A 72,089-nucleotide genomic window follows, 5' to 3' on the forward strand; every position below is an offset into this window, starting at 1 on the left:
GAGCCTCTTTGGTCTGCTTTCAAAGTTCTTTTTTTGGATATGCATGATTCTTTCATACTTCAATAAGATCTTGAGATTCATGAGCCCAAATTTTGGAAATATATTTCTGAGACATTGCTTGTGAACGCCCTTTAAAAAGATGCATCACTTTAAAAAGTGACAGGGAGGACTGTAATTAGAGCACTTATTCCTGTTATTACAAAACCCAACAAAGAAGCATTCAATAAAAGTTTTCCAAAGGTAAATGATGTTTTGGGCTACTTGTTAATCATAGTATAGCCCAGTTCTTTACATACTATAATGCCACATCCAGATGGTCCAGCATACGTATAAAATTTAGTTTATGTAGAAGAAATCTTGGTTAAGAGAAAAGTGTTCCACAGTATTCCTACCTTGTTTTACCTTAGGCTCTCCAATGTAAATTTCTAGTTAGTTTGTTAGACAGTCAGTCCACAAATGTGATTTTTAAATGGATCGCCTCTGTCCATAATTGTTCTAGGCTGTAGTAACTATATTTTCTTTTTTTCTGTATTCTTGATGCACTGGTATTTTAGGGCCTGTAGACTATGGAAACTGCCCCTTTTAGTGTTAGCTAATTCCTGGAGATAACAATTTGCCTGCCAGAATGCCTTTTATAAGTAGACCAACCAATTCTGAGTCCACTCCCTTGCCTATCTCCTTTTATGAGACCTCTACAGTCTGAAACACCATCCCCTGCCCCAGTTACTACAGGGCCCGGTACCAGGCAATGGGGGCCACCCCTAGAACCCAGAGTTTACTGGAATTATTAAAAATATCCAATTAGAAGCTGGTTCTGCTTGCTTACCTTGCATCTCTCATTCTCTCCCTTGAAACTACAATAAAGTGTCTGGTCTACAGTTCCCCCTCTCCCTGCCTGATCATCTTGCTTCCGACCTTCTCCGTGTGGTAGTGCATGGCATGCAATGCCTCCTGTTTCTAGGGAACTGGAAATTCTAAAAAATAATTTACTGTTTAATGGCAAGCATTTGCATGTCTGTGTGTCATCCTATACCTGCTCAAAACAAATTCCAGCAATTTTAGAACATAGGCCCTGGAAGAACAGCAGCATATAGGACAGGTCAAATTCTCACCTTGAAGGAGTTTATATTTTAATCTAAGATGTTAACCTAACAATAAAACGCCAAAATGAGATGCAACAAACAGTTCAGGGGTGCAAATTCAGGCAGAAACCCCAACTGTGTCCCAATTACAGGGTGAAAGCAAGAGTGGTTTTTTTTTTTAAGATTTTCTTTCTTTCTTCTTTTTTTTAGAGAGAGGAGAAGGGAGGAAGAAAGATGGAAAGAAACATCAATATGTGAGAGAAACATCCATGGGTTGCCTCTCACACATCCTCAACTGGGGACCCACAACCCAGGCACATGCCCTGACCAGGGTTCAAACAGGTGACCCTTCGGTTTGCAGGTCAGAACTCAACTCACTGAACCACACCAGCCAGGGCTGTTTTGTGTGTGTGTGTGTGTGTGTGTGTGTGTGTGTGTGTGTGTGTGTGTGGTTTTTTAAAATGAGAAACAGAGGGGAAATAATTACACAAATAGAAGAAAATAATTTCTATCGGTGTTAACGAACTGAGTTACTCTTTTAGCTATACATAGAAAATTACTGATTGTTTCTTCGGAAAGAGTGTGTATAATCATCAGTCCTTGTGGTTACAATGTCTGCTTTGCTGATCATTTTACAAAGAGTTGTTTAGAAGACAATGTTGGTTTGGCCCTGTCCAAAGGTTATTTTGCCAAGTTCAAGTATTCCAGTGGTCCAAGGAGCAAGACATGCAAGCTGTTCAGGTATGGCCTCTCTAGCTTTTTGAAAAATGGCTCCACTAATGTCAATTTTTTCACAAGGTTTTATAAATTTACATGGGGACAAGGGCTCTAAAATAAATAAAACCTAGGTGTGACCGAAAGTCATTCTTTTTTTTTTTAACCTGGTGGCAGATGAGAACTGGGGAATCTTGGAAATTAATTCTTTTTCTCTTTTTCCTGGACTGGACGCTACCTGGTTTGGGCTGAGAAGGGAGGGGAGGAGTGGGGTCGTTATAATTTTGTCTTGCCAGATGATTAGGAAGGTGAAAGATGATCAGGAAGAGTTACCAATCTCTTTTCTAAGTGCTTCCTGCCTCACCAGTTATCCCCAAACCCAACTCACACAGGATGGTGATGGAAGCAATGAAGCAATTTTAAAAATTAAATGGTCAGGTAGATCTTACAAAACACTATAGCATGAAAAGGACAGGAGTGATGCCTTGGTCTGACCCATTCTCACCCTCCATGTTCTTTCCAGACATCTTCTTCTCCTATCTGCATCCCAGTCTATGTCCTATCTTGCTCTCTCAGGAAAAGAGTTACTTTCTGCCTCCTTTCAGACTGGACTTCCTTAGCCTGTGGCCCAATGCAAATAAAATCTTCCCTTGCTTCAGCCTTGTCCTCCTGGGGTGGATGGACTCTGAGAGCCTCCTGAGAGAGGGAGGTGGTAGAGGCTGCTTCCGTAGCCAGTCTGCACATGACCAGGTCCCTCAGAGGAAAAATATCACAGTACAGCAGACATCGGGTTTTCTCCTTGAAGACATCACAGACTAGCCTCACATGAAGAATGTACATTCCCCCCATTAACATTGATTGGACTGTGTTCATTTCAAAACCGTAACCTTCGCTTAATTTTCCTAAGGAGCATTGGACCGCTGCCTGGGCTTGGCTTATGTCATGAGTCACAGTGCCAGCTGTCTGTCATTTCATTTTATTCATTTGGGGTCACCTGTTAGTTGCTTTATTTTAGTCACCTGGGACAGCTTTCAAATGCCCAAAACTCTTGTCCAGTAGAAAGGAGGACAGGAATATGTGTGAGCTTATTCTTCCTGCTTGTGATTTTCTTGCTTCATATACACTTCCTTTCATCATGTGTTCTCAGAAGGCACAGGCAATGAGGTGGAACTAAGGAAACAGTATCAGGCAAGAGTATTTTTCTACTTATTTCTGTCAGGGTCCCGCAGGAAGCAGCTGGTTTACACAGAGGATGCAACTGAAGAGAATTTAATAAAGGAACTATTTACAGAGGGACAAACAGACTTAAGATTCCCCAGCAAGGAAAGGTAGAGACCTGGTACAAGCAAGAGCAGGTAGCCAATACCTCACGGTGGCCTGTGGAGGCAAGGGCTCGTGGTGCTGGGCGCAGGGGAGCTATAGCTGTGGAAGAGGGGACACTGGAAAGTTGTGGCAAAGGGGGCACAACCAGAGCAAAAACCTTGTTCTGGCAAAGAGGCACAATGGGACACACAGGTCGACCTCTCTTTCTTCCTGCGCTGAACAAAGCCGATAGAAAGCCAGTGGGCCAGGAGCCTGCCAGGGCGCAGGACAAGGCAAAGCAAGGTGGAGGGGCAACCAACACGGTCAACATTTGAAAGTTTAAAAAGTAGCCCATTTATCCCACAAAGTAAACCACTATGTACACCTTATTATACTTTACACTAGAACACTGAACTTTGGTGTGCACCAAGAGAGATGCAATGTTACCACATGGAAGAGTAATAGATTGATGGCATGTAGGGCACCTGGTTCCAAATGTCATGACAGGCAGGGTTTGGATTTTCTTTCTCTACCTCTTCACTCCTTATCTCCTTACTCTGCATTCAATGTTTATATCAGGGGTGATGAAAATCTGTGTTAGTAAGTCCATGTTTCCAGAATCATGGGTTTTTGGGAAGGCTCTGTTGTTCAATGCCCTACTCCCACCCCCCTCTACACACACATCAGGATCCCTTAGCATTGCCGACAGGTTGTCTAGTCTGGCTATGTACTTTGGCAACAAATTGTTTACCATCTCTTGAGGGAAACTTTTTAATTGAACGACCCTTTTAAAAAGTTGTTAACATTACAATAATATATAGTGATATTTTTCCCGTTTCAAGGGACAAGTTTCATCAAAGTTAGGTCCTAAAAGGAAACCTCAAGTTGAAGTTCTCTCAGTTTCACTTGTAATTTCCAGGTGAGTCAATACCATCCATACCATCCATACCATCCAAACCGGACTTTCATTAAATGGGGTCCGGATCCCAAAGATCCTTATTCACTGCTGCTGCTGCAGAGCAAAATCAACTCAAGAGCGGAGTGAAGGTGCCGGGTCAGGGGAGTGAAGAAGTTAACCGAGGACATGGGCACAATACTTGTAGAGAAAAGAATAGGGATACATGACCGTTGTTGTTAAAAATTACTAGCTACGGGTCCCCCCAAAAGGGAAAAGCATAAAATTAAACAAAATATTTGCAGCACTCAGGAACCATGAATGTCTGAAAAAAGCAAACTGGAAGATTCAGTGAGTTTCTTTTAATTCCTACAGATCTACTCTTACCTTTCTCTATTCTGCTGTGTGCCCCGGGAGGCTAACCTATTGAACTACCTCAACAGCCCTCTGGTTCCTGATTACGTTGAGCCATTCATACGGGCAGGTGCTTGGAGGGGAGGAGAGTAAGGCTGGAACATTCCCACCTCCCATTCTCTTTTCCTGTGGGGTCGCTGCAGGCCAGCAGCGTCCCTTGACCCCAGGCCTTAGCCCCAGGCAGACTGCCTTCTCTCTGGATTTCAGCAGCCACCTCCCCTTCAGTCCTGGGTGTAGCAATATCCTTGTAGTTTCCCACACCCTGCCCACAACTTTGTAAAAACTAGTCCTGTTTGTTATTAAATTGCCCAATTGGGATGGGCCCTCAGTTTCTTGCCAGGACCCTAACTGACACACTCAGTCCCATTTTTCTCCCAGATAACATTTCCTGAATAACTACTATGTGTCAAGGAGAATAAAATGATAAAGTAGACAGTTAACATCCTCAAGAGGCAGTCTAGGAGGTGGAGACAGCCGCAGGTACAGATGGTTGTATCACATCTTGACAAGTGATAGAGAGGCACTGGATGGAAAAGTGGGGGGAGGTGCGAAATGGGGGCAAAGGCAGACTCAGAGGGGAGCTTTCTGGGTAGAGATAGGGTCAGCAAATTTCGAGGCAGGGACCTCCTAGGGAGTGGTCAGGAGGTAGAAGAGAAGATTACAGCCGGGGATGTGAGGGCCAGTCAGGTTGCGATGAAGGGTTAGAGCCCGGGACTAGGCTGGCCCAGACCACAGAAAGCCTTGTGCCTGGGCGGAAGGGTCCTTCTAATCCACGTGCTTATTCTCTTCCCTTTCCCTCTCCACCAAGGGAAATCTAAACACACGGGGGAAGTCCGCAGCCTCTTACTCTTAGCCATTAACTCTGCCCACTACCAGGGCTTTGCACTCCTACTTTCTTGGCCTAAAACCTGTCTTTTCCATTGAAAATCATCCCCATGCACTTTCCACACATTCTAAGGTCTTTCAAAATGGCAACAAGACAATGTGGTTAACTAGTCCTTGGAGAGGAGCTGCAGGAGACAGCTCGAAGTGAACATTCCTAAATGCCAGCCAGAAGTCCTAAGAGCCAGGGCTCCATTTTCTTTAACAGCAGTAGATAACACCGACACTTTTCTCATCCGTGGAGAAGGGTGATAAGAATATTGGGAAGGAGGGCAGGGACGGAGCTGCACTTCATTAAGGTGAGGCTTTGGTCTACACTGGTTTGGGCAGGTGGGCACTTTTCGGATCTATTTTTATCACACTATATAGCCGAGCCCAGGGTTCAGGAGGTGTCTGTCTTCCCTCTCCAAAGCCAAACTGCTAGCAGTTTCCTTGCGAGGTAGGGCCAAAGTCCATTCCACCCCACAGGTTCTTCCTTGGGGCATTCTTGGCATCAAAGACAGCCAATTCTGTAGGACTGGGGTTCAGAGGTTTCGTTCATTAAAATCACGCACACACAACCCCGCCCATCGGACCCCTCTGGTCAGTCAACAAGGACTGCGCACCACTGCGTTATGCAGCCTCCCACAAATAAGGAAGAGACATGGGAAGAGTTAAAAGAAAGTGGTGGCTATGGAATCATCCGAGCTCTCTCCACTAACTGGATCGGTGGTCGAGCCCTCTGCAAGGTGGGATGCCGAGGGAGCGGGCGGCCACTGCGCCGCTGGAGCTCTCGGCCTCCCAGAGGTCCCTGAGACGGGACGGTTTCCGAGCTGGGGCCAGCTACCCACATCCCCCGCCGGCCGTCAAGAAAGCCCCGCCTCCCGGGCGGAGACTGCTCCCAAAAGTCTACGCCCTCAATCCGCCGAGAGGCCAAATACCCAGAGGCTGCTGCCGCCTCGCCGAGTTCCTGTGGCTGTCGCGACTCGGAGTATGGGACACTGATGGCCATGGATGGCTACAGGGGCTTCCTGGGGCTGCTGGTGTCGGCGCTGCTCGTCGGCTTCCTGTCCGTGATCTTCACCCTCATCTGGGTCCTCCACTACCGAGAGGGGCTCGGCTGGGACGGGAGCCCGCTCGAGTTTAACTGGCACCCGGTGCTGGTGGTCACTGGCTTCGTCTTCATCCAGGGCATCGGTACTGGGCACCTCCTGGGAGGCACGGGGAGGGAGGGAGGCGCTGGCGGGGAGTCCCGGACTGAGTCCTAATTGAGTGGAGCCGACCCCGGCGAACTAGGAAGTGAGGGAGGACGCAGGGTGCGCGGGGGGCCTGGGAGTGGGGTGCGGAGCGCGCCCCAGAGCCTCGGCGGTAAGAGGGAGGAGGGTGGGCTTCGGCCCCATAGAGGAATCGTCTGTGTGACGGGCGACAACAGGCAGAGTCGGGACTGTGGCCGACACGCGCGATCGCGGGAGTGGCGGCGATGGCGCAGGGGGCGCGGGGCTGGCGATGCGCTGCGAGACGCGTCGCGGGAGGCGGCTGGGCGCAGCAGCGCCAGGCTGAGCTGGCCCGGGCGCGCCAGCCCCACTTGGTTAACTCTTTGCAGCGAGTGGCTGGGGCGCCTCGAGGGCGTCCCAGCCACACCCGAACCAGGAGCGAGGCGCCCTGCGGCCCGGCCGAGGCAGCCCACACCCCGGCGAAAATCGAACCCTGCAGACGGAGCCTGCGCAGGCGAGGGCGGGAAGCCTCTCTTTAGGCGAGGCCTTTCGCGGGGCTTACTTCTGGGCTGCAGGTTAGGAGAGCGAGGCAACGGGGGTGGAAATGGAGGTGCGAGAATTTGCTTCTTGTAACACGCTCAGCCCGAGTGAAGGAGCTGGTCAGCTGGAGCCGGGGGAGGGAAGCATCCGCTCTGGTGCTCTGAGTGTTAAACTCTGTCGAGGCCGGGAAACTGCCAGGACTCCCAATGGTGTTTTCGAGGCCCTGCTTGGTCACTGAATTCAGCCTTGAGCCCAACTTGTGTTTGTGGCTGCAGTAGGCAAAGTTCGCCCTCGGGGCTTCCTGCCGGGGTCTGGCCACTAAGTCGGGGTGGAAGATCCTCGCAGGAGTTTGGGGCTGCTTGGCTTCTGCCCAGGATGTCCCGGAGGTCTGCTGCGTTTGCCTTTGGCTCAGGTCCTGCGTTCTCTTGGCTGAGGCTGGAACAGAGGGAGGAAGGGCTCAGTCAATGGCAGTTTCTTTTTTGGACGTACAATTGACATATAACGTTATATTAGTCTTAGGTGTGTAACAGTGATTTGATATATGTTCATATAGCTAAATGATCAGCCCGGTAAGTCAAGTGAGTTATCACCCGCTATCACACATAATTATATATATATATATATATATATATATATATATATATATATATACACACATATATGTGTATATATATATATTTTTTTTTTTCCCCTGTCATGAGAACTTTTAAAATCTACTCTCTTAACAACTTTCTGGTACGTTGTCATTAACTAACGTCACCATGCTGCATATTACATCGCGGGACTTATTTATTTTATAACTTGAAGTTATTTTGTAACTTTTTGACCCCCTTCACCCACTTCACCTGCCTACTCACCCCCTACCCTTCTCTGGCAACCAACAACAAATGGTAGTTTACATTGTCACATAGTGCCTATCATAATGCCCTGACAGTTTCCTTTGGCTTTTGATTGGCTGGAAGACCTTCTAGCTGGGGGTGCAAGTGCCATTTATTTGAAACCACTTTCCAAAAACAAAGTTAAGGGCTTGGCAGAGAAAGTATCTAGAAGAAGGTAGAACATGGTGGATGGGGGTGATGAGGAGTAGAAAAGGTTTGGCAACAGGTACCAGCTGAAACCTCTAGCCTTGCCTCTGAGCAGGCTGCCTTTTCTTCACCGATATTTAACTTTCCACAGACAAGTGAACAAGAAAGTGGCCACCTCGTTCCTACAGAAAAGATTTGTGTTTTTGGTTTAAAACCCCTGCTGCAGCCTTCAGCGGGGGTGGCAGGCGCTCTCCCACTGAGATGTGATGGCTGACAAAGCAGATGCCTGGCTGTGGTCTGCACGCTTCCCTGGTGTGAGACTGGCACTGGGATGTGAGTTATTTCAGTGCATAAGTCCTGATTATTTCTCAATAAACCCGAATGAGAAACACACGCTCAAGTTCCAAGCCCGCTGTCATCAGAAGCACTCTTTCCTTTATGTGGAGCCCTTCACTTTGGCCAAAGCTGTCAACACCTCTGTTTGCTCCAAGCAGTAGGAACAGCCTCTTCCTCTCTTCCAACCAGCTCTTCAGAGCAGTTCCTAATACCAAGAAACTTTCTAGAGGTTGTGGAATATCTTCCCCTCATAACTGAGGCTAAGGGAAACTCAGGTAGTATTAATTGTATCCTGACTTACCAAAGAAGAAACAAAGTCAAAAACAAGTTTCCAAAAACAAGTACTTTCTGTGTGTCCCCTAAATGCATTATTTCATATATATAAAATAAGCTGAGGCACAGAGCAGTCAAGCAACTTACCCATGGAAGTCGTGTGTTTTCCGTGGCCTTATTTTCAAGGTTGATTTCTCTGCTTTTATGGGAATATGCTTATTTTCTGCAAAACATTCTTTTAAGAGAACCAAAGGCTTCATCTAAAATACACTTTGGAACTCTTCATTCACATGAGATTTCATTACAGTTTTCCTAAAAGAATTTCTGGTTCTCTAAAATTTGGACTTTTCTTAATCTGTTATACACATCACTTTGGGTCAAAATGTGTAAGTGGATATTTTGGAAATTTTCATCGGCTGCTTTTATGCAAACCTTGTTTTCTTTAGCCTCAGCTACTCTATTTGTATTAGTTTTGGAATTTTTGTCCTGCCAACATTATCCATCCTGTTTATTCTTTAGCTTCTAGATATTGCAAAACATTAAACCACAATCTACATTTCATTGACATGAACATAGACTTTTTCATAAATACAGGCACATGCATAGTATTCTCGAGTTCTTAGACATCCAGGCTCGCTTTCCAACAATTGAAGTTTCCTGTGGAGGGACTAGGAATAAATAGTTGACTTTATAGGCCAGGAGAGAAACACTCATGTTACAGACCAGCCGTGTTATAACTGACTTTTCACCTATGGGGCATTGCTTCGGGGAGAAAATTTTTAGGCTATGCTATCAGATCTCTAATAATGGACATGATGTAATTGTGTTTTGTGATACACAAATATTTAGAGGTGAAGAAGGGGAACTAAAGTACATATAGTTATCACTCTAAGTACAAAATGCTTTACGGATGCAATATACAGTACACAGTATTTGAAACCATGTGAGACCAAATATGAGTCCTTTGAAACACCCTTAAATAGTAAGGTCTGAAGCAAGCAAGGCTAGCATAAAATTACAAAGTAAATCTCTCTCCACTTATATTTTGGAAAATATTTGTATTCTAAAATAAACCATGACCAACTATAGAATATCTAAAACCAAAATAAAATTTTAAACTAGGAGGAAGTCTAGTGAACATGAATGAGGAAGAGTTTCAAAGAGAACTTTAGAAGAGGCTTTGTGCTTCTCTAAAAGGAATGTTTCCCATGAAATAGGTATACTGCCAGGAAATCAGAGAAACAAACCTTGAAAAGAAGGCCACAGAAGACTGAAACAAATGAGCGCTCTCAAAGTGGCAGTTGACCTTTTAAAAGGTTCAACAAGGTGGAATGTGTTCTTTAGTAAAAGGTAGAAAATTCAGGTTTATAAATTTAGCAAAAAGAAGTCTCAGCAATTCTATACTCCGTACTTTTCCACTTGTAGAACTCTTTTTTACTGTATAAACTGAAGGAAGATAAATTGAATAGTATAATGATATCAAGTTGGTTTTGTTAAAGAATGTAACTACACTTAAGTGACATTTAAAAGACTAACAAAAAGAAATTAAGAGTAGTTCTTAAAAGGCCAGTTGAGATATCCTATTAATGTATCTAAAAGTGACCACATTTCAAGACCAGCTAAATATATTTGAAAGGGCTCTTGGGTAAAACCTGGCAAAGGAGAAATGGAGAAAGTGCCCCAAATACCTACTCCAAAACTAGCCTGGGGACACAGGTGATAAAACTTTTCAATATTAGGGAAACAAGGGTCTTCACAAAGTATAAAGAAAATTTAAGGCAACCCAACACAAATTTTTTGTTATAAATAAATGCATGTAGATCTATTTATAACATAACTAATAAAAATGTTTTAGACGCGATTATTTTGTTCACTGCTGTATTCCCAGCACCTAGAATGACACCTAGAACTGGTCCGTGGTAGGCCAATAAGTAGTTTTTGAAAGGAGGAGTGATTATTTCTGTACCATCATTAAATAGTTAGCAACAAAATGCAACATTGCGGCCACTCATGGCTGCTTGCGTGATGATATTAGTAGCATCCAAAGCAAAAGTGTCCTCTCTACCCCTCAGTGATTCTCCTGTTGAGCCAGTTTGGAAGCACTGGTTTAGTCAACCTCACAAAAGGATGGGCATCAGATTACATCACATACACATCTTTATTCTAAAGGCCTCAAGCTCACAATGTTACCACTGAATTATAATCTGTGCCTCCTCTGTGTGTCTGCTTAAGGACATCCCTTCATCAGTTCTCCCTTTTTCCTTCTGCATCATTGAGTTTCTCCCCCAGTGGATTATTTCCAACATGTTTTAATTTCTGTCATCTTAAAAACAACCACACGTGTGGCCCCATCTTCCCCCTTTAGCTACTGCCGCAATTCTCTGCTTGCCTCACCGCAGAGCTTGTTGTCAACGCCTGCAGCCTCCTCTTCCTTTCTTCCTGCTCTCCCTCAGATCCACTCTAGTCAGGCTTTCATTCTACTGCTCCACCAAAACCACTCTTCATGTTCTAACCACTGGCCTCCACATTGCTGATTCCAGTGGTCAGTTCTCAGCCCTCATCTTGTTTGACCAGAAGGCAGCATCTGGCACAACTGACCCCTTGCTCCTTCTTGGGAACTTTCTTCATTTGATTTCCAGGACACCCAACTCTCTTGGTTCCTCTCTTCTCACTGGCTACTCCTCTCATTGTCTTTTGATGGTTTCTCCTCGTATCCGTGATTGCTTATGGTTAGAGTATCCAAGGCTCAGGCTTCCGACCACATCTTTCTTGATCCACTCATTCTCGTGGTGATCACATCCAGCCTGGTGGCATTAAACGCCATCCATTTACTGTATTCTCTTGTATTTTTATCTTTAGCCTGGACCTCTCCCCCGAACTCCAGACCCAAATATTCATCTGGTTACTCAAACTCTCCACTTGGATGTCAGATAGACGTGTTCAAATCTGAACTCTCGATCTTCTTCATGTCCCCAAAACCACTCCTCCCATAGGCTTCCCCACCTCAGTAAATGGAACTTCTTTTAGATTAGCAATTTTCAACCAGGGTGCCATAAGAATTTTTAAAAACTTTCCATACCTAACTACTTAGTCAGCGTCACTGACTTCTTTTCCCTTAGGTTGTCAAATTAAAGAATGATGCCCTGGCCAGTGTGGCTCAGTTGGTTGGAGCATCATCCTATAAATGGAAAGGTCACAGGTTTGATTCCCAGTCAGGGCATGTGTCTCGGTTGTGGGTTCAGTCCCCTCTCAGGACACATACAAGTGGCCACCAATCACTGTTTCTCTCTCCCATCAATGTTACTCTTTCCCTCTCTCTCTCTTTCTCTCTCTCTAAAATTAAAAACATGTCTTTAGATGAGGGTAAAAAAATTTAAAAAATTTTTACATTAAAAATGACAACAGTCAAGCAACAATAGCCATCCAGTGTGAATGCCCTATCTTGAACCATAAACACATTAGTCATATAATAGAGTTGTATCTTGTTGTTCACATTGCATAATAAGTTTGAGTCTGATTGGTTAATTCTTGGTACCAGAAATACTTACATACAAGTATTCACATCTGATTTCTTTAAAACTTACCTTGGAGCTAAAAGGGTAGATAATTGCTGCTACTACTACTACCACTACTATTGTAAATCAATCAAAATTATACTTATTTTTGTCAGATTGGCAAAAAGTATACTTTTGGTGGGCCACAGAATTTTAGTAATTAGTTCATGTGTGCCATGAGATGAAAAAGGTCAAAAATCTAGAATCTGGACATTCATGACAAAGCTATGCAGTCATCCTTGGTTCCTCTTCTTCCATAGTTCCCATCCAATTCTCCAGAATGTCATATAGACTCCAGTTTCAAAATACAGTACTATACAAATTCTGACCACGGGTTTGTTAAATTATTTATTCGTTTATTGTCTATCTTCTGCTACTAGAATGTAAGCTTCCTGAAGGGAAGGACTTTATCTGCTTTCTTCACTGCTGTATTCATGGTGTGTGGAGCATTGCATAACATGCAATATGTGTTCAATAACTATTCACTAGATTAATGAAAGGTTTGGCCAATCTTTTAAGCTGAGGGTCATACCTACAAAGGACAACATATACAGTACATAGGTGAGGTGGAATTGGTATGTAGCACCTTACTGTATGCTAGACACTGTGTAACCCTGTCTACAAGCTATTCCCTCTTGAGTTTGTTAGATCCAAGTCCTGATTTTTTTTTTTTTTTTGAAAACCTTAGTCCTAAATATTTAGAGTTGACTGGGACTTTAGGTCCAACTCCCAATTTCAGAGATCAAATGCCAGGCCAGGCTTAGACAACCAGGTGATATCAGAGCCAGTACTGTTTCTGATTTGTCATAATATTTTGATATAAGGCACATGAAAATATAGCTGATGTTTCTGAAAACACAAAATTTGTGCATATTGGTAAATGTCTAGTCAACTCATTGAATTTTTCTCTTTTCACACACTGTTGGGTACCAATCTGTCAACTTCATGAGGACTTCAGACACTTCAAAGAGATGTTTCTAGTGCTAAGATGCTAAAATCTTCCAAACCATCCAAATCATCCCTTCATTTTGATTCTCCAAATGTTTTTATTTTCATGACATTCATGCTATGAAGCAGTTTGAATGTACAGGCACATTTCAAAGCTCAGCTATAGGCCAATGTAGGTGTTCTGAGCATATTTAAGGTAGGCTAAGCTGTGATGTTTGGTATGTTAGATGTATTAAAGGCATTATGATATTTTCAACTTATGATGGCTTTATTGGATGTAACCCCATCACAAGTCGAGCATCTGTATGTGTTCATGTTTCTCTTCCTTTTCTGGGGAAAATGGTCTTGCCAACCAGGATCTCTCACAGAGAACTCTTGTTTCAGTCACAAGTGGCTGTTTGATAGCATTTCCCCTCCTCATGAGCTTATGAGGCCTTTTTCTTCCTTCCCACTGAACCTCAGGAATGGTGTCTAGGTAAGCGCCAAGCCAAAGAAGCAAGAAATATTTGAATTCTGCTCTCCAGGCAGTTTTTATAAGTGTTGAGAACAAATTCTTGTTGAAGAATGTGGTTTGATTTGTTAAGGTTGCCTTTTTCTCTTGAAGTCCACCACATTTTGGTTATTTATACATTTTTAAAGCATGTAAACACCTTATGCAAATGTGACATTTTGCAATTATCCTTCATTTATTCAGAGAGCGTTTTGAAGCAAATTCAGCTCTACAGCAGAGCTTCCCTGTAGCCAGGATAGAGGCTGAAAATCCTGTGCTTTACCCATGAGAGCCCCTCAGATTTCCATAAACTGCCTATTTCATCTTTGAGGCTAGTTTGCTATGGGTTTGCAAGCTTACAAACATGTTTTAACTTTGAAACTGTTATGAATTCTTTCAACCATACACAAAATAGTAAACAGAACACTATGTGCTCACCACCCAAACTGAACAAATGTAAAGATTTTTGCCAACATAAAAATTTGTAAGCAAAAAGTGTGAAGATTTTGGCCAACATAAAAATTTGTAAGGATAAAAATGTGTAAGCTGGTAGGAATAAAAGATAAGGCAGGATGGAGGGAAGAGGTTGGAGGCGTGTACCCTGACCTAAGAAACTAAAAGAGGAGGTAGGAAAACTCTAAAGGAGACCCAGGGACTAAAAATCCCTAACTCTCTGGGCCCATTTGGATCAGAGGCAAGCATCTCTCCTCCTGCAGAAGCCCTTAAGAGCTGACTGACTCTCATAGTCATAAGACAGTATGATTTATTGATTACCCCAGATCATAAATAAAAGATTAAATTATGCTCCGTTCATGCTACTGCTGGAGAAGGAAAGCTAGTGTGCAACTAATTTGAAAACATTTGAGTAAACAAAAGGTTTAAAAATCAAGTTTTGATACCCAATAGGGGTAGATTTCAGTTTTATGGAGTATTTGACTCATTTCTCTCTGATACCCGTAGGGCTGAAAAGAGTTAAAAAGTCTTCACTGGGGACATAATTGTCTTTGAATTTTTGATAACTATTTTTTTAGGTAAACTTTTTTGTGAAGAACCACGTACCTGCAGAAAAGTACTTATATCACAAGCGATGTCTGTCCATAAGACACACACACTCGTGTACTCAGACAATGAAACGATATTCCAGGCGCACCAGGAGCTCCCCAGCAACCCCTGTCACTCCTCCCAGTCATGATCATGACTCCTGACTTCTAACATCAGAGATTAGTTTTGATTTGGGAAATTTTTGATGTAATATGATTCTGACTGGGGAGAAAAAGCTATTGTGACTTACTATTCATAATTTGCTTTTCAAACAAACACACCCTGAGTATTATCTTTTTCAAGTTCCTCCATCTGAGATTCCTTCCACAGGAGGTGGAACGTGGACGATATGATGATGATGATGATGACGACAATAATATTAATTTTAAAACACTAATTGAGACAGAGCAAGCTTCCTGAACTTTCTGTACCTCAGCTTCCTCCTCTGTGCAGTTATAATCATCATCATACCTTCCTCACAGAGTTGAGGTGAGAATTAAAGTATAAACATGTAAAGCACTTAGCAAGGGCTCAGTTATGTGTGTGCATGCACACTGTGCATACGTGTATAAAGTAAAAGAGGTCAAACCAGGCCACGGGGAGACGTGTTTACTAGGTCTTCATGTATCACACATTTTTTATTTTACTGCTGCCTGGTCACACAGATTGCAAAAGTCTCTACTGTGTGGATGAAAGTTCAGTATGTCGTTGGGTAAAGAGGCATTTATTTTCCCTGAAAATGAGACCATCGTACAGGGTTAGCCGCTGACTCAGCGGGGGAGAAGAAGCGTAAGGAAGGGCAGCCACGGTGTGTGAGTACACATACTTTGATTTCTAACTTTGATCAGTCTGCAGAAACTGCTTTACATTTGTTTATTTAGAAGTACTCATGGGTCACACACACACAAATAAATAAAACTAGTGAAATTGAATAAACTCAAGTGGATTGTATTGATATCAATTTCCTGGTGGTGATACTGGTATCGTTATGTAATATGTTACCACTGGGAGAAACTGGGTGAAGAGTATATCGGATTTCTCTGTATTATTTCTTACTACCTCATTTGAATCTAAAATTATCTCGAAGTAAGAGTAAAAAAATTACTTACAGAAGTACATATTTTGAGCCCTGGGCTGTCCTAGGCTCTGAAGTTACAAGGAGAACAGCAAGACTTAGTGCCCTGCCCTCAGAGGATGAAATAAAGGTGAGAAAGAGCCTTGAGCTGCTTTTAAAAGTATACTCTTTTAGCTGTTTCATTAAATGGTTGGAAAGGGTTCATTGAATATAGAAATGCTTATCCAAAAGTCCCGACGTCATCACAGAAATATTATCAGTCAACATTCATAAGATACCCTTATATGCACTAAAATTAGGAAGTAACAACCCTTCAGAGTGCAGATGAGATCAAAGAGATACTGTCCTACACGTGAGGGCTGTCAAGTGTCCGAATGGAACCAAAGAATAGGAAAATTGCCACCCTGTGCTGAAAGATTTAAAGAGGCTGACTTCACATCTGTCTTTGTAAGTTTAGGGGTGTTTCTGTCTGAAAAGGAACTGAATCATCCCTTACAGTTTTATGATCTTATGAAGTTTCATATATTTAAATTTATAAATGTCTTTGGTGGGAAAAGGCTTTTACTTATTTTTTTTTTGCTGGAATTAAGAAATATAAATGATACACTGCTGATAGAGTGGAATCCATCTTCCAAGGAAGGCTTCTTTAAACTTTTTCAGTCTGCCAGCTTCCCAGATGCCTACATTTTTTTCTGACAGGGACTGGAGGGGTGAGGTGAGGGTGGGTAGAGACAAGATATTGTCTTCAGAAAAAAAGTATTTAGTTGCAAGCTGGTTCAGGTGGCCATGTAATCCATTGTTTAAACCAGAACACTTTTAAAAAAACTATTAAAATTTTTTTGTTGAAGTTTAATCTACATGCAGAACCTTACCTGTTTGCTTCATGTAAATTGAATCATACAGTATATACTTGTTTATATCTTGTTTCTTGGGATTGACATTATAAATTGAGCCATATTGTTAGGTGAAGTTCTAGCTATAAGTCATTTATTCTCTTTGCTGCTTTATATTATTCCATGGTGTGAATGAATATATCACAATTTATTTATGCATTCTATTGAGCACGGGCATTTGGGGAGTTTCAGGTTAGGGCCATCACAAATAGTGCTACTGATAATATTCTAGCATGTGTCTTTTGGTGAACGTGATTCTTTGGGTTAAATACCCAGGAATGGAATTGCTGGATCATAAGGTATGCATAAGTTTAGCTGAAGCAAATACTGCTAACTATCCAAAGTGTTTATTCTCATTTAAACTCCCATCAGCATAACATGAGAGTTTTGATTGCTTCACATTCTCTTCAATATTCAGTATGTTTCGTGTTCAGCCATTCAGATATGTGGTAGAGATATTCTCATTTGATTTTAATTTGCATTTCTCTGTTGAATAATGAAGTTTGTATCTTACGGTTATTAGCCACTTGGATATACTCTTTTGTCTATTCAAATCTTTTTGCATATTTTTCTGATCCTTAGTCTGTCTTTTTCTTACCAAACTAAAACGTTTATATAAAGAAACCAGAATTTAGTTTTGGATGTGTGAAGTTTGAGAAATTTGGGAAGCATCTACGTGAAGATTTCCAAAAGCCGTTGGATGATGTGGGTATGGAGTTCAGAAGCAAGTTTTGGGCTGGAGATGAAAATTTGGGAGTCCCTGCCGTGTAGGTAGCATCTCAGTGAAAGGGCAGATGAGATCACCCACAGAGGCGCAGAGGGAGAAAAGTCCAGGACTAAGCCTGATGGGGCACCGAAGTTTGTTCACAAGTTGAGAGTAAAGGAGATGCCAGCAAAAGGGCCTGAGAAGAAACCATCGAGAGGCAGGGAAGCGGGGAGAAGTAGAAGGCAAGAGAAAAGGGTTTCATGGAAGGGAGCGTTCAGTGTGTCACAATGTTTATCTTGTGTTGATATTGAAAAAAACAACAACAAACCACATTCTGTCCCCTCTCTTCTTTCTGCAGCCATCATTGTATACAGACTACCGTGGACCTGGAAATGCAGCAAGCTCCTGATGAAATTAATCCATGCAGGGTTAAACGCCGTTGCAGCCATTCTTGCAATTATTTCTCTGGTGGCTGTTTTTGATTTCCACAATTCCTTCAAAATCCCCAATATGTACAGTCTACATAGCTGGGTTGGATTGACAGTTGTCATATTCTACATCTTACAGGTCAGTGTCTCAGTGTATTTATAAACAAGATGTAAAAAGTAAAACAGTTCAGATACTGTAGATGCTTTCTACAGGTAAATACAAGGGGGGACCCAAAAGAACTGGAATGTATTTATAGAAAATTGTGTATTTATTCTTACATGTTTAAATGTCAGTCACCGTCAAAGCACTCTCCGTTTGATACAGTACAGCTATCAAGACATTTTTTTTCACTGCTCAAAACAGTTTTTGAACTTGTCAATTTTGATGCCTTTTAGTGCTTCTGCCATTTTTTGTTTCACCTCTTCCACATTGGCCAAAATGTTTCCCTTTGAGGACTTTTTTCATTGGTGAAATAAACAAAAAAAATGTTACTCAGGGTGAGATCGGGTGAATAGGGAGGGTGGAGCACGAGGGTCAAGCCGTTTTTTGTTGAAAACTCAGTACAGTGTGGGCAGGTGCGCTCATAAATCCCCTGTCATGAAATAGACAAATGCATTGAAAGAGTCCAGAAAAATTCACTGAAGCCGAATGCAGCCTCTCACAACAACACCAGCTGGTACACAGATACAGATGGATTCCTAGAACACTCATCTAGGGGGCGAAGCCTGTACAAGGGGCCTGCCCTCCAGAATATAATTCCAGTTTTTTTGTGGGGTTCCCCCTCTTAGTTTTTTGGAGATCATCTTCTTATTCCCACTAATCCCTGTTCTACTTGTTTCCATGGTAAGTGTTTTCCCCTGAGCGGGGCTCGGGAACTGCAGAATTCTGTCTATGAGTGTGAATGTGAGATTCTAAATATGGGCGTGTGTATGTAGGGAAATTGCCGTCTGATCGCAGTAGACTGCTGTTGTTGAAACTTCAAGTTTTATGTGCTGAATGAACTAGCATAGACGAGACATATAGATTTCTTTTCTACGTCTGTCTCTTCTATTTCCTAGATTTGACTTTAAAAGTTGAAAAGGTGAATTTATATCTTTTTGTGTCTTTGTTAGATTTTGAAGACTCAATGTCTATCTTATTTTTCCTCTGTCTTCACTTACTAAACACACATACTTTTGATAGCACTGTATTTAAACATAAGTTAATAGAGTGTGGTAGGAATTTGGCTGTTCTGGGTCACTCAAGAAGTAAATTTTAAAAGTCTTCATGGCATTAACCACTTCGTTGAAAAATCTTTGTAAACTATGTTGATTTACTTCCCTTCTTTAGTTAGTACAGTATCTGTTCAACTACCTTATTTGGATCATCATTGTGAACTTTAGTCTCCTATATAGGAGAAGTAAGAAACTGGAGTGAATCCACAAAATCACAATGCATATCTTAAAGTAGGTCTGACCTTTCAAGAGAAGGACCTCTGACCAGACATTTATTTGTCGCTTTTCTGCTTAAGGCTTTTTGAATGTTAATTGAAGTTAGTATTTACACGGTCACTATTAATTATTAAGTTTACATTACCATGCCTGGAAGTAGGAATTGGTGAATGGGAAGGTGTCAGACAGGAGAGAAGCACAGAGAAAACCCTGCATCAAACATGACCTTCCTGATCAAGAAGGAATGAGGAAAATACGATATCTAAAAGTGGGTGGCTGAACCTAGCTCAGATCTCCTGTCCACGAGGGTAATTTTCCTTCAGTTGCTCAGTCACTCCCACACATCTGGGAGATAGCTTCCTCTGCTGACACCAGCTGGTGGACACTGTTTCTTAGAGAGTAGGATGGCAATAGCAGGGAACATTGACATGCTGACAGGTGCTTTAGGGATCCTCTTTTTTTTTAAAAAAAAAGATTTTATTTATTGATTTTTTAGAGAGGGGGAAGAGAGGGAGCAAGAGAGGGAGAGAAACATCAATGTGAGAGAGAAACATCCAAGGGTTACCTCTTGTACACACCCCACCAGGACCAAACCCACAACCCAGACATGGGTCCTGACCAGGAATCGAACCTGCGACCTTTAGCTTCGCAGTACGATACCCTACCCACTGAACCACACCGGTCAGGGTACTTTGGGCAGCCTTTTGACTTACTGGCATCTCTTCAGGGCTTTTCTTAGCTGTCTCTTCTGCTTCCCGTGGTTCATTCTCTGGCATTGCTCCATCTCCTTTGCACTGCCTCAGAATGCAGAATTCTAGAGCCTGAGCACTGTGTGAAATATTCTGCTTCCCTCACATAGTCCTTTAGGTGATGAAGTCTTTGCAGATGCTGAGGATGCACAGGTTACACAGCTAATGGCAGAGCTGGGACTCACCCAGGTCTGTCCAAGTCCTGGGCCCTCCCCACAAGCACTGGTTCCGTCGTTTCTACGATGTCTCTCGGATGACCCAGCTCGTGTCTGAGCGTTCTCAGTGGGGGGCTGAGGAACAGAGTGGGAACCACCCAGGCTCTTGGTAGCTTCCCTATGACAGGGTTCTGTGCTTCTGAGTACAGTAGCTAAAATGGACTAAACAAATGTCTTTACTGAGTAGTATGAAAAGTCATTCTTTGAACATCTGGAAAGATGTGTGCTTGACTTCTAGTCGATTATTTTTCTTCTTACTTTTTTTGAATTTATTAAATCTACCAGCAAAATGTTTTATTTTATTTTTTTATTATTATTCTATTACAGTTGTCCCAATTTTTCCCACTTTGCCCTCCTCCGCTTAGCCCACCCCCAACTCCCACAGTCAATCCCCACCCCGTTGTCCATGTCCGTGGGCCATTTATACATGTTCTTTCACTAGCCCCTTCCCCTTCTTCCCACCTTTAGCCCCCTCCGTCCTCACCTCTGGACACCGTCTGTCTGTTTCCTGTTTCCATGTCTCTGGTTCTATTTTGCTCATTTGTTTGTTTTGTTGATTAGGTTTCTCTTTTAAGTGAGATCACATGGTATTCGTCTTTCACCAAATGGCTTATTCTGCTTAGCATAGCACTCTCCAGTTCCATCCATGCTGTCACAAAAGATAGGAGTTTCTTCTTTCTTTCTGCTGCGCAGTATTCTACTGCATAAATATACCACAGTTTTTTGATCCACTCATCTACTGATGGGCACTCAGGCTGTTTCCAGCACTTGGCTATTATAAATAGTGCTGCTGTGAACATAGGGGTACATAAGTTCTTTTGAATTGGTGTTTTGGGATTCTTAGGTCTTTTTACTTTCTGAATCTTCTAAACACACATCTATTTCTTGTATAGTAATAATACTACTAATAATAAGCTTTTAAAGCTAAAAAAAAGCTTTCTATACCAGATATGCCTTTTTATTATTAAATTTATGCTTTTTAATCTGGATTTCCTAAAATCCAATTTATACTCTGCTCTATATCTTAGTATGTAAAATTAAAAATATCTAGGGATTAGCAGAAACAAGAATACTTATTCTAAAATCTATGGGTCTTAGTGAAAATGGTTCTCAGGAGAATATAGGCTTAAATACTTTCTTTGACAAGAAAACTTGAAAGATATGTACACTAAAGTGTTCACTTAAGAGCCTAAAAGAGAATAGCAAAATAAACAAGGAAAAATAAATAAAGACTCCTCCCTCCCAAAAAAAGCCATCAACAGTTGTGTTAATATTCACCATTGCTGCCAGGACAAATTACCACAAACTTCATGGCTTAAAACAACCCCACTTTATTGCCTCACAGTTTCTGTGTTTCAAAGTCCAGGTTGGCTTGGCTGGTTTCTCTACTCTGGATCTTACAAGGCCAAAATCAAGGTGTTGGCTGGCCTGGGCTATTCCAGCTAGACTTTGGGGTACAATCAGCTTGCATGCTAATTCAGGTTATTGGCAGAATCCAGTTCCTTGTGGTTGTAGGACTGAGGTACTTGGTGCCTTGTTGGCTGTGAGCTGAGGGCTGTCCTCAGCTCGATAGTCCTCTCTGTGTTTCCCTCCATCTCAGAGCTGGCAGCGGTGCCCTGAATCCATTTCACTGGCTGGGAGCCTCTTTGACTTTTTCCTTCTAATCCTTTTTTCCTCCTGCTTTTAAAAAGACTCATGTTATTAGATTGGGCTGCTTAGATAATCCAGGATTATCTCCTAATCATAAAATCCCTAACCTTAATTACCTTTGCAAAGTGTCTTTTGCCAGTAACATAACATGCTCACAGCCTCTAAGGATTATGGCATGGATATTTTTTGGGAAGGGGGTTCTTGATTCAGCCTATTACAACTGTATATAAAAAATAACAGAAATTATAAATAAAATTTAAAGCTGATTCTTTTAAAAACAAAATAAAATACGTAAATCATTGTAAACCTGATTTGAAAAGAATAGCAAGGTATGAAGCATTCAGAATGAGAAAGGAATAGAATCATAGATATAAGTAATACATTAAAATTAGGATAGATGATTAAATTTTAATATATGATTATATACATTAAAATCTTAAGGAAAAGATTACTTTCTTGCCAGATATAAACTATCAAGTTTGAACCAAGAAGAATTAGAAACCTAAACAGACCAATAACATTAGAAGAATTTGGTAAGGTCATTTGAAATATGTCTAAAAAAAAGACATCAGGTCCAGGTCATTGTATACCTTTGATCTTCAAGGAGCAATACTTTAAACTATTCCAGTACACTGGAAGAAAACAAGCTCCTCTTAGATGTGGCCCCACTGTGCACGGCATACTTTCACATCTCAGGTGGCAGCCCTGAGGATGGACACCTTTACTAACATCCAACAGCAGCCATCAGCATAAGCTATGAAATACTGAAGATATTTCCATTAAAAAAACAAATGAGATGTAGATGTTTGTTACCATTGTTCAATTTTGTTTTAAAGGTTTTAACTAATGTATAGGATCATGAAAGAAATCTATATAAGTAATAGCAAATGTGTTGAAGTAGTACAACAAAGTTGGAGGACTTAAACTCTCATATATCAAGATTTATTAAAAAGCTACTATAATTAAGACAGTGTGGTGTCGATGCTAAGATAAATAGCCCAATGAAATGGATTACAGAGGCCAAACCAAACCTACACGTAAATATGGTGACTTAATTTATGATGTTAAGTGACAGTGCAAAGGATGAAGGATGTACTTGTCAATACAAGCTAAGTCAACTACATGTAAATATAAAAATAACATAAATCTTAACTCTGACTTGATACTAAAGTCATTTCCAAATGGACTGTAGATCTAAATGTTAAAGGGAAAACTGTAAAGCTTTTGGAGGAAAACAAAAGAATATCTTAATAATTTTTAGAGATAAGTAAATATTTCTTAGTGATGACAGAAAAAGAATTCATTTTGAATGAAAATTTGATATATTTTATTAAATTAAATTTAATAACTTGAGTTCAGAAGACAATATGAAGCAAATGAAAAGACAAGTCATAAAAGTAGTCTTATTTACACAAGGACTGATCGTCCAGTGTGACTGAAGACCAGCCCAGGAAAGCACAGATCCCTCACATTAATTGAAGGCAAGAAAGGACATCACTTGCTGGCGCTGCAAGTGATTTGTCCATTGCAGGACAAGCCCTGAAGGCCCTAGGGAACAATAAGTACAGCCAGCTCTGGAGGCATGCCCGCCTAACGTGTGTCATGGAGACTGCAAAGGAAGTGGATGATCACCCCGGGTTCTGGCGGTGGGAACACACAGGCTAAGAGTTGGCTGCTTCCGCCCCTGTCGTTTCCAGGTAGTATAGATGAGAGGTGTTTTCTTGGTCAGAACATGGATGGCCAGAGCCTATGCGTAAACTACAACATCTCTCAAGCTCTGAACTTGTCCTGTATCCAACATGAGTGCTAGTTGCTGCAAATGAGTGTTGTCAGCTTTAATCTGATGGTCCATTACAAAGGCCAGTGGGACAGATCTGCCCAGCAGACTGGAATCAGGGATGGCTCACTGGAATCAGGGCCTTGCCATGGGGTCTGGGATAACTCCACAGGTGCAAGTTCCAAAGCTTCTGGAGGCAGCTGATGGAACCTACATGTGTTTGGGAGTTAAAAAAATGCAGAGAACCCCAAAGGGGAGAAATAGGGACTGCGGTACCCAGTGAGAACGGCACCGCCAGCCCAGGCTTGTCCCGGGCACTTTGGGGGAGATTTAGAAAATTTCCCAAGGAAAAACTTTTACTGGGGTTCCCTGAGGGAAAATCTTGATCCCCCATTTGCCTGTGTCTAAAGGTGGTACTAGAAATATAACTAACATCACTTATAGATTGAATATGAGAGGTAAGAAAAACTCACAGTTTTTTGGCTTGAGTGAAATGGATAAATAGTCATTCACTGAGAAGGGAAGGTTGTGAGAGAAACAGATGTCAGGGAGGAGTAAGGGTTTTAAGAGGGTGGAGGAAAGAGGGAGAGGTTAGAGAAGTGTACAGACTTCAACTATAAGATGTGGAAGGCCTGAGTATCTAATATAAAATATTGTGATAGCGCTGCATTGTGTAATTGGAATGTTAAAAGAGTAGAATTTGTGTTAACAACAACAAATAAGACAAATATGTGAAGTGATGAATGTGTTAATTAACTAGATCTAGGGAATCCTTTCACAATGTATTCATATATCAAATCGTTATGAAGTATACTTCAAATGTGTTATAATTATATGTCGATTATACTTCAGTAAAGCTGGACTTTAAAAATTGAAAAAATCAAAAAATTTTGACTATTATTTCTGTTTAGATATGCATATAATGTATGTCTAAAAACCCAAGAGATGACTACAACTAATAAGAGAATTTGGAAAGGTGTCTGGATATAAGATAGCCATGCATAATCCAATAACTTTTGCCAATACTAGCATAACCACTTAGAATAAGCAGTAGAATCCATTTATAATTTGGATTTAAAAAGCTATAAAACACAGGAATAAAATGAACAATGAGAACTTAAGTTCTACATGTAGAATATGTAAAATACTGTAAAATCCTATTGAAAAACAAAACATGGTATGATTAGAGAAGTACCATGCTACTGAAAGAGAAAAGTTGATATAGAAATATCATTCCCTCTTCAACTAATATTTATGTTTAATATGACTTTAATTTTTAGCCCAATGAAAGTCTTAAACTTTATGCAGAAGAACAAATACCCAAGGATAACCATGAAAATTTTTAAAAAGAAGTGAAGGGAGACTTGCCTTATGAAAAACAACTTATTGACACAGGGAAAAACAAAACACGTTTGTGGAAAGAACAGAGAGGACAGAAATGGTCCAAGCGTGTATGGGAACTTCCCCTGTGACACAATGACGTTTCATGTGCGTGAGGAATGCACGTTTATTTAATACATGTTACCATCATAATGGACAATCATTTTAGACAAAAAAATTCCAGATGGGTGAAAGGTCTAAATAGAAAGTAACCAAAACCAACGATAAGAGAAAAAGAAAATTAAGAGGTATATAATCTGTATAATATGAGGTAGGGGGAGGCCATAAGGTTGACCCCAAATCCAGAAGCTATAAAGCAAAAAAAAAAAAAAAAAGATATTTGACTATGTAAAAATGTTTGAAATTATACATGACAAAAGTTATCAAAGTCAACAGAAACTGCACAAAGAGATATGCAAATAATCATATCATGTGTTAAGAGTTAATGTATTTCATGCGCAAAATTCCTAAAAGTTAAAATAAAAAGGCAACCTAATAGAAAAGAGAACAAAAGATTTGGACAGGCAGTTTAAAGAAGAAAAAATGTCCAACCTCACTGAAAAATTAGGGAACTGGAAGTAAAAAAATCATTTCCCCCCAGACATTGAAAGCTGCCATGGACATGAGATTGAGGGGTCTGTCTTACACTTGCTGATGGGAAGTTGAATTGTCACAAAATTGTAGGGAAGTAGTGTGTTAATATCTATTGATTTTTTTTAAAAATATGCTTACTTTTTGATCTAGTAATCACACATCTGTGGGGAGCAAAAATAAAAATATTGTCACATAATGATCTCTGAGGAGGATATTTCATGAAGCATTGATTGTATAGTTAGGAAATAGGAAGTGACATAAATGTCTAAATAAGGGAATGAATGGTTACATAATCTGTGGTAAATCCATATTGTCAGCTATTATACAGCTATTACAAAGAATGTAGCTATATCTAATCATCAACAGTGAAATCCGTGATGCGTACTTCAGTGTAAAAAAAAAAACCGAAGAGTACTGTATATAGAAAATGTCATTTTGAGGGAAAAAAGGGAAAGAAAAAAGGAAAAATAGCATATATGAGCAGATGGGTAAAGAAAGGTATGGGAGTATATACCAAACTATTATTGCGGGGGTGTGTGGAATTGGCTGGGGGGATTATTAATTTCTAAGCTACATTTTGTTTGACTTGAAGATGTAGCTCTTTTGTCTGAAATAGAAGTAAGCCAACATATGTTACATAAAAGTCATACATGCATAACTTTTTTAACTAAATTAAGCAAACAGTGTCCCCTCATCACAGTTGTGAACGCTCTGTGATGCTTGGTGCCTTCTGGCTGTTCTTGCAGGAAACGGGCACGTGGCTTCCTATGCCTGCTCTGGAAAAAATGACTCCATTCCAGCTTTATTATTTTGTTGTATAAAAGCTGCTTTTAAGTGTTTTCATTGCTTGTCTGTAAAAGTTACGAAATAGATCATCCAAGTGTGCTCAACAAGAAATTAAACAAACAAACAAAAAAAACATTTCCTTTCCCAATGGAAAGACACCAATTCTAAACTTGCTTTCTTCACTTTTGACAGGATTTAAGCTCTGTCCTTATTATGCTTTACAAAGATGGCTGCCTCCATATTCTTAGTTGCAAAAATACATGAGCCATAGAAATACCCTTTCGAGAGAGGTGTGTTTCTACCAGATTCCTTAAGTTAAGGGGGAAAAGGAGAAGTGGTTTCTTTTTCTGAACAAAGGGGATTCTAAGTACAAGTTGTCCTGGCTGCCACTGTGGGTGCAGAGCAGGAAGCTGCACTTGAAGCAAGGGCAACAGCTTGCTTCCAGCTTATTTACAAAACCACAGCTGCTGTGCACAGTAACCGCAAAGTCTAATTGCATGCGCATCATTTGTCCACATATGCGGGGTCAGTCTGCACTCCCCCTTCAGTACGACCCAAGAAACAAACCTATCACAGAGTATGAAGAGCATGGGCGAGATTGTCAAGATCATGCCATCTCACCTTAGTGCTACTGGGTTTGGTTTAACCGCTATGTGTAATCAGAATTTCACCTGCCAAAGAAAGCCAGTGTCTAGGCTGCTTCAGCAAACAAAAGGAGGAAAGAGGACCAACCAGCAAGTGGCAAAACAGCACACCAAAAAAGAGCTGAGAGGCCTTCACACTTCCTCACGTGTATCTCTGCATTATAAAGCATTTCAAGTGTAGAATTCTTCCCTACTTGTAAGATCTAGCCTCTGGGGCACTTTTTAAAAATAACAAACTATTGCATGTATATTGAAGTTATATATTGTAATAAAATTGATTTCCATGATTCCACCATCCAACCTAATTTAGAAAACATTAATCCTGACCCACCTGGGCCCTGCATCTCTCTCTCTCTCTCCCTAGCCCCTACACGTAACCATTTTCCTGAAGTTTGTTTCTCTCATTCTCTGTTTTTATTTATAATTTTATCACATACCGTGAATCCCTAAACAACATATTATTTATTGTTGCTTTGACTTTTTAAAGTCTCATAATATATATATTCTAATGCAACTATGTTTTAATTCTTTGCAGGCTTTTTTTTCTCATTGTACTAATTCAACTATATCATTTCCTCTAGCTCATTCATTTTTACTTTTGTAAGTGTGTGTGTGTGTGTGTGTGTGTGTGTGTGTGTGTGTGTGTGTGTGTGTGTATCACAAAAAGTATAACTATACCACAGATTTACTTATTTGTTCTCCTGCTAGAAGACATTTGGGCTATTTTTAATTATTTTTCTGTCACAAACTGTGCTGCATTTGAACATTCAGATACACATTTCCTAGTTCTCCTATGCAGAGGTTTCTCCGGATGTATACTTAGGAGTGGTATTATAGACTCAGCCTAAAAAAATAATGCTGAATTGTTTTCCAAAGTGTTTTCCAATTATGTTCCTACTGGCAGTGTGTGCAGGCTCCCATAGGGCACATCCTTGCCAACATGCATCCTCTTCAAACATTTTAATTATTGCCAAACTAGTGGGTTTAAAATGATGTCTTCTTGTGGTTTCGATGTGTATTTTACTAATTGCTTATGTTTCTCTTCCAAGAAACACCTGTTCATGTCTTTGTCTATTTAGAAAAATGAGTTTCTTTTTCTTTTCCTTAAAGATTTGTAGGATTTCTAGGTCAAATTCATTTTCATTTATATGTACTGCACATATCTTCCAGTTTGACACTTGCACTTTTTCTCTTCTACTAGTATTTGAGAGAGTCTCAATTTTAATAAAACAAATTGTGTTTTCTTTTAAAGTTATTATGTTTTGTGTTGGTGACTTGTTTATGAAATCGTTCTCTACCCTGAAGTCAAAACAGATTCTCAGGTTCTGCTCCAGACCTGCTGGATCAGAAACGGTGGGGTGGGGCCCAGAAAAACGTGCTCCCATGGGCCCTTCAGGTGATTCAGATGCAACTAATGTCTGAGAACTGTTGGCCTAAGAGCCCAAAAATGGCCCAAAGGCTACATCACAGAAATATTAGTGAAAATCTTCAATTGTTTTATGTTTTTTCTATTAAGAGTATTAAAGCTTTATCTTTGATAATGTGAGTACTTAATTCATATGGACTTCATCTGGAATTAACTTAGCATATGATATGATGTTGTGATAGAACTTCATTTTTTCCCATATGGATAAACTGTTTCCCCAGCATCATTTATTGAATTGCCCCTGTCCTTGCCAGTTACCTGCAGAGCCGGTTTTATCATATATCTTTTCCCCTGTGCAGTATGGAATTGAAGTACACAGGAATATATAGAAGTATTTAAGAAGTAAAGAGTAGAAAGAGATAAGAATTTTGATTTTTTTTATTTTGAAAACAATGCTTCTAATAGTTTACTATTGAGTAGAGATGCATGATGTTTCTTTCTATTGCACTTTGTGAAAACATTTTGTTTTTCTTTTTGAATCACAAATGGATGTAGAATTTTATTGAATGGTTTTCTGTGTCTGTTGAGATGAATATGTTTGTTTCCTTAATCTATTAATGTGGTTAGTTCCATCCACAAACATTCTAATGTTAAACTTGGGTGAATTAGATACATTATAAAATTGTCTCAAGACTATTTTTTGCTCTCTGAAATATCCAGATTCTTATCTTCTGTTGTTTTATTTGTGTGCTAACTTTAATGTCATTTCACAGTTTTACAGTTGTCTCAGGATTTTACCCCTGGCCTCTTCCTTGCTCAGACCCAGGCAGCAGGGGGTGTTGAACAACTCAGGACTTGGAGTCCAGGCCCCCTCCTTTTGAATTGGGTTCATCTATTTGTAGCTGGTGACATTGGGCAAGTTCCTAAACATTTCTGAATTTAGGCTTTTAAGGCTTTTTGATACAAATTAAAGCTTTTGATACATTCTTCACAACATCATAAGAAGCAAAGCCAAATAATATATGGAATGACTGAGCCTCAGACTTAGATACCAGAATGATGCAGGTCACCTGTTGTTACTAGAAATGTAAATCTTTGGTAGGCGCCTGTATGACCTGAAGATGACATTTTTCTTTTCTACTATACATCATAGGCACTTCATGGTTGAGAACATGCATTTTATGCCAGTGAAATTCTACTCATGAATCCAATCACTTATTCAACAGAGTTAATTACCTATTATGTGTTGGATACCTTGTTAGGCTGTGGGTGATACTTTGTTTCACAAGACAAGCATGAACCAAAAGAGACATGCTCTCTGGCCTCATGCATTACAGGGGAAGACAGGTCATCAAGCATTTGGGAGACAGGATGGGTGTGGAGTGTTCTGGGAGAGCGCTCATATGTCTCATATGGCAGAGGGGATAAAGCAAGTCAGGCCAAGACTTGAAGCCATGAGCTTGGTGGTGAAAGGGAGGGGGAAGAGTATTCGAGGTGGATAGAATGGCCTGTGGGTAAAAGTTCACTTTATTTGAGGAGCAGGACGGAGATTGAGGCTGCCTGGAGAAGGGTGTCGAAGGTCAGTTGGAGGCGGGACAGGTGTAAATATGGGGAGGCTAGCTCGAAGGCGCTTACAGAGGTTCAGCTGAGAAACGATAGTGTCTTGGAGGAGTAGCAGCAGTGGTGAGAAAGTGGATAGTTTCTAAACGTGTTTAGGAGGTAAAATTAATGGGATTTGGAAAATCAGTGATTTAAAGGGATAAGAGAAAGAGTCACTTGCAGGCTTGAGAAAAATGGGTGGATGAGAAAGGAAACATTAAAGGGGGAGGAGAGGTTTGAAGAGAGTCAGGTGCTACTGAGAGGTCACAGAAAATAATGTCTGAAAATTGTCCATTGGATTTAGGGACCTGAAAGCCAACGATGACCGAAGGAGAATTTGGAACATTCTGAACCACCAAGGGGGACCTTCTGAACCATATCTAAGATATTCAGGCATTTTCGGCATTAAGTGGACAATAAAATACGCAAATAAGCCTATCAAATGCATTTCTTGACTACCCTTCATTGGCGATCATCACCTAGACACTGATTCTAAGTGTGTTTGGGGCCTCAGACTTCCTCTGTCTCCGTGCTTTTGGGAGTCCCGTTAGTCCTTGATCTCAATCAGGAAAGATGAGCAGTGATGCTACTGTTTCTCCCCATTCTCCTCTCTTCTCATACTTGTTTTGTTAGGGTGGTAGATCCTAAATAGGAACTTGGAAAAAAAAATGTCCTTTTAAACTCAGCTAAGTCATCTTTATTTTCTTGAGGAGAAGAGAGTACTTAACAGGCCGACAGTGTGAGGCAACAGAATAAAATTGAAGGTGTTAAGATTTCATAGGAGTCATGCTGGCTTCCCGGCAGAGAAGGATTCCACTAGGGATTTGATTATCAAGGAAATGAAGATGACTTTTTTGTAGAGCTCATTTCTTCCTCATGAAACAAAATTGTTGACTTCTTTCCACATGGTTTTTTAGGTTGACATGACTAAATGTGTCCTAGTATTGTAATTGGTCGTAGTGACTTAAATTGTTTTTATTTCCCTTCCTACTTGGCAACCTTAAGGAAATTGAAAAAACCAAACAAGTAAGTACCAGAATGTTCACTGTAGCCTTGTTAATGTAATGATAGTAAAAAACTGGAAAGAGGAATATCCATAAATAAGTAACTGAATAAACTATGTTACATCCTTAAAATAGAATATTAGCCATTAAAAAGAATAAACTAGGTAATCATGTGTTGATATGAAGAGATACCTAAAACCTAAGACGCAAAACAAATATGTATAGGCACACACACACATTTATAGAGGTGCAAAATTTTCTGGAAGGATACTTTAGAAGGTGATAATAGCGGTTGCTTTTGAGTAGCATAGAACTAGAGTGGGGAAACTTACTTTTCATTTTATGCCTTTGTTTCCACATGGAATGTTTTTTTCATTTTGCACATATTGCTTTTAAAATAATAATCTTAAAATTACTCTAGTTAGAACTTAAAATTAAATAACCTTTGCCCTTTTGAATGTTTAGCTTCTCCTAGGTTTTTTCATCTTTCTCCTTCCCTTGGCTCCACTTTCTCTCCGAGCATTTCTCATGCCCATACATGTTTATTCTGGACTTCTCATCTTTGGAACCGTGATTGCAACAGTGCTTATGGGAGTGACTGAGAAACTGATATTTACCCTGTAAGTCACATAGTTTTCCTAACTGTATACTTAAGCTATAAAATGTTAAATACTTGTTCATTGGAAAAAGGTAATAAAATGTAACAAAAATTTTAAAATGTTGAACATTAAAAATTTTAAATATTTATGCTTAAAACATTTATTACATTATATATAATACAATATGACATTGTATATAATATTATACAATTAATATAACATTGTTAAGTGCTTGAAGAAGGGCAAAAAAATTCAACAAATTGTCCTACTCTTAAAACAACTATTGAAATTATGCATGCCCTTATGATCTTTTTGATGTGCATGTTTTTCTTAATTATAATTATGGTGTATAGACATTTTTGTATCATCCCTTTTTCGTTAATTTTTTTTCATTTATTGATTTCAGAGAGAGGGGAAGGGAGGGAGAAAGGGAGAGAAACATCGATGTGAGAAACACTGATCCGTTGCCTCCTGCATGTGGTCCAACTTGGGACCAAACCTGCAACTCAGTCATATGCCCTGACCGGGAATTGAACCCAGGACCTTTTGGTCTATGGGACGATACCCAACCAACTGAGCCATACCAGCCAGGGTGATCTTTTTTTTCATTTTTTAAGTGATGCAGGTACTCCAGATGCTGTTATTTTCATACCAATGATTTTTAGAACAATTTTATACTATTCCAGTGAGTGAATGATAGGCTAAATTTCTCCTTGATATCAGGCTTTAAGAGAATTACATTGAAGCTGTACCAATGTGCATTTTGAGCTGATAAGATCAAAACTGTTTGGCATGTTGCTGTCTCACAATGTTTGTAACTTGAGACTCCTTTTTATTTGTAGGAAAACGCCTGCCTATAGTACGTTGCCCCCAGAAGGCGTTTTCGCAAATATCCTCGGCCTTCTGATTCTGGTGTTCGGAGCCCTCATCTTTTGGATAGTCACCAGACCACAATGGAAACGTCCTAAAGAACCGAATTCTACCCTCCTTCAGCCCAACGGAGGCACTCCAGAGGGCGTGGAAGGCTCCAGAGCAATCAACTTTGGCAACATGGACAAATCAGATTCAGAGTTAAACGATGAAACAGCAGCGAGGAAAAGAAACGTTGCCCTTGACGATGCTGCTCAGAGATCCACCATGTAAAATGTTGTAGAGGTGTAGCCTTGTAACTTCGCTTTTAAAAACTAGCTCTGCAGTTTAGCATCTGCCTTTTAGCCATGAGATGATTGAGCTCCATAGAGTTGTTTTAATCCTGAAGTAGATTTTCTCAAAAGAGTATGTACTGAGTGAGACCTATGAACTTAGCTGAACCGGAAAGGAGGTGGTTGATGTAAACGATTCTAGCTGTAAACTGTGGTTCTGTTACCTGTTGTCGAGGGCCAAAGCCTCCTGTGCCGTGCAGAGAGCAGATGCTCAAAATGTGTCTGTTGTTTGGCAAACCTGATAAATTGGCAGCCCTGAAAGTTTTTCCAAAACTCAACTTAGTCCCAAGGCTTCCCTGGCGTTTGGCATATTTTATGATCCAGATTCCAAACTTAATTAGATGGGAATATGCCTGTATTCTTAAGCAGCGTGAACTGCTCTACAAATCCCAAAGAGCACTTTCCTCAAGTTTCTGTTTTTATTTTTTAAAAGTACTCGCATGGCACTTGCTATGTGCCAGAACTATTCTAAGCACTTTATAAATCTTAGCTCATTCAGTCCCTGGACAAACCTTGAGAGGCAGGGACTATTATTATCTCTACTTTACGGATCAGAGATCTGAAGCTTGAACGGTTAGTAACTTGCCTCAAAGTCGTAAGTGGTGGAACTGAAATTCAAAACCTGCTAGTCCGGCTCCTCAGTCCACGAGTCTAACCACTCCATTAGGCTATTTTTTTTCTGATTTATACTAATTTGCACCTACTTTGACTCTCCCCTGAATAGATTTCAACTGCTGGAGTGCAGTGGAGTTGTTAATGTTTACCTTTTGGCTCTTTTTCCCAAGGTAGATTCCTCAGGTCACCAAGGAAATACATCACAGACACCCTCACACTGCCCCAAGTCACAGGCTGCCCTGATGCCTCTTTGTGCTTAAAGTTGTGTCTTGATGACAAAGAAAAGTTTGGACAAGAACATGTATGGCTTTCAGGATAATAAGTTACAACTGTTGTTCTTCACAATCTTAGCTGCTGAACAGTTTTGGGTTTGAAGACAGGGGAGTCTTACCTCACGGCCTGCCCTTCCTGGGGGTGGTAGTTAGGGGCCTTCCAGATCTGGGTGGAATTTTAGGGGATATCTTGAACTTTGTGTTCTTGGTAGCGAATGGAGCCTCAGAGGTGACAGCCTTCGTGCCCGGAGACCTTCTCTTGGCTGACTTAAATTCAAACCTAGAGGACTGCCTTGTTGAAATGATGTTTTTCATTTTGGGGTCGGTTTTTGGTTTCCCTGCAATGTTAAAGTGGACTATTTTAATGTGGATAAATACCTTAGAGTTTTACACCAAATACACTTGACTTTTTTTGGTGTTTAGTGGATTTCCTTTTAGGATAACTGGGAATTACTTCCATAGATTGCATATTGAATATACTCCATCACATCCCTTAAGCTTCATGGATAACTGTTCAAGACTCCCTTGCCAAAACACTGTCTTCTTCTTATGGAATTCTCTTTCCAAAATTGGTAGTACTGTCAGAAGGACTGCTAGTGCCTGGCTCAATCCCTGGCAAATAGTAGGCACCATTCAATTTAAAATCAGTAGAGCAGACTATAATTTTGGTGCTAAGTTGGAGAAATTCCATTGTCACACAGAAACATTTGAAAAAGGGATGTTTCATTACATGGCGAGGCACAGAATTCCAGGAGATTTTTTGGGGGGAGAGGTCGGTGACTGCCTCAAAAATTCAAACTTTCATTCCATTTTATATAGGCCAAGATAGGTTATCACTGAAAAGTTAATTATGGACTTGGTGCTATACTGTTGTGCTCCATTTTAAAGTATTTGAGCACCCCTCATCTCAGCCCTTTATTTTATCATCCCTGTGGGCTGATGTTTTGGTAATCTTACAGATACTATAGGATCTTCTCTTTCTTTCTCAGCCTGATTAAAACAATGCATAATAAAATATGCCCAGGAAAACTTTCTGTTTGAGTCTTTTAATGCGCATTCTATTCTAATGATAATTGCACCTTTATTTTTCAAGAGCTAATATTTGCTACCTAAACCATCTCCCCCAAAAAATCTCATTAAAAAGCCCACAAACAGAATAGGGGAGAAGAAAGCTTTAAGTATCAATTTCAAAACAGTGACTGATTTCTCCACAAATAATTATAGTTTATATCGTCTGCAGAGATAACCTGGCTTGGCTTACCCCACCCATAATCTAATTTCAGGAGGAAAAAAGCTTTATTTTAACACTCATATAAGTCAACACTAACACCTTTTCTCTGCAAGGATTTCTTGAGAAACTCGAATATGTGTTTTGATTTAATGCTATCAAAAGTTTACAGCTTCCTATGCTCCTGTGTCAAACTGAATTCCCTCTCCAAAGCACTTTCATTCCTTTCCTTGTGTGCTTTCGTTTCAGCTGTGACTGTTAGAAACAGCCTCTCAGACCTTACAACCAAATGACAAAGAAGGCGATGGCACCTTTTAAAAAATACTGACAAGTGGTTTCTGTTTCTAAAGGACAAAATAAAGAGGATGTCTTGTTTTTAATTAGGCTATTTTCCCCACTGAGTTGGAAATTCCAGTGCACTACTGGTTGACCACAGCTGCCAAATCTAAAAGCTCAAAGAAGAAGTAGAGCTTTATGCTAATTTTATGGCAATATAATAGAATATTTATCTTGGCCTGTCCTTTTTTCAGATAATTCCAACGGAAAACTGTAACTGCCATCTCTTAGAGCTGCACATAGAAAAGTATAGAAGAAAGACAACTATTATTCTTTATTCCCTATAAAGTTCCTGGAAAAAAATTCTATATTTGAATGTGTCTTTTTGTCTCAGCACATTTATGGAACAATATTAACTAGCCTGAATATTTTAAAATTTTGTAGAAGAAAATATGCATCTATTTTTCCTTGGCTTGTTTTTATATAGCAATAAAAAATTATTTTGGAATCTATTTGTCTGTGATATCCATTTGTTTAGGGTAGCAGGTATAGGCATTGTTCTGAAAGTTTCCTTCCCATAGGAAAAAAAATTTTTTAAGTTTTTTTATCGTAGATGCTGTCATATTTCTCTCTAAAGTGCTCTCTGAGTACCATACCTTTTACACCACCAGGAGGGTTAGAAGACTCCTTCAAAGCTGGCATGGGCACCTCCTGCGTGCCAGGTCGGAACTGGAGCCTTACTCTCAGTGGGAAAGGCAGCCATGGATGAAGGCAACCCCAGCAGGCGCAGGTCAGGCTGGAAAAGCGTGGAAGAAGAACCGATGAAAAGTACTGGTTATTACAAAACTCTGTGCTACTAGATACTTGTCCTCGAGAAAGTACATAATTAAGAATGGACAAATTATTGGTATTTATATTTCCCAAATAAGAAAGATCATTAGCATCTAAGTGGTGCCAGTACTCATCCAATCTTAATTTAACCTCTCATTTAGGCTTTTTTCACCTACTTTTTGTCTCCTGGGAAATGTTAATGGTATTTTATATAATAACACCATAATATGTATATGTCCCATTAGTTCCATAGAGTTGTAATATTATGTGTGCATTGAATTTTTATGTTATATTTTGTCACTGTTTTATATAATTATCTCAGGGGTCCAGTATTTCATTTCAGATCTTAATTGGCAAGTACTTTTGACACTTTATAAATATGTGGCTCAAGCACATTACCATATAATTTTACATGTATTAGCTCATTTGATACGCAGTTGTAATAGTGCCCACGATGCCCTAGCCCCCTGAGACAGCTCTGTTCTACGGACTGCGTGGTACCTGAGTCTCACCACGGTTGATTGGATGAGGGTAGGAAAGAACATGTCACCCACATATGGCCTCAGCATAGCTGGTGAGGTGGCCTGGCGTGAAAAGATATCGTTTCATTTCATTTCAGATGGAGGAATAAGGATTTCAGAGGAATTTATTTCTCTCCCTTCTAGGAACTTGAATGGGGAAAGACTTCAAGAATGAGTTAGTGAGAACAGGTGTTAAACGAATGCCTAGAGAGAGCAGCCATGAGGGAGAGTCTAGACTAGGGATCAGGAAACTGTCTAAAAAGCCAAATAGTTTTTGTGAGCCACATCGTTTCTGTTGCAACTACTCAGCTCTGCCTTTACAGCTAAAAAAGGCCACAGACAATAGTAAATGAATGAGCACAACTGTGTTCCAACAAAGCTGTATTTGTCAAAGCAGTGGCGGGCCCCATTTGGCTCACAGGCCAAAGTTCACCGATGCCTGGCCTAGACTATGGGGTTTGGCCATGATACCTCATGGCAGGCTGAAGTGATGAAAAATCAAGAACTAGGTGGTAAAGAGAAAATACCGATGGTAGAGAGGAAGAACTGGTAGCTGATGATAGGAAACACAAGTGAACAGTGTAGCAGTCTTGGGAAAGAGGGCCAACTCAAATTAATGGCAGGTACTAGAGTGAAGATCATAGACTCCGGCTGAAGATTCCTCAGGGTTGGGAGATCTCTGTCTCCTCTTTGGCCCTAAATAAAATTCAGTGATTTCAACACCATTAACACCACTTTGCAAATCAAGGAACTTAGGTTCAGCAAGGTCAGGCGTTTGCCCAAGTTCCCCAGCTGGTAAGCAGCCATCAAAATAGACACCCAGCTCTTCGGACTCTTAAATCCAGGGTGCTTTCCTCCTCAGACCAATACTTCAGTGCACTTTGAAATGTGCTACCTAACAAACGATGCCCAGTAATCTGAAAAGCAAAGATTGCTTTTGTAAGATAAACAAGCATCTGTTCAGTTGTAAATTTTAAACATCTTTAATAAGGCATACAATCTGTGCTTTAAATGGAAATTTGGTACCAAATCTCCTCTGTGATAAACTCCAAAGTTGACCATGACCAGTTTCCTTCTTCCTGTATGCACACGCTGCTCCCCATAGCAAGAAGTGACATCTCTTTCTTTGTTCCTTGAATCTGGCCTGGCCTTTTGGCTTTAACCGATGGAATGTAGGAGTGACATTCTGAGAATCTTCCCATGCCTTAAGAGAGCTTACAGCTTCTATTTCCTCCTCTTGGTCTAGCCATTGTGTTGCTAAGGAAATGCAGAAAAGGCCACCTGAAGAGAGACAATAAGAAATAATAAGTGGTCATTATTTTAAACCACTATGTTTTGAGGTGGTTTTTTATGCAGCAATAGATGTGGCACATGATTCTCATTTTAAAAATTAAAATGGGTGTAGACTAAATAGGAGGTCTTTTCCAGAGTATTTCTGCAAAGTTTATTACACTTTTCTTAGGATTTCTTTTTTGTTTTGTTAAAAAAAAGTTTGGAAAACACAGAGTTAAAGTCAAATAGTCTCTTTAATGTAGGACTTTGCATACGTTTCCTCCCCGCCCCCCTGTATCTTATTACGAACATTCCCAAACATACAGAAAAGTTGAAAGAATTATAATGAACATACGCACACCTAACACTTAGAGCCTATCATTAACAATTTGTTATATTTGCTTTATCACATTTCTGTATATCGATCCATTCCTTTATTCATCAAATACTCCTTTTTAAATTTTTGATACATTTCAAAATGTTGCCAACCAGTACATTAGTGTGGGTGAACGTTTTTTAATTTGTTAAATATCATAGGAAAAAAACATTCAATATGTTACTGTTAAATATGCCATATATGACCTTTATCAGGTTGTGGAATTTTAATTTGCTGAGCTTTTTTTAAAATCGTGAATAAAATTGTTAAATTGTGTTAAATGATTTTTCTGCATCTACTGATACAATTTTATTGGTTTTTCTGCTTAATTCTGTTAACATGGTGAATACATTGATTGGTTTATGAATATTAAGCCAGCTTTGCACTCCTGAGTTACACTCCCCACATCATGACATGTTATTCTTTTTATAGGTTTATTGCTGGAGTAGATCTGCTAATTTTATTAAGGATTTTTCTTTCTATGGCAACAGAGATATTGATTTGAAATTTTCCTTTTCTGTAATAGTTTTCTCAGGTTTTCCTGTCAGGATAAAGCTATTCTCACTAAAGGTTGTTGGGAAGTGTTCCCTCCTCTATTTTCTAAAAGAATTTAACACTACTATTATTTCTTCTTTAAGTTTGATAGAATTTGTCAATTAATCATCTGGACCTGGAGTTTTCCTTGTGGGGAAGGTTTTGATAATGTTTTTGATAATGAACCTAATTTCTGTAAAAGATATAGGGGTATTCAGATGATCTGTTTCTTCTTGTGTTAGTTTTGGTGAGTTGTAGATGTCAAGGAATTTGTTACAACCAAGTAGCTTCAGAGAAACCAGGGCCTTCCCTCAGCAAAAAGCAAAAGGTAAAAAATGGAAACTTATTCAGTGTCATTCCCTCTTTTAAATGACAGTTCTATTCTAATTTCTGTTTTCCAGTGTCTTCAGGTAGTTTTTTAAAAAGTATTGTTTTCAGAATTATGGATCATTAACTGTGAAAAGATTTGTCCAATAGAAGCTATTCTTTTATTACCAGGAGCCAGAACTTGCTAATATGTAATGTGCTTCTTCAAGATATAGAATATAATATTTTTCTAAGTTATTTTGACCAGAGAGGTTTTTTCTTTAATGGAACAGCTGCAGAATGACTGCTTTGTTTTGGAAAATCGGATCAAAAGACAGCCTTTCTCAAGGTGCTTTTACCGCTTCTCACCAAGTACAGACCTTGCTTATTATCCACTTAGATTTTCTGCTCACTTAATTAAATGCTGTACAAAACATAGTAGCTTTAAACACCTTGCAAAGTCCTCAGGCAAGGGAAACAAAAGAAAAAAATAAACAAATGGGACTAAATCAAACTAAAAAGGTTTTGCACAGCAAAGGAAACTATCAACAAAATAAAAAGCTGAATGGGAGAACATATTTGCCAATACATCTGATAGGGGGTTGGTAATCAAAGTGTATAAAGAACTTATAAAAGTCAACACCAAAAAACCCCAAACAATACAATTTGTAAAAATGGGCAAAGAACCCTAATAAACACTTCTCCAACGTGGACATACAGAAGGCTGAGAGCCATGCAAAGTTGCCCAATGTCACTCATCATCAGAGAAACGCAAATTAAAACCACAGTGAGATGTCATCTCACACCTGTCAGGATGACTATCATGAATAAAACAACACACAAGTGCTGTCCACAAATTCTTTGATATTCCTCCCCCCAAAAAAGCAGAGCCTAATTTCCCTTCCCTGGAACCGTGGCCAACCTTAGTTACCTGCTCCTGACAAACAGAGGTGATGCTGTGTGACTTCTCAGGCAAGTCCTCAAAAGGGGAGACAGCCTTTGACGTGTTTCCTTCTCGCTTGGGGTACTTGCCTTTGGAATCCAGCCAGCATTTGGAGAGGAAGCCAGCGGCCACATGGGCAACCCCAGCTGAGGTCCTGGTTCACAGCCAGCACCGACCAGCAACCTGTGAGTAAGGGAGTTTTCAGGTGGCCCCAGCCACCAGTCTCAAGCCCCTTCCTCCCGGGCGATGCCTCAGGGAGCCAAGACAAACTGTCCTTCCAAACTCTGCCCAAATTACAAATTTGTCAGGAAAATAAATGCAGCCATTGTTTTAAGGCACTCCATTTCGTGGTGGTTTTTTATGCAGCCACAGGTAACCATTGTTGAGATGCAAATACTACTAGAAATATCCACATATGTAAATAAAATCCATAACAGTTACACTCTATACATTATAAATTACAATTTCCTTATGGCCCCCAGCTTTATCACTTACTGACTCTCATTCAGTCAGTCAGTCTCCTGAGCATCAGCTTCTGCAGCTGTAAGACAAAGATAAAAATGCTTGTCTTTAAAATAAATCACTTATGAAGATTATATAGCAACAAGGAAAATGTTATATTGATTGTTATAAAACTAGATACAAATGATTAAAAGTGTAAAAAATGTGCATATGAGGATAGATGAATGAAATCTGTAGGTTAAAAGTAATCTTTTCTTCCATTTCCCAAATTTCTGTAAGATTATTTACTTTAGTAATTTAAAAACACTAAGCTTGAAATCCTATTGTGCACGTCCAGCTCAAACCCGGTGAGTGGATGGCCGTTGTTTTTTCTCACTGACCTCCCTGTTGGTTGAAGCAGGTAGTGGCTTGGAAGGACAGCAACAAGACAGCATCCTGTGGCTTGGAGTTTGGGGGTCAAGTGAGGGTTAACTCCAGAACTCAGATTTCGTTCCAGCCAGTCCACCATTGGCTTACACTGTAGCTTCACAGTGCTAGGTAGTTTTCTCCAGTATGGGCTAAGCGTTAAAAGTCAATGTCACATTAAATGCCTATTAAATAACTGGAAGTCCCACGCAATCCACCAGGCAGGGGAGTCAGTCCAACAGCAGAAGTTGGAAGCCTGCCACCACCACGTGCTATTTGGAGGCGTTGCGGATGTAAGCAAGGACCTTGAGAGAAGATCATCCTGGATTACGTGGGTGGGCCCTCAATGCAATGACAAGTGTCCTTAAAAGAAAGGAAGGCACAAAAAGAGAGCAGAAGGCCTTATGAAGACAGAAGCAGAGATGGGAGTTATGTAGCCACGAACAAAGAATGTCTGGAGCCACCAGAAGCTAGAAGAGGCAGGGACGAGATTCTCCCTCAGGGCCCCAGAGGGAGTCCAGCCCTGAGGACACCTTGGTTTCAGCCTTTTAGGCCTCAGAACTGGGAGAGAATGCGTTTCTGTTGGTTCAGCCACCAAGAGTGTCATACTTTGTCATGGCAGCCCTAGGAAACCAAGGCTGTGGGTGAATCTCACAGCCATAGCATTGGAAAAAGAATCAAGGTACAAAAAAGAGAAACACTTAAATGAAGTTTTAAAAACACGAAAACAGACGCTTTATATTGTTTATGGATATGTGTTTATTGATAACAGTATTAAGAAGTAAATGGGAATGAGAAACAGCAACCTTAGAGCAGTGGGAGCCATGAGGCGCCGGGAGGGAAGGGCACGGAGCGAAGGGGCCGGGTCGGCTTCGCCCGTGGGGGTGACTGCGAGTTTCTTAGAGCTGAGTGAAAGGGTCAAGTGTGATTAATATCGTATTTTTCTACTATGTGTACGACCTAACTATTTCACAATAACTAAATTTAAAATAACCTTTAAAAGACAAAGAAAATGGACAGGAAGGAACATTGACAGCAGTTTGAAGTGGGGAGCTTCCTTCTTGGATAAGGATGACCTTTCAAATGTCAGCCAAAACAACATGATTTGGTGCCTACGTAGCTCCTGATCCTTAACAAGCAGATGAAAATCACTTTGTTAATATGCAGTGTTCTGATGTTGGTTATAAATAATTCCAACAGTAACCTTTTTCATAGGGAGAACACCTGTACAGTGCCGACTCTGATTACTCCCTGTGGATATTGCTTAGCTAAAAATTAATATATCATACTTTCTAGAATGACAGACTGTGGGCTGGGATAAGAGAAAACAGTAATTTATAAGATGGAGTAATTACTGGAGGATCCAGGTACTATTTACTGACTTCTTTGTTCTCAAGCCAGCAAAATTATTCAGTCCACCTTCCTGGAGTCCTTTATTAGCCTTAATCTTAGGTTTTGTCTATCAAAAACAATACTGTTGTGGATTAATAAACGCCACAAACCCGTAATAAACCGCTCAGGCCCTTGGTCTTACAAGGTAATAAGTGAGCTCAGCTGAAGCATTATCAAAGTTTGACTGATAGACTGGGCTGTGGGGCACGTGCTCCCTCGGCCAGGCGGAGGCCGACCCCTGGCTGCACTATCTGGGATGTCCACGAGGTGGCAGCAACTCCAAGGCTACCAACCGACGTCCTCCATGGGCAACGGAGACCGCGGCCGACCTACTCACTGCAAAAGGGCGGTTATGGTTTCAAGGTGGATTTGGTTGTTTCTTTTAGTGCTGGGATCTAGAAAACATTGTGACTATTTTCAGTGAAAAATTATTCGGGTTTAATCACAACTAACATAAGCAATAATTTGATATCTGGTATAAGCAGCCTTCCACCCTTCTTTCCTCCACCTCCCCCCGCCCCTTTCTGGTACACCTGGTGAAACACTTCATTTTAAAAACATGTCTAGTTCCCAAAGTGGAAGAGGCATGTTAATAATTTTAAATAATAAGGCATACACTTATGTTGTGAAGATACAGTGGAAGTCAACATCTACAATGTTCAGAGAAACGCGTCCCACCAGTTGGCATTTTATGAAGGGAAGAATCATTTGACAGCAGGTAAATCGCAGCCGGTTCCAGGGCTCTCTCCTCGCGGGCATTGTTGGCTGAAGTCCAGATTCCGCTGGGATGTCACATCGAGTCTCTACTTGGCTTACTCTGTCTTAACAGTGCCCCGATTTGGAAGCTCTGAACCCGTGAGCGCCTGAGCCCCCGAAAGGCTGATCAGACAGTGGTCCTCAGAAACTTCTGAGCTGACACCACCTGCTTTTCCATGTAAGGGGACACTGTCTCACATCCCTCAGAGGCAAACATTCTAAGCAAGCGTGGGATGTATAAATAAAAAGACAGACCCATGAATTAGAAAAATGAACGTAAATGAAGAATACTAGAAAGAACACTGGCACTGGCGTCTGAGAACGAGATGCAAGCCCTTCCCCCACGGCTCTGCGGGTCCTGGGACATCGCCTCTGTGGAATGGACGGAATAACACCTCTGCTACTGACTGACTGCGGGGTCGCTGTGAGACTCAAATGGAACAAATCATCCGGATGCTCAATAAATGTTGAATATTGGGAAATACAATGATTGCAAGAGGTCTTTAAAAACCATACTTTAATAAACAACCCCAAGTATAGAAGCGCAGGGTTTCATAACCACAACAGACACTGTGGCAGTAATATTTAGAAACAAGCTATGAATACGCTTCCATCCGTACTGAGCAGTGGTTCTGAACTCTGAGAAGCTTTTAAAAATGCCCGGGGCCAGAGGTTTCGGGGTGGGAACCAGCCATCATTTTTGTGTTGTTGTTTGGTTGGTATACGCTCTCTGGGTGATACTAACAACTGCCAGGATTGAGAACCGCTGCTCTAGCGCTAAAGTGAGTTAGTGTCATTACTGAATATGCCTGTAATTGAATCAGAGTAAAAATGAGTTTCTAGCTGAAAAAAAAATTCTACTATTTATGGCCAGAAATACAGGATATGTGTCTCAATTACTATTCTTTGTTATGAAACATAACCTTTTCCTTCTCTTTGTAGAAAAGAAATATTGTTTGATGCAGAAAGTGTGAAAAGCACAATAGTACTTGAGAGGAGACAAAGCCTCAGCCGAGCCAGGCACATGCCCTGATCAGAGAACATTTTGCTTTGCGGGACGATGCCCAATATCTACTTTTCAATAATGTATTTATTCAAGCCACTTCATTTGGGTCTTGCTTTTGAAAGGAAAATATTTTTCCCTTTATTTTTAGTGCTGGCTCTAATTTCCAGGTGACTGTAGGCAGCTTATCTTTCAAAATTTGTAATTATATAAAAGAGAAAATTCAAGGTTTTATTGCTGGGTCTGAGGACATATCATGAATCCCAAAAGTAAATAAAGCAGATACCCTTTCTTCTATTCATGAACGGAATCTTTTTCAACCTTCATGAGTGGCTTGTATTGTAAATCTGAAGTGTAATGAACATGCTTAGCAATCAGTGGGGGTTCCAGGAAACATGACATTTTCTGACCAGAAAAAATTAAATAAACAAATACTTCACAGTTTCTGTTTTAACAAGATAAGGTAACCTGCCATCTACTTTGACTACTGACAACACGTATCATTTTAAAAACTTTATTACAAAAGACCAATCCATGTTCATTGTAGAAAATTTGGACAAGTTAAAAAGTTTCAAAAAAATTATCCCTAAGTCCCTTCATCCAGAGATAACCATTGTTAATAATCTATTGCAAGCATCCCCAAGTACCTTCGTATATTAGGAATATCCTCATTTCTTCTCTGGTTCATAAATCTACTTTCAGGCAGAAATCTTGTCCAATTTTCATGCTCCTTATCCTAAGCATAGTAAATCTGAGACCTTCTTAAGAACTATGGCTTCTTCATATCCTCCATCAGTCTTATCAAATGTGTTCTATTTGGGGAAAATTATTATTAAGTCATCTAAAATTTTATATTTATTTTTATAGTGAAATTATTCCACTTGTTTCCACAAATGGAAATTTAATTGTTTAATGATTTCTAGTTTTTTTTCCCCAACATCCCTTTAGCAACCCTTCCTTAGCGGGTTGGCAGCCCACATCATGACAAGCTAATTAAATACATTAACCCCTGCATGGCAGCTCACATACTGTGTTCAGTCAGCTAGAACACCAAAGCGTACTGCAAAATAATCACTAGAGCCATGATTTGATCAGTGTTTCAGACTTTACAATAGGTCCATATACAGACATTTCAAATGTGCTTTGTGATGTCACCATAGCAACGCTGTGAAACATTAATTTTATCTCTGTTTCATAAGTGACAAAACTGAGGTTCAAAACTGTTAAGTGATTTCCTAAAAATTTTACCTTCAGGGAGTGGCAGAGAGGAGAAAACAGTACTTTTTAAAAATTTTCTACCACTGACTATTTTTGTTCTTAGTTTTCTTATTAAATTGTTCAGAATAAAAAAATCCTTCACTTAAAAATATGATATACAAATATGTGGATGTTCATGCTTTTTTTTAAAGAAGATTTTATTTATTTATTTTTAGACAGAGGGAAAGGAAGGGAGAAAGAGAGGGGGAGAAACATCAATGTGTGGTTGCATCTCACAAACCTCCGACCGGGTACCTGGCCCGCAACCCAGGCATGGGCTCTGACTGGGAATCAAACTGGCGACCCTTTTGTTCTCAGGCTGGCGCTCAGTCCACTGAGCCACATCAGCCAGAGGGGATGTTCATGCTTTCTGATGTGTTGTAATAAACTCCTTTGTTTCTGAAAATAAAATTAAGATATATATGGAACTCTGCACTCTCTTTTCAGTTTTTCTGTAAATCTAAACTGTTCTTAAAACATTTATTTAAATGTAAAAAGGAAAATCATATAAAATTACATCTGAGTCACAATATCTTTTATATAAACATTTCTTTCAAAATTTCCATTTCTGCTTGTAAATTGCTTTATAATTCTGTGCTGTTCTGTAACCTCAGGCCTCTGGACCTCTTGATACACATGACTAGAGGGCTGAGATCTTCCAGCTGGGAAACCATACCTTGCATAATCCAGCCTTTCAGTGTAAGGAAGCACCTTTTTCCAATGTGGCCAAAGACACATTTCCCCTCTGGGTTTCAGTCCCAAAAAGGTGCCGGCATCCATAAATTAAAATTTACCCCTCTAGCAGATGAGCTTTCCTAGGGATGATTGACTTAGAGCAGGGGGCAAACTTCAGTCCCCATTCAACAATCATGCGTCACCTCACAGTGCAAGATCCCACAGCGTGGCCTCGGTCTTTTCTGAATATTTGCAATGATTTCTACTCTTTTTTCTACTCTTCTGGTAGAAATGGGGCCCTAGCACAAGGCCCAGTCACTTTGCTTGCCTGTGGCATTATGCTTAAAGCCGCCTTTCTTTTACAAGAAACAAAATGTAAGTGTCTTTGTTTTTTGTTTGTTTTGTTAAAGAGTACTCCATCTTTGCCCACTATTTTTCTTTCCCTCTTCCATCTCCCAAGGATGGATCTGCCAGACAATCCATCCTTTTGGGGGGAATTTGGGAAATTGAATTCAGAGGAAAGACTGGGACAAGAAGCACTCAGGCTAGTCCTGATGGAGAAATTTCTCAATGAGAATCCATGGTTTTTATCTGGCAAGTGGCTTTCCAGAATCTCTAGCTTCCTTTGAAGCTGGGTATGACTGCATGACTAAGCTCTGGCCAATGGAATGTGAGCTAAAATAATATGGGCACCTTCTGGGTTATGCCTCTCAGAGGAAGAGGTCTGTCTTCCTTCCTTTCCCTTCCCGCTAGCAGAAATATTGGTGTGGCAATGACCAAAAGGTCAGGAAGATGAGGACAACACCCAAAAGATGATAGAACAACAAGAGGGGAAAACCTGAGTCCTTGACTATTTGCAAAGAAAGGCCACCATACTTTCACATGAAAGAGAAATAACTGTCTAACTTGTTAAAGCCACTGAATGCCATTTCATCTTGGCTTGAGTGGATTTCCTTCCAATGTCGGTATCTGTGTCAGCCCCTGCAGTACCTTTCGGGCTCCGGGCCCTCCCAGCACCCCCTGCCCCACTGTAATCGACTGGGCCAGGTTTAGGATAGTGCAAGGTACAATTTGTTCCGTACTTCCTTTCTCTACTCTCTCTCTGTCCTGTGGTTCTTAGGTATGTTCTCTGTGAAAAGCATTACACAATGTTCTTTTCTCTATTCTGTTCTCTGCTCTTAGCTTTCAGTCAATCAATCAATCTCTTGCTCTCTCTAAGGCTCTGTTACTAAGCTCGCCACCTTTGTGCTGTTGGCATCTATTAAGGCTGCAATTCTGTGGTTCTGCTGCTCATTCCCGACTGACTGGCTGCACAGTAGAATGGAGCAATTTACTGCCTTCAGAAAACTCTATCTCCGCATACGCAGGTAAAGGACAGGCTCTCTCACATAAAACCACTAGGAAGATTACTTTCCCAAGGAAAACAAACAAATTCTCACTATCCTATCTCATGACACAGCCACTCTGGGAAGAACTAATTGGATCCCAACTGGGTTTAGAGACTGAAACCCCTCCCCACCTCATTCTTGTGGAAGGCGGGCAGGGAGAGGTCATTTGCTCAAGCCAGTGGAGACTGTATTTTGAAACATAACAATTGATAGTCCAGGCAATCTGTTGGCACCAATTACAAGCTGCTGTATGAATTACGGTGACCTCTTTAAAAAAAAAAATCCTCACCATAGGATATGTTTATTGATTTTAGAAAGAGGGAGGGGGAGGGAAAAACAGATAGAGAGAGAGAATCATCGATGTGAAAGAGGAACAGCGATCTGTTGCCTCCCAAAAGCATTCCAACTGGGGACTGAATCCGCAACCTTAGTATGTGCCCTGACTGGGAATTGAACCCACTTTTTTGGTATATGGAATGGTGCTTCAACCAACTGAGCTACCCAACCAGGGTTCCAAGGACCTCTTTATAGGAAGGCAGAACCTGGCATTGGGACATCCAGGAGCAATCTATATTTGGAGAGCTCATCTTATAGTTGATGTTAAAAAGACCTGTCAGCAGATAGCAGGACGTCAATCATCAAGCAGAAATTTAAGGACAAGATTTCAGACCCTGGAGTGGTGATTCTCCAATAGAAGCAGTGTCTCTCCACAGGACAGGTGGCAATGTCTGCAGAGTTTAGCTGTTGTAATTGGAGGATGCCAAGGCACAGGCTCATGGCAAGAAAGTAAGACCTCACCCCCTGAGTGGGGCTGAGAAGCAGGTCAGAGGAGCAGGAGAGTCTTGTTTATCAGAACTGAGCACAATGTCATAGCCAGACTAGGAGCAAAGTACTTTAATCCCAAATCCGCAGCGTATCCCACTAGAGCAGCTCCAACCCCTCTAGAGAACTGGCGGATGGTCCGACAGCAGATTCTTAACCTGGTCCCATAAACCCTTTGGAGGCATGGGGAGATCCTTGCACATAGATAAAGGGATCTTAAGTTCCTCAAATTATATACAACATTACATGATTTTGCATTTTTCTAGGGTAAGGCTCCAAAGCTTCTCTCAAGATCTAAAAATGGATATAAGACCGCACAAAAGGTCAAAAACCACTGCTGATGGCCTAAGGCACCATGTTCAGCCTGAAAGAAGGAAACATAAGGTCTTAAGTAAAGAAAGAGGAAGGATGTAAAAATACGGACAATAGCTAGCAGTTATTAAATATTTGCTGTGTCCCAGGTACTGTTCTGTTGCCTAATTTGGATGAACTCATTGAATCTTCGTAACAGTCCTTTGAAGCACATGCTTTTTCAATCCTGCATTACAGATGAGGAAACTAAGCCCAGCCTTTCTCTAAGGCAAGCTTCCCAACTTTCTTGCCGTCATGGCGCGCGCGCACACACACACACACACTAGCAAAAATTTAATAAATTAGAAAATAAATTCTACATATTCTTCCAAAGTTTTAAGTTTTGTCTTTAAGTCCTTTATCACCTAGAACTTATTATCCCCTAAATTTATTTTCTTCCAAAGTTTTCTCTATTGTAGAGGAAAAAAATTTAGAATTAATAAGAGAATGTGGTAAATTTGCCATAAGTAAGATTAACAGAAAAACTTCAATTGCAAATCTATACTTTAGAAAAGACAACTAAAAGAAAGATATGCATTACAATGACAACAAATTGTAAGGTACCATGAAATAAATCCAGTAACACTCGTGCAAGAGCTTTATGGAGAAGTCAAAAGACTCTTGAGTAATTCCCATCAAAGGTGCAGTGGGCAAAAGGGATGAGAATGCTTATGATTGGAGGCAACTTGGCCAGAAGCTCCTGCAGCCCCCTGTCCTTCCTCAGCTTTCTGCCTTGGAGGGCTGAGGGTTTAGAATCTCTGAGCCCATTCAGAACGTAGCAGTTTGCTTACATGGCACAGCAGATAGAAAACCCTGCTATTACTATCAGGAAAATTTAATTAGTAGTTGTAAGTCTTCCTACAAAGAAAACACTAGGCTTAGCTATTTCTAAAGGCAGGCACAGGCAAACATTCAAGACATCATTCCAATCGTACATGAACTTTTGCAAAATAGAAAAAGGAGGAATAGTATCCAACTTATCATCTGAGGGTGGTGCAACCTTGATACTAAAACTAGGTAAGAACTAGGAAAAGAAACTTTCAGGCCAGTACAAGATTAATAGATAAAATATAATTGCAAATCTACACCTCAGTAACAACTATATAGAAGGCACAATTTTTAAAAATGCTAATTATAATGACACCAAAAAAGATAAGACATCTTGGAATAGATCTAACAAAAGATGTACAAGGAGTCTATGGAAAAAAATCATAAAACTTCAGGAAAAAACATTAAGAAGATGTAAACAATAATTTCCTAAAACAACCTACAGATTTAATGGTATTCTAATCATGGAACTTGACAAGCTAATCTTAAAATATAGGTGAGCAAAGAGCCAAGGAGAACCAAAACAATCCTGGGGAACAGGTCAAAGCAATGATAATAAAATTCTTGTAAAGTCATTAATAATTAAGAACATGTTATTAGTTCAGAGAAAGATGAGTGGACCAAACCAGAGTCCAGAATAAGACTCATGAATAGGTGAATATGTAAAGAACCCAACGATGGCACTGCAGATTAGGAAGACTATTCAAAACATATTAATTGATTAGCCATATGAGGGGAAAATGAAGTGAATTCCTACCTCACATTATACACAAAAATAAGTTCTAGGTAATAAAGGACTTAAAGACAAAACTTAAAGTTTTGGAAGAATATGTAGAATTTATTTTCTAACTTGTAGGTAATAAATGATTTCTAGAAGCATAAATTTAACTACTTTAAAATAATAAGACTGCTGTTCCTCAAAAGAAATCAAGTGAAAACAGAAGCCAACAACTAGAGGAAGGTACTCACTAAACATACAGTGAACTCAGGGTGAATATCTAGCCATATAAGCATCTTTAAATCAGTAAGAAAAAGATAAAAAATCTAATATAAAATGGACAAATGTGAACGCATCTAGGTGGTAAATAAATATATGAAAATATGCTCAACATCACTAGTTACTAGAGAAAGACAAGTTCTTGTTTAATACCCACTAGATTGGCAAAAATTAAAAAATCAGACAATAGCAAGAGCTGGTGAGGATTTGTAGTAATGTAAGTAGCTATCACACACTGATAGAGAGTAATCTGGAAGTATCCAGTAAAGCTGAACATACACATGAACCCTACCACCTAGTGATTTCTCTTCTGCTGTGGTAAGCAGGTTCTAAGATGCCCCCCATAATCTCCACCTCCCAGCTTTTATGTCCACTCGTCATTCCCTCTCCTTAAGGGCGGGCTGCACCCAGCGGCTTGCTTCTAACCAATAGAACCCAGCAGAAGTGACGGGGCGGGGGGGGGGGGCCTGCCGCCTCTGAGATGAAGTTTCAAAAAACTGACTGCCTAGCTCATTCTCTCCATCTCTTCTTACTTACTTGCAAGAAGCAAGTTGTTGAAGCAAGCTGTAGCTACAGAGACCCACGTGACCAGGAACTGAGGGCGCCAACCAACAGCCAGAGGGAATTGAGGTCTTCAGCCCAACAGCCTAGGAGGAACTGATCCCTGTCAACACCACGCGAGTGAACCTGGAAGCGGATTCTTCCCCAGGAGATGACTGCAGCACCTGCTACATCTTGATAGCAGCCTCGTTAGAGCCCAGAGCCAGAGGACCCAGCTAAGCCACATCCGGATTCCTGATCCATAGAAATTGTGAGTAATAAATATGTGCTGCTTTTAAGATGTTAAATCTGAGGGTAATTTTTTAACATTTTTATTAACATTGTAAAATTTTATTAAATTTTTATTGGGGTGACATTGGTTAATAAGATTACATAGGTTTCAGAAATACATTTCTATGATACGTGATCTGTATATTGCATTGTGTGTTCACTACCCAAAGTTAAGTTATCCTTCGTCACCATGTATTTGCTGAGGATAATTTTTGATGCTGCAGTAGACAACTACTATATCTGAGTATAAAACCAAGCACAGAGCTTCGCAACAGGGAAACCAAGGCACACTGATCTGCAGAGTATGGATTACAGGTAGGCTCAAGATATTGCTCCTTCAACCTCTGGGGCTGCCTAGAGCAAGTAGGTCAAGGCAGCCCTGGGATAAACAGAGTCAAGGGCAGGTTATCCTCAGCCAAGAGCAGCCTCATCTGTTTTCCCCAGTGTGTGCCCCCCCCATATAATATTATTGGGGGTTTTGTGCGTGCCATGATGTGAAAGGGTAAGAAAGTCCTGGATTATAAAATAATTTCTCTTTCCTCTGGAGTGTGTTTGGTAATTTATATTTTCTAGGACTGTGTTCTTAATGTTTCATCGATGGGAAACTTGCTACGAGTACAGATTGTCAGACTCTATCTCAGATGTACTAAACCAGGCACTGCAGGGGCGAGTCCCAGCAATCTGCTTTTAAAGCCTGCCAGGTGGCCCAGGTACACACCGAAGTCTCAGGAACACTGTTCTAGGATTTGTGCATTTCACCTGTTTTCAAATTTATTGACAAAGGGGTTCCAAGTGTTTTCTTAAATCCTTTTAGCATCTAAGTCATGTTCTCTTTTTATTGCTAATGTTTGTATTTTCTTCTATTTCTTGGCCAAGCTCTCTGAAATTTGTCAGTACTATTAGTCTTTTCAGAATATGTGCTGTATTGTTTATTCATTCTATTTTATTGATTCTTTCTCTTATTATAGCCATCTTTCTACCTTATTTAGATTTATTCTGATGGACTGTTCCTGTTAACCAAATATTTGGAAGCACATCGATCCAAATATTTGGCTTAGATTTGTTGGTGGATGGGTAATAGATGGTATCAATTCTGGCCTCAAACACGTGTGAGAACAAACTTGTGGTTATTCTCCAAGTATTTTCCCCATTTTTACTTTTTAAAGATTTTATTTTTAATTTTTAGAGAGAGGGAAAGGAGGGAGAAAGAGAGGGAGAGAAATATCAATATGCAAAAGAAATATCAATTGGTTGCTTCTCGCAGGTCCCCCTATTGGGACCTGGCCCACAGGCCAGGCATGTGCTCTGACTGGGAATCGAACCAGCGACCTTTCATTTTGCAGCCAATGTTCAATCCACTGAGCCACACCAACTAGGGCCCATTTTTGCTTTTTATTTAGATCTAATGATGATAGGTGAATTTCCCCCACCACCTCTATCTAGGGGGTCCTCATCCTCACCCTCACTACCACACTCCAGTTCAACCCTCTTGAATGAACCTAACATAACCTTTCTGGAATGCTAGCTTCATGTGAATATTTTCCAGTCCATCTTCTCATCTTGTACAGGCCTCATGGTTTTGTCTATCTCCTCACCATACTGCCTCCTAAGTAGCCACAAACCTCCATGGCAAACACCAGCGTCAGATGGGCTTACTTCTTCAAATTTTTACTTTCTTATTATCTATGACAAGGATATCCCTTATTTTCCCAATAGGGTAGCCAAGTATTTCAAACAATTCTTTTAAAGTGTGTTTCATCCAGGATTTTTAGTTCCACGCTGGAAGGCTGTCTCGGCTACTCTTCCTTAGAAGCAGAAACAGAAGACAATATATTTGTAACACAAACATTTTCTTTGTCTTTTCCTAACTTTGTAAGTTGAATACTGATTTCATTTCTAAGGCTTTCTTATTTATATTTTTAAGCTATACATTTCCCTCTCAATACCACTGTACCCCACAATAATGATCAGGATAAAATGTAGTTGAGTACTTACTATACAATATTACTCCACAATATTCTTATTGCGTAGGTGCAAGGCAAAACGCTCTGCATGTGTTGTCTCACTGATCTTCATGGAACCCAGTGAGGTGTGTGCTATTATTATTCCTCATCTTATAGTAAGGAAATTGAAATGAATAAAAATTAAGTATTAATTTCTGTAGGATCACAGAAGTGGATAGCACGCAGGGAAGCCAAGTTTCCGGCCCACGTTTCCTTGAATTCAAGTACATGGAGTGGATATTTGAAATGAGAGTCAAAAGAAAACAATGACACCATTTGTTCATAGACTGTTAGAGTAAAAAATGCCTCACAATTTGAACTAAGGGAGAGAGAAAGGTGCAGTTTGTCAAGGGAATAACAAAAATCCACCCCAAACTCAGAGACCCCAGTGTAAACTGAGAAAGTGTGGCAAGCAGTAACAGGTGTGCGCAAAACCGTCTGGGTTTCCAGGTACTCTAATAGAAACTTGCATTTTCCTGCCTAATTCAAATTATTAGTTTGTGCTTTCCTGGGCACAACCTACCAGAAAAACCCCACAATTTTTAATCCAAATGACCATATTTATAATGTATAGAACCATCACTGACAAACACATTTTTCGCCCAAAATAGTTTCTCCTGCTAATCCCAGACTTTGGCGCTAAGCCAACGGGCTCCTTGCTTTTATTATTTGCAACAGAATCCAGCATTCAGAGGGAATAAAAGAGCCGAACAGGAATATAACTCCTGATAATATTGTCTCTGCGCCTTGTGCACTTATCCTTTTTGTCTCTCCCCAGGGGAAGAGCAGTTATTCTTACTTATGCTAAATCCAGTTGTCCCCGACAGCGGCCATGTAAATCCCGGCACCACCTACGCCAGAATAAAAAGTCAAGGCAGTGGGAGGCGCTCACACCAGAGCAATAGGCGGCCCCAAGGCCCCAAACTGTTCCATCCATTTTCTCCTAAAAATAAAGGGTTCTATTCATCAAAAACTTTTATATACTCTTGTGATTTTTCTTACAAAAAAGCCAATGCGATATGCAGGCAGAGAATAACAACTCCTGCTTCACAAATCATGCCATCCTTTCATTTCCCAGAGTAAGTAAATAATCCAGAGAGAGGACAAATAGGAGAGGCTGGCATTTGCTGTATTCACCAGACCCCCCCCAAAAAAATCTTCTGGAAAAAGGGATCTGACCTCAAATTAGATATCTAAATTGTTCAGTCTGAGAGGAACTGTCTTCTTTCTGCACCCCCACTTAATAAAATGAATCACCCAAAGCTTACATGTGAGAGGTGATATAGTTTTGTTTTAATGCGATTTCTAACCATCATAGACTTCTTGTCATTTCTTCCCAGTCAAGAACTGATTGGTTAAAATTTACCAAAATTTAAAGATTACTTAGACCTTATTCTTCTACTCTCTGTCCTGTTTTCTCTCAACCTTCAAAAACAGTTTTTCTGTTATAAATCCAAATTATTGTATGCTTTAGAATGTTTCTTCTGCTTATTAACACAATAATGTAATTTGCTGACATTTTAAAATAGCCGCAAATCACAATTCCAGCCCTCTACAAAGTCAGCTGGTTTCCGTTTTCAAGGCTTCCTTTCTGTCCTGAATTTGCATGCGTTCAGTTTACGTAGTTGTGAGCCCAGTGTAGATTGGATTCTTTGAAATTGCTAACATTTATCATGTCCTCGGTTTTTCCCTATTTTTTTCTTCCTTAGTATTTTCCTCAAAGACTTGGCAACAAAGGAAAAATTCCACACTAATGTTTTAATTATTTTATTAGATATAATTGTTCATGCCCATAAAAAGAGTATGTTTAGGTAGATGTTGAACATACTGGTAAAAATGAGGTGAGTAGGTTATTAGTGGATTTCACTTATCTTACATGTAAAATTGGGGAAAAAATGGTTACGTAGAAAAATCTACTAATGGAGCTAATTCAAGGATTGGTCAGCTGTATTGTGGGTTGGATTGTTGCCTGTGGAAAGAGAATGTCATGTAAGTTTCTCAGTGTAACTCAGGAAATTAATACCGTAAATTATCCTGGAGCCCAAATATCAGCATTTTAAAGGGGATTCCTGTGCTGTGTTGCACAAGTCACAAGGACCTTCATCGAGATACACAAATATTGTAATATAGCAGGTAACACTTTGCAATATCAATTAAAGTTTTCCCCTCAAGCTTTCATATAACCATTCCACTCCCTCTCCCTGTCACACAGCAGGTAACTTTCCTCACTCACTTGCTGTCTTTAGGAAGAGAACAAAGAAATCGCTGTTCAGCTTTGAGTTGCAATTTAGATTCCTAAAACCAAGAAGAGAAACAAAAACTGTCTTGGAAGTAGATTTTCCAGTGCAGGAGCCAGACGGATTGAGAGAGACAAGTCTGGTTGTGTTCCCTGAAAGGACTCAGCGCCTGAGAGCATGATGCAGCCTCCCACAGGCAGGAGAAGCAGGCAGGCCTGACTACACCAGAGCGGGTTACCTGTCCCTCAAAGGTGAATTTTGAGCAGGGGATGGGAAAGAAGAATCTAAAAGAATTCATCCAAGACTTAGGTTTCATTCAGCGCAGGCTAAATCATGTGGCAGAATACAGATTGTTAAAAGAAAGCTAACTTTTGGGGGCTTCATGGACAGAAGAGCGATGCCGGGCCCCCACGGTGCAAGCCTTGTAGAGAAACGCTGCATCCAACGCTTCCTGAGCAGACTGTGATGGCTGGGGGAGGGACCCAGGCAGATTCTAGATCTGCTATAACTAGATTAGGCAACCTCGCACATTCACTGAACTCCTATATTGTTTGGGGAACACACCCAAGAGTCTCTGATTATCCAAAAGAAAGCGGAGGAGACCGTGTAGGCCACTGAAGGAGGAAAAGGCACAGTGTTGGGCCGGTCTCAGAGCTGCTGGGGTTAGAACCTCCAGCCAGAGGTTACATAGTAAGAAAGGAGATCTCCCAGGCCCACCTGCACCCCAGGGGGACGGTGGACATTACACAGGCAAGAGAGCCCTCTTGATGCCAGCACTCCATGTACATGCCCAGTCCTCTCCACGTGGGAATTTCTATCCCTACAGGGAGAAAGGAAGGAGAAAGGGGAAGGGAGAATTCCATATTTGATGTGTATGTACCCTAAAAAGACTGAGTTGAAACCAGACAATAGTTATATTAGAAGAACATCTTTGCACACATGCGTCCTGAGACTCTAAAACTCATACCAGCCATATAGGGATAAATATGCAAAGAGACCTTGGAAAAATCCAAATAATTAGGCCTTAGCAAAAGCAGAGTGGGTACTTGAGTTGAGCCATGTAGGGCCTTCGCACTGGTGTTTAGCCATTAATATGATTCGGCTTCATGCTCTTGATGTGTTCCCTCCCTTCTCTCCTCCTCCAACTAGCCGATTCTTTCTGTGTTTGCCTAGAGAAGGAATCACAGTAGCCCAGTTCATCTGTTCACACCAAGTCGCACCATAAGTAGGCAGGTCAAAGACTTCTTTGGGTCAGTCTCACCCCCTGATACACCCTCCCAGCCTCTCCACACTCCCCACCCCACCTCCTGGAAAACAGTAAACCTAAAGACCAACTAAGGTTCCCAGTAGCTATAGTTAAAATGTGGAAGAAAAATATTCATTTTATAAGTCACTGGGAATTAGATTTTTCTGCTCATTAGTATAGTATGCACTTAAATGAGATAGGATGTGGAGTGTATCACACATGGCTGATGTGTCCTGGAGCCCTCCACGCTAGCTGTCATTACCAACAAAACTAGCTTAGAACAAAACCCTGGCCTACTTTTTTTTCCCCCTAAGTCCCTTTGAAACTCTACTTCCTTCCGCAGGAGTTCTCTAATCACTCTCTGTAATTATTCCACACATGTAAATCCTACCTGTCTAACAAGACCAGAAAATCCTTTAGGAGTTTTTTTTCTATTTTTCTTTTGGACCCTCCACAGACTCTGGCAGAGTATTAAAAGCATAGAAAGTGCTTAAATGACAGAATATTTTTCAGTTATTCATTTGCTTTGCTAGGTATTTATTTAATTGAGCCGAAAGTTTATTGAACTGAATTGAAATTTCCCATTAATGAGACCACAATTATCTGAAACACACAGGAATCTTACTGACAGACACCTCCAGAGCAGTGAGACCCTGGGTGTGCCGTCTCTCAAACATGCCACGCTCTTCCGGGCCTGTCTGTCTTTGCTCGAGCTCTCAAACTGGAAAGCACATTTTCATGCTTCCCAAATGTTGTGCAAAGTCCGCCTTCTTCGTGAAGCCTTTCTTCAATTCCATCCCAAGATATAATGTACCAATCCCTTCTTCATGCTTCAAGAAACTTTGTGCCTACTTTATTATAATTATTTATTTATTATTAATTATATGATCACCTCCCCAAGATAGTGTCAGCTCCCTGAAATCAAGAACCGTACTTTATTTGTCTGTGTGCAACCATCTTTCATGGTTCCTTGAGCACCATGATCACTTCACAGTGTACATTGAGTGTCCAAAGGCTACTGGACACCTTCCTAAGTTGTTTCATAGATAATGTGAAGGGAAAGAAAACTTAGGTAACTTGTCAGAGGGAGAGAGAGCCAGTCAAAGATCAAAATAGCACAATGTAATGCCACCGTTTCTACACTCCATACATTCTGACCTGGAGAATAAAAAAGATATAACAGCAGAAAATACTGAATGGTTTCAAATCTACTTTACAAATCTAAAAGATAAACTGGTCATTTAAAAAGAACAGTTTCTTATCTGAAACTTAAGACATATACAAAAAAATAAAGACTAGTTTAATGGAATCTCCAGCTTCAAGAGTTGTCAATATTTGGCAAATCTTACGCCATTTATTCTCTTCTCCACTTTCTCTCCCTATGGGATTACTTTAAAGCTAAATCTAGATGTCTGTTTACATTCTTCTGTAAAAATTTGAGGAGTTGAGGATATATCTCTAAAAGATGAGAAATCTTTTATTAGACATAATCATAATATCAGTATCACTGAAAATAATGATACTTTCTTTTTATCATTAAATATTCAGTCAGTGTTCAGATTTCCTCATCTGCCTCATTAACATTTTTTCAGAGTTTTGTCATCAAGATCAAAATGAGGCCCATACTTTACATTTGGTTGATGTTTTCTTAAGTTCCTTTTAAACTATTTAAGTCTCCTTTTTCCTCCTTGTAATTCATTGGTTGATAGAACTGGGTCATTTGTCCTACAGAGTTTCTCACATCCTGGATTTGGTGATTGGCTCCTCATACTGTGTGAATCATGTTCGTCCATTTCCTCTACTTCTGGCAAACTAGTGGTTGGATTTTCAGCCCTGTCCAGTAAGACTTTCTGTGATGATGGGAACGTTGAGCTATTGTAACCAGGGGACTGAATTATATTGTTTTAATTAATATAAATTTACATAGCCACAAATGGCTAGTGTCTACCATACCAGCCAGTGCATAGAGGTTAATTTAAATTTAAATGGAAACAGAGAGTTGCTAATGACTACTGTATTACTGGAATCAGGTTTGCTTGTTTATCAAGAATACTTTATAAATGATGAACTTCCACTAGGGGGCGCAAAACATCTGGTTGTCTTCAAAATATTAGCAGTCCATTGATGATCATTGTCTATACCCATTAAATTCATTAGAGGGTTGCAAAATGATCATACTCTATTTCTATCACCTCTTCATTTATTAGTTAAATCTATAAAGAGAAACTTCCTCTCATCAACAATTTGATCGTTCTGAGGTAGAATTTATGCAGGAAAGGCGAAATAAATGCTTGATTTTTTTCATTTTTCAGAAAAATGGTTTGGTTTCTTAAAATGATCAGTAGCATTTGTTTGTTTAGCATCGTTATAAACTCATGGGTTTAAATATATTTCATTCCATTGTAACTATTATTATTATTTAAAAGATTTTATTTATTTATTTTTAGAGAGAGGGGAAGGGAGGGAGAAAAACAGTAATGTGAAAGAAACATCCATCGTTTGCCTCTAACAACTATGGACTGAACACGCAACCCAGGCATGTGTCCTGACCTAGAATGGAACCGGCAGGCTTTCCCTTTGTGGTACAATGCTCAAACAACTGAGCCACATCAGTCAGGGCCATTTTAGTGTTATTCATCTTGATGTTTGAATTGCTTTCTAATATGGGAAGATATTCTGGGCTTGTCATGATCATTTCCTTCCCTAGTTAATCAGCCATTTCCTCAAGAAGTCCTAGGGATTTTTTTTTTAATGTTTTTCCTTTTTTTAAAGATATTTATTCATTTATTTTAGTATAATTTATTGATTTTGCTATTACAGTTGTTCCAATTTTTACTCCCTTGTCTCCATCCACCCGGTACCCCCATTCCCTCCAGCAATTCTCCCCCTTAGTTCATGTCCATAGGTCATACATATAAGTTCTCTGGCTACTCCATTTCCCATACTGTTCTTAACATCCCCCTGTCTATTCTGTACCTACCAATTTGTACTTCTTAATCTCTGCACCTTTCCCCCATTTCCCCTTCCCCTTCCCAAATGATAACCCTGCAAATGATATCCATATTTATGATTCTGTTTCTGTTCTGCTTGTTTGCTTAGTTGTTTTTTAGATTCAATTGATAGTTGTTAATTTCTTGCCATTTAAATGTTCCTAGTTTTGAGTTCTTCTTAAATAAATCCCTTTAACATTTCATTTAATAATGACTTGGTGATGATGAACTCCTCAGCTTTACCTTGTCTGGGAAGCACTTTATCCACTTTTCCATTCTAAATGATAGCTTTGCTAGGTTGTAGATCCTTGCTTTTCATCACTTTGAATACTTCTTGCCAGTCCTCTCTAGTCTCCAAAGTTTCTTTTGAGGAATCAGCTGACAGTCTATGGGAACTCCTTTATGGGTAACTCTCTTCTTTTCTCTTGCTGCTATTACAATTCTCTCTTTATCTATAACCTTTGGCATTTTAATTATGATGTGTCTTGGTGTGGTCCTCTTTGTGTCCATCTTGTTTGGGACTCTTTGTGTTTCCTGGACTTGTCTGTCCATTTCCTTCACCAAATTAGGGAAGTTTTCTTTCATTATTTTTTCAAATAAGTTTTCAGTTTCTTGCTCTTTCTCTTCCCCTTCTGGCAGCCCTATGATTTGAATGTTGGTACATTTGACGTTTTCCCAGGGGCTCCTTAGCCTAGCCTTGTTTTTTGGATTCTTTTTTCTTCTTCTTGTTCTGACTGAATGTTCTTTCTCCTTATGTTCCAAATCATTGATTTGATTCTTGGCTTCATATACTCTACTCTTGATTCCCTGTAAATTTTTCTTTATTTGGATTAATGTAACCTTTATTTCTGCCTGGATCTTTTTTATCCTGTTGAAGTACCCAGGGAGTTCCTGGATACTTCATCCTAATAATTGGTGTTTTGAACCCTGCATCTGATAGATTGCTTATCTCCATTTTGTTTTGTTCTCTTTTGGGGTTTTGTTCTGTTCTTTCACTGGGGCCGTATTTCTTTGTCTCTTCATTTTGGCTACCTCCCTTTATTTATTTCTATATATTAGGTAGAGCTGCTTTGATTCCCTATCTTCATAGCGTGGCATATTGTAGAAAAGTACCCCCAAAAGATGGGTAAGGCAGAGCCTTCGGTAATCTCCAAGGCAGGCAACCCATTGATGAAATCTCAGATATGGTGTTGGGGGAAGGCTCAGAAAAGGGACAATGGCCACTGGTTGGCCTCTGGAGTTTTGTCCTGGAGGAGGCTGTCCTCTGGCACTTGACCTGATGCCAGACACTTCAGTTTCTCTCCATGTAGCACTGGTGCCCTTATAGCTGCTGCCCTAATGCTGAAGCCCAGAGAGAAGGAGTCTGTGTAGGTCCTAAGACTATTGTGGGCCCTTTAAGTGGAGACACCTGAGAATCCTCTAGCTTCTTCCACCACCCCAACACCCACTGGTTTCTATATCCAGAAGTTAAGGGGAATTATCTTCCTAGGACTGGGACCCTTGGCTGGGTGGTCTGGTGTGGGGCTGGGATCCTTCACTCCTGAGGTATTCCCCCCACCCCGATCTTTATTCACCGCACATGGTTGTGCTCTTTATGCATCTCTACTTCTCCACCTCTCCATGCCTCCTACCTGTCTGGATGAATGTGGCTTCTTTAAATCCTTGGTTGTTGGGCTTCCATACAGCTCTATTATCTGATGATTCTGGGTGATAGTTGTTTCGTACTTTAGTTGTAATTTTTACTGTGGTTGTGCAAGGTGGCTAGACGTGTTTATATATGCCTCCATCTTGACCAAAAACTATATTTTGATTTTTTTATGTTTCAGTTAAAGTTGACATACAATATTATAGTAGTTGCAGGTGTACAGCCCAGTGATTAGACATCATATAACTTGCTAAGTGATCATCCTGATGAATCTTGTACCCATCCGACACATTACATAATTATTACAATATCACTGACTATATTCTTTGTGCTGTACTTTAACATCCTTATGACTATCCTGTAACTACCAACTTGTTATTCTTAATCCCTTCACCTGTTTCACCAATGCCCTCAAAATTCCTCCCACCTGGTAACTGTCAAAATGTTCTCTGTATCTATGAGGTGTTTCTGTTCTGCTTCTTCATTTATTTTGTATTTTTTAGATTCAATTGTTGATAGATATGTATTTATTGCCATTTTATTATTCATATTTTTATTTTTTCTTCTTCCTCTTAAGGAAGGCCCATTAATATATCCTGTAATACTGATTTGGTGGTGATAAACTCCTTTAGCTTTTTCTTGTCTGGAAAGCTCTTTACCTGTCCTTTGATTCTAAATGATAGGTTTGCTGGGTAGAGTAATCTTGGTTGTAGGTTCTTGCTTTTCATAACTTTAAATATCTTTTGCCAATCCCTTTTGGTCTGCAAAATTTCTGCTGAGAAATCACCCAATGGTCTTGTAGCAGCTCCCTTGTTGGTGACTGCTTTTCTCTTACTACTTTTAAGATTCCCTTGTCTTTAACTTTGGCATTTTAATCCTGCTGTGTCTTGGTGTGGACCTTTTTGGGTTCATCTTCTTTGGAACTCTCTGCACTTCCTGGACTTGTATGTCTATTTATTTTACCGGGTTATGGAATTGTTTTGTCATTTTTTTTTTTTACACAGGTTTTCAATTCTTTGATCTCTCTCTAATTCTTCTGGTAGCCCCATGATGCAAATGTTAGTACACTTGAAGTTGTCCCAGATGCTCCTTATAATATCCTCATTTTTTTTTATTTTTAAAATTAAAAGTAATTTTTTCCAGAGAGGGGGAAGGGACTAGATAGAGGAGAGAAACATTGATGTGTGAGAGATACATTGATCAGCTGCCTCTCACACACCCCCAACTTGGAACCTGGACCACAACCCAGGCATGTACCCTGACTTGGAATTGAACCAGCAATGTTTTGAAGCTGGTACTCAGTCCACTGAGCCACACCAGCCAGGGCTATTTTTGTTGTTCTGATTGTGTGTTTTCTGTTTTGTCATCTTCCAAATCTCTGATCTGATCCTCTTCTTAATCTATTCCACTGTTGATTCCCTATAATATATTCTTAATTTCAGTTAATGTATTTTTCATTTCTGACTGGTTCTTTTTTATGTTTTCTAGTTCCATTTTTATGTTCACTATCTCTTCATTGAAGTTCTCATTAAGTTCATCTACTCTTTCTCTAAGTTTACTGAGCATAGTTATAACCAGTGTTTTGAACTCTGCATCTAGTAAATTGCCTGTCTCCATTTTGTTTAGTTCTTTTTCTGGAGTTTTATTCTTTTCTTTCATTTGGGACACATTTCTTTGTCTCCTCTTTTTGGCAACCTCCCTGTGTTTGTTTCTGTGTATTTTGTAGAGCCACTATATCTCCTGGCCTAGTACACAGGCCTTATGTAGTAGGTGTCATTAGAGTCCAGTGGCATAGCCTCTCTGATAACCCAAGCTTGGTTCTCCTGTTGTGGGCAGTGTACAGTCTCCTGTTTTAATTGAGACTTGATGGCAGTTGGCACATCAGTGAGAGGGATGTACCCCCAAGATAATCAGCTGCAAGGACTGGTTACAACCACAGACCACCATGAGGGATCAGTGCTCAGGGCCCCACCCCACAGAGCAGGACTTACTTCAGTGGGGCTTTAGTGCTCACTTGCGCATGTCATTTGAGCATGTCATTTGTGGAGGCAGCTGAATGGTGTTTCAACTGGTCTGAAGCTGTCCACCAGATATGCTGGCTCTGGGGCCTTCAGCCTCTGCCAGTGTTCTGCCTGGGACCACCGGCATGGGCTACAAGATGATCTACAGACGGCTGCTACTTTTGCTGGTTTTGGAGGTCCCCAGGAGAGGCTAAGCTGCCACTAGAGCCGGGCCTGTGGTCGCTTAGTGAGAGGTACAGGATATGCCAAAGTCAAATGCTGCCTGTTTGAGAGATTTTTTAGAAACTGAAGCATGAGCCGAGACTGGCCATTTCTATGGAAAAGCCCCTGAAAACAGCTTGGGTGGGCCTGAAATTTGGGTGAGGTGGTGTCTCAGGGAATCACCAGGGTAGAGTGAACAGTGATAGCCAGGTTGACGGAGACCCAGACATGGCACCCACCTCCTGGTTCTGTGGGGAGTGGGCTCAGCAAGGGAACAATGGCCTCTACCAGCACTTTTATTTGGAGAAAGCCCTGGCCCTGTTGCCAGACAATTCAGTTCTTCCTAGTATGTCCCTGGTGGCTTTTGTACTGCTGTGTCAGTGCTGGAGCTCAGAGGGAGTAAGTCCAAGTAAAACCATCCATCTGCCCATTAAGAGGAGTATCTGAAATTCCAGAGCGCTCCGTCTCACTCAGCTAGAAGTTATGGTTTTTACAGCCAGAAGTTATGGGATCTCTGTTCCTGGCACTGGAACCAGGGGCCAGGGGGCTTGGTGGAGGGCTGGAACCCCTTGCTCCTCAGGTGGGACCTCTGCAGCTGAGATAGCCTTCCATATTTTTACCTGCTACTGGTGGTGCAGGACCAGCAATTCCATGTCTCTGTCCCTCTTACCCACCCCTATGGAACTTCTATAAATCCTTTGTTGTAGGACTTCTGTTCAGCTACATCTCAGGCAGTTCTGAATGATGGTTGGCCTGTAGTTCAGTTGTAATTTTAATGTAATTGTGGGAGGATGGTAGCACATCATTTACCTATGCTGCCCACTTGACCATAAGCGCCCCTACATCTTTTTGATGGGAAGTCGTATTTAGAGTTGTATTAGGGTAGTTTAAAAAGACCAGGTTTGCCATTATTCCTAGGCTTTTCTGGTAGATTGAATTTAAGAGTATTTTTTAATAGAAAATGCACCATTCATTTATGTTTCCAATTCAAATTTAGGATTACATGGTTTTTACTTAGCTTCTCTGATATTATATTTGTAACTTTATGTCAAAAATCTTGGCTCCTAATAAATTACAACATAATTACTTTGCATTTTCCTATTACATACATAATAAGTTAGAGTAATTATACCAATACTATAACTAACAATATGAGCAGTGGAAAAGTTTTTAAGTTTGTTTGTTCATTTTTGCAGGGTTTTTTTTTTTTTGTCATACGGTACATCCCAGTCATTTTGTTATATTTTAAAATACCTTGAGGGGAAGAGCTGAGGGAGGGAAGAAGGGAGGGGGCAAGGGAAAGTGGTGGAGGGTAGGCAGAGACAAATGTATTTGAAAAAATAAATTAAAAAAAATAAAAAATAAAAATAAAAAAATAAAATAAAATACCTTGAAATAGTTCTCTGTATGGTTAAGATACCCACCTGATCCACAATTGGATTCATTAGTTTTATTCTTGCAGTTATTTTATTTGAATCATCTAAATCATTTACCTGATTCTAAAGTCAAATGTCTAATTTCAGAAATGTCTAACTTTTATCACTATTCCCTTCTTTTGTCTCTTCTACCTCTCTGGGAAATTTTTTTAAAATTAGATTTTGGTTTATCTTTCACTAAAACTAGTAAATCTGGGCCTTTAAAGATTAACACGTACCCGGAGCCGTAAGCATCCCCCTCTTATTTCAGCACCGCACGTCCCATCCTTCCACCTCCCCATTCGATTTGCCCAAAGTGAAGACGATGACAGTAACAACTCCAGCGGCTGTTGGCATGCGTGTGCCTCTGGCCAGCAGTTGAAAATACAAGTTGTTTCATAGTACTTTTTGTTGGAGCCCCAAAGTAGATCTGAAACCATTTCACATTCTCTGCTCTTACATCCTTTGCTCTCTAGGAATCAAAATGGCTGCAGCTGTGAAGCAGCAGCATCAAAACTCATCCATCCTCAGCGAGAAATTCAGGACCACGCATTTACTGAAGCTTGGAAAAAAAGAAATCATTGGGGAGGTAATTTAGTCCATTACGCTGCTCAGGTCTGCACTTAATGTATTTTAGGTAACTATTATCATGATCAACACCAAAAATATCCTTGTAATAGAGCGTCATGTGTGGTAGCCATGAGAATGCACCTCACAGATCTGCGACTACAGGGAGTGTAATTGACTGAGGCCCCAGCAACTGATGTGCTCTGAAACCCACTGCAGCATTTTTTTAAAAAATAAAATCTTTATTGAGACATGATTCGTATACCATGAAAGCCACCCTTCAAAAGTATACAATTCAGTGGGTTTTGTTTTAGTATACACACAAAGTTATGCAACGATCACCATTACTCACCACTTCTAATTCCTTATCATTATAATCACTCCAAAAGCAAGGTCTGTACCCATCAGCAGTCACTCCTCATTCCCATTCCCTCCCGCTATGGCAAGCATGAACTTACTTTTTGTCTCCATGGATTTGCCTATCTTTTACATTTCTTGTAAATGGGATCATAGAACATAGAGCCTTTCGTGTCTGGCTGCTTTTGCTTCCCATTGTGTTTTCAAGGTTTATCCACATCATGGTATGCCTAAGTACTTCATTTCTTTTTATTTTCTCTTTTTTAAACTTTGGTAAATAAAATACACATAACATAAAATATACCATTTTAACCATTTTCAAGTGTACAGTTCAGTTCTGTTAAATACCTTCATAATGCTGTGCAACCAATCTCCAGAACTCTTTTCATCTTGTAAAACTGAATCTGTACCCATTAAACAACTCCTCTTTCCTCTCCTACTAGGCTCTGGAACCACCATTCTATTTTCTGTCTCTATGATTTGACTGCTCTAGATACCTCAGGTAAGGGGAATCATACATTAGTTTTCTTTTTGTGGCTCTCTATTTACCACAATGTCCTCCAGGCTTATCATGTTATAGCACATGATAGAATTTTCTTCTTTTTTTAAGGCTGAATGATATTCCCGTGTGTGTATGACTGTGTGTGGGGTGTGCAGGGTGTAGTTCATTCCTTTATGACCACATAATATCCCATAGATTATACCACATTTTGTTTATCCATTCATCAGCTGATGAACACTTTTTACCCAATATGAATAGCGCTGCTATGAACATCTGTGTATAAGTTTTAGAGTGGACATATATTTTCAATTCTCTTTGTTATATGCCTAGGAATAGAATTGCTGGGTTGGAGTTTAACTTTTTGAGGGACTTCCAGACTGTTTTCCAAAGGAAATTCACCATCTTACATTCCTACAGCAATATATGAATATTCCAATTTCTCCACGTTATTGACTAACAATTGTTACTGTTCATCTCTTTTATTATAGCCATCCTAGTGGGTGTGAAGTATATCTGCTTGTGGTTTTGATTTGCATTTTCCTAATGACTAGTAATATTGAGCATCTTTGCATTCTTACTGGCTATTTTTATATCATCATTGGAGAAATTTACATTCAGAGCCTTTGCCTATTTTTAAATTGGGTTATTTATCTTTTATTACAAAATTATGTTCTTTATATATTCTGGATACAAGTCCCTTATTGGATATATGATTGGCCTACATTTTCTCCCATCCTGTGGGTCGTCTTCCACTTCTTTGCCCATCACAGCTGTTGCATTGAGACCATGATGCACATAGCTGGTCCCAGCTAGTGGTCAAATAGACATGGACACTAATGCGGGCTCGTTCCAAGGAGACATGTGACCTCTCTCGTAGCTGATTTAGGCTCAAGGACTCACCAAAAGCTTTACTAAACCTTCCTTAGACTGCTCAGGGGTCTAGGACGCTTCCATCCAATCTTCCCTTCTTTTCTTCTTCACTGGGATCAGGCTTGCCTTGCCACCTGACAGTCTCAGCCTTTTCCTACTCCTGCCCCATATTCTCTCACCAAAAGCATTGCCACTAAAAAAACACCTTTGCACATTTAACCCTGTTTTGGGGGTCTGCTTCTTGGAGGATGCAGACTAACACACCATGCAACAGCAAGGGCTTCACTAAAAAAGGAGTTTAAAAGTTTATTTCCAAAGCTCTTCTCTAACGGCAGACAGCAGTAAACAGAAGCAAACATGTGAAGATCTGAACTCGTGTTTGTTGTGGTGTTTCTACTCAGCTGAAAAAGCAATGATTTTTTAATCAGATATATCACACCTGGGCTTGAATATCAGCCTGCCATTTGCTAATTTTGTGATTTTTACAAGATCTTTATTTTCCTTGTACTTTAGTTTCTCATCTGCAAAACGTGCACAATGGTGCTGCCTACCTGTATTGTTTTGAAGATTAAATAACATAAAAAGCACCTAGAAAAGCACTTGGCACATAGTGGGTGCTCGCTGAATGTTCATTTGCTTCTCATATCCCTTCGATCAGGTCTTGGCAGCATCCGCTCTGCTAAGTGTTTGAGGACAAATAATTGCTTCACTCTGAGTCACATCCACTTTATAGGAGAAAGCCGAGGGGTAAATGTAGATTTTTCTTTTGCCTGTTTCTGAGGCTCCCTTTCCCTGATCCATTCTGGCCCAGCCATTGCCCTCAGGTTCCTGGGCACTGGAGGGATGAGCCATTCCAATCAGGGTTCCAAACGGAGGCCCTGGGCTCGGAGCTGCACACCAGGATGACCCAGCCTCCTCTGCTGGCAAAGCCTGTCTTCTTCCTCCTCACCTCGCTAGAATTTTTGTGTTGCTCTGAAATGGTTCCTCTTTTCCTTCGGCCTTCATGACTTTCCCAAATGCTCTGCTCTATGACCCCAGTATAACTAGCTTAAGTCTTGCTTCCTTTTTTCCTAACCTTTACACAAAGACTGCTCTTTCTATTAGTCTACCAAACTTCGCCTTGGCATAACCCCAACTGTTTCTCTAAATTCCAAAGGGCCTTTGTGGTCAGAGAGAGTTTTAGGGTAGTCTCTAGTCAGTCCTAGCATATCCCGACCTGGGCAAAAGCCATGTTGTTAGTGCAAGTGTGGATTATGGGTATATTGCTGTATGGTAAAGATTACAAAGTTATTTTTCACCTGTGAGAAAATACATAGAAAATAAAAATATAAGTTTAGTTCCGTATGGTTATACTTTAAAACTTTAAATTCTGTAAACTCCCTATTAACTAGCACTATTCTAGAAAACATTGTTAAAGAGACTGGATAATGCCTAGAGAAGAATGATCTTTATGGCCATGTAAAGTAAAAATATCTGATAAAGCATGGCGTTCTACATAAAAAGTGAAAGTAGGGTGGCTTCACAAGGCAGATTAGACCCCACACTTAGACCTCACAGTTAAATAATTTGCTTCTTAATACAATGCCCTTTGTCTGGTTCACAGCCGATGATTAAATAAAAATCTCTGTAAGCCCCTCCATAGACTTGAAGGAATGTTCGAGCTCTCCCTTCATCTTCCAATCGATTCCTGGGATGTCTGCCCACAATCTCAGCCATACCCTGGGCCCCTGGGCTGTCTCCTACTTCCTCTCCATCCTCCAATTTGAGAGGTGGGAGGGGAAGAGGGAGAAAACAAAACCACTTGTTAGAGCAATGATTTTCAACTGGTACACCACAAGAATTTTTTTAAAGGCTTTAAAAAAAACCCCATCGCCCGAGGATATGTTTACTGATTTTTAGAAAGAGAGGGAGAGAGAGAGAGAGGGACATCGAATTGTTGCTTCCTGTACCTGCCCTAACCAGGGACTGAATGTGCAAACTTGTTTGGTGTACGGGAAGATGCTCCAGCCAAGCCGCCTGGCCAGAGCTATGCGGCAAGAATTTTTAAAACACGCAACACCTGACTATTTAGTCAGAGGCACCGATCTCTTTTCCCTTAGATCGTCAAATAAAAATATGACAACAGCCACATCCACTGAAAATGATTCAAAATTATACCTATTTTTTGTTATATTGGCAAAAAAATACATTTGTTGGTATGCCACAGAATTTTAGTGGTTTTGGTTATGTGTGCCATGAGGTGAAAAAGGCTGAAAATCACTCTGTTAGAGAGTCACCGATCTGCTTCTTTTTCCTTTGTTCTTGACGTGCTTCAGGACAGAATGGTCGGCTACAAAGGAGAGAGGAGTCTTAGTTAATGGAATAAACTCTTATTTGACATCAACTAAATCATTTGCTATTATTGTATTTATCTTCTCCCATTTAAAGTACTCATATACAACTATTCTGAAATAACAGTGGTTTATTTTCTGATTTTGTAAATGATACATGCTCATTCAAAAAAATACACAGAAAATTATAAAGATAAAAACCACCAGAAATTCCACTCTCCAGAGACAGCCACTGTTTCTTTTTAGGCAAACGTATTTTCTGAGATTTCTATTTACAACCCATGTACTTAAACCCTCTTCAAATAAATCTTGAGTAGAGAAAATGAGGCGGGGGCTCCTTCCTTAGGACATGTGCTACTTAGGTTGGCTTTGAGCTAACATCCTCAGAGAGACGAGTGCAACAGAATTGTCCCAGGAACTTGAACTGCCCTGTCAGATTCCCCAATTTCTCTCATTCCTTTACCCCACCCCCATAGGCACCTGAGTCACACCATCACAAAACATGTCAGGACTTGTTTCTTTCTCTTGAGAATGTGTTGTGTTTCAGGGGCTCAAAGGCCACCTTCTTTTGTTTTCAGATCAGTGTTTTTATCGGGCACCTCCTCTGTTCTTAGGCCAAGAAATTTCCCAACTTGGAGGTCATGTGGGGGATGCTTGAAAGTAAAACTAGGTCAGTTTTGTGTTGGAAGCATTCGAACACCTGATATTTTTCTTGAGGGCCTTTAGCATCCTATGGAAAAATGTGGATACCATTCTACATGAAGGAGAACTTCTCTGCATTTTTTTTAACTCAATAAAGACGTACAATAAATATTTGGAAGGCAAAAAGTGGCTTCAAACTAAATTACCTTCCCTTATATTTTTAAGTTTTGAAAAAACAAAATCATTAAATATAGCAACGGCTCCCAAAATTTAGGGTGATTAATATAAAGTGATGGAACAGTTCTGTGTATTGATTGTAATGGTGATTATATGATTCTATATATAAGATACAATGCCATAGAACTATACACAAAGATATTTTTAAAAAGTGAAAAACTGATAAAGCCTGAGCAAGGTCTAGAGTCTGGTTATCTGTATTGTACCAGTCTCAATTTCGTTGTGTCAATAATGTACTATAGTGACAGAGGATGTTGCCCCTTGGGGAAGCTGGGTAAGGGGTATTGGGATTTCCTTACTATTTTTGCAATTTCCTGTGCACATAATTATTTCTAAAAGCAGAAACAAAGCAGGCAATGAGCTGAATTTGGCCAGGACGTAGTTTGCTGACCCCATCTTTAGAGAAAAGAGCTGCTTTCTCCCATTTCTATTTCAAAAACATCTCTGAAGAAGAATCTCATTGTCCTGGCTTGGGTCACGTGCCTCTCTCCTACATGGATCCCTGTGGATAAAGAGCAATGTCATGTGATCACATTAGAACCAAAATGGAGTGAAAAGTTGTCCCCTACAAACAATGGAAGGGTGAGGGACAAAACCGTGCATGTCCACTACAATGGGTATCTTAAAAGTCTCAAAGTTAGAAAGTATAGATGGGCCTTGTGCAGAACTGGAACCCAGAACCCCAAAACCGCCAGAGGCTGAAGAAGCTATGCCCTTCATGGAGCCAAATTGTCTCTTGTCCCCAGTCTTCTCTCTGTATCTGCTTTCTCCTTCACTCATTCTGGAATGCAGCTTTCTCCACTTTTCTGTTGGGGCTAAAGTGATCGCTTCTGTGTTTATATGGGTTGTCAATTAAAATATTCATTATTATGTTTGCACTTTACATTGTGTCACTTAGTGAATTTGTATTATCAATTACAGGTAATTTTTATCTTTATGATGCTGTACTCCTAGCCTAGCCTAATAAGTTATGAGTATTATTTTAGAAGGCCCTGCACTATGTAAAATTTATAAGTTTAAAACAAAATATGGTCTCTAGTAAGAGTCTGCACATATTATTTTAGTTTAAATGTTTAGAAAACAAATAACATTTTATTAAACAGGACATTGTTAATATCTGATTAAAATCTCTGAAAGAATATTTTGGGCCAAGTATTGTCTTTTAATTCAATAATGATCTATGACAAGTGGTGAGAAGAAATAGCCAAGATATGGCCTCAGGCATTCCAAGGGCAAGGTGACCCGAAGGTCCACGACCCATTAGGGTGCTTGGCATCGCACAGGAAGGAATTCAGTATGAGCCAGAATAGCTTTAAAGTGAAAGAGAGGTTATTAGTGAAGCAGTGGGATAAAGAGTCGCTACTCCACAGGCAGAGCAGCCCCAGCCTAGAGGGATTTATTCCTTTTATTGAGGCTCATTTAATCAAAGGGTAGGGAATTCAGCAAGGGAGAAGGATATACAGGATTTTTCCAGGGAAGGGTTGGGACTTCTTGGAAGAGCCCCATTGGCCACGTTGTTTCCTCATATGGGCTATCCATTTCTGATTATGGTGGGGTGGGGTGTGTTGTTTAGTATGTTAATGTATTACAATGAGCATATAATAAGGCTAGGGGTTATTGTAAGGTGAAATTAGTTGCCATGTTTGATTGAGCTCATCTGCCGGTTCTAAGCCATAAATCCACTGAGGGCTGGTCTTA

At 40.1% G+C, this 72,089-nt stretch overlaps 1 protein-coding gene across 1 annotated transcript; it reads left to right on the forward strand.

The window, feature by feature from the left end:
• The first annotated feature begins 6,205 nt into the window (after positions 1–6,205).
• Positions 6,206–35,627, forward strand: LOC129061946 (plasma membrane ascorbate-dependent reductase CYBRD1). The gene is made up of 4 exons (XM_054562750.1): positions 6,206–6,465; positions 17,722–17,930; positions 31,452–31,606; positions 32,428–35,627. Exons 1-4 carry the CDS (start codon positions 6,273–6,275, stop codon positions 32,726–32,728), a joined length of 858 nt encoding a protein of 285 aa, XP_054418725.1. The 5' UTR covers positions 6,206–6,272; the 3' UTR covers positions 32,729–35,627.
• Positions 35,628–72,089: the final 36,462 nt, after the last annotated feature.

The sequence above is a fragment of the Pteronotus mesoamericanus genome, unplaced genomic scaffold, assembly GCF_021234165.1.
Source record: "Pteronotus mesoamericanus isolate MK-2021 breed Mesoamerican mustached bat unplaced genomic scaffold, CSHL_Meso_final scaffold_651, whole genome shotgun sequence".
NCBI classification, from domain to species: domain Eukaryota; kingdom Metazoa; phylum Chordata; class Mammalia; order Chiroptera; family Mormoopidae; genus Pteronotus; species Pteronotus mesoamericanus.

Bases quoted from the DNA above. Each gene is read 5' to 3' on its own strand.
- LOC129061946 (XM_054562750.1), top strand. From the start codon at position 6,273: ATGGCCATGGATGGCTACAGGGGCTTCCTGGGGCTGCTGGTGTCGGCG. The intron at 6,466-17,721 runs GTACTGGGCACC...TTCTTTCTGCAG, and splicing joins CGTCTTCATCCAGGGCATCG to CCATCATTGTATACAGACTA. The intron at 31,607-32,427 runs GTAAGTCACATA...TTTTATTTGTAG, and splicing joins GAGAAACTGATATTTACCCT to GAAAACGCCTGCCTATAGTA.